General features: G+C 41.8%; 2 protein-coding genes across 4 annotated transcripts; both read left to right on the top strand.

Moving 5' to 3' along the window:
- Positions 1 to 20,011: 20,011 nt before the first annotated feature.
- DESI2 (desumoylating isopeptidase 2) lies at positions 20,012 to 35,060 on the top strand. Of its 3 annotated transcripts, none has more exons than XR_010743262.1 (6): positions 20,012 to 20,458; positions 26,933 to 27,005; positions 28,894 to 28,987; positions 29,482 to 29,623; positions 31,433 to 32,836; positions 33,749 to 35,060. XR_010743262.1 is itself a non-coding variant. In XM_066315960.1 (5 exons), exons 1-5 carry the CDS (start codon positions 20,420 to 20,422, stop codon positions 31,664 to 31,666), a joined length of 582 nt encoding a protein of 193 aa, XP_066172057.1. In that variant the 5' UTR covers positions 20,012 to 20,419; the 3' UTR covers positions 31,667 to 35,060. The 3 variants fall into 3 exon arrangements, 1 of the variants encoding a protein (XP_066172057.1); XR_010743261.1 differs by having other exon boundaries at positions 33,671 to 35,060; XM_066315960.1 differs by having other exon boundaries at positions 31,433 to 35,060.
- Positions 35,061 to 52,179: 17,119 nt separating this feature from the next.
- Positions 52,180 to 55,404, top strand: COX20 (cytochrome c oxidase assembly factor COX20). The gene is made up of 4 exons (XM_066315962.1): positions 52,180 to 52,406; positions 53,851 to 53,965; positions 54,108 to 54,171; positions 54,666 to 55,404. The coding sequence occupies exons 1-4, from the start codon at positions 52,374 to 52,376 to the stop codon at positions 54,805 to 54,807; spliced, it is 354 nt and encodes a 117-aa protein (XP_066172059.1). The 5' UTR covers positions 52,180 to 52,373; the 3' UTR covers positions 54,808 to 55,404.
- Positions 55,405 to 60,282: the final 4,878 nt, after the last annotated feature.

Here is a 60,282-nt window from a genome sequence, read left to right as displayed (position 1 = left end):
TGACTGCATTTCCTACCTCTCAATAAATACAAGAGACTCAGGAAGTTTTGATAAACACTGAACAGAAGCAGTGTGATATCTGCATTTCTTTTAGCTGTGTTAAAGATACATGTGAAATTGTTACATCCCTGTGTTTTCAATTACGCTAATGAAGTATCCCTTCATATTAAAGTGTGACCTTAAATATTCTGATTATGCATTTGAAAAATTACATACCAAGTAGTTTAGAGGAGAATTTGGGTCAGAACTTGAGTAGTTCACAAAATCAAGAGTGAGCATGAATGAAGGGAAAGTGCTGTAACAAGCAAGAAGGCCAGCTGGACTGTTAGCTCATGGCTGATGGGTCAGAGTTATTTCTGCTATTTCTTTCTCCTTAATGCTACTTGTTAATTGTGTTGAAGGACTGCTGAGTGATATTAATATTTCTCTGATACGGTTTCTCCTACTGCAAGCAATTTCTGAGTCTCAGGAAAGATAGAGATTGAAGAAATGACCCTTGGCAATGAAAATGTCAGGGCACATGGCCTATGGTAGGAGTTTTCTGATAAAATTGGTTCTGCCTGTGACAATGATGTAATACATGGATATTTTACATGGAAGTCTTATCTACACTAAAACAGTGGTTGCAGAAAAGTAATATGTGGGCCATGGTTAGCTAATCTGCATGTGTCCTACAGAACAGCGTTAAAGAATTTTGGAATTTTTCACTAATGTCATTAAAACATGCAGTAAAATATAAGTTAGTTTTACTTACTGATTATTTACAGAGTCTTTAGAGCATTTTCTTATTGTAAGTTGATGTTAAGATGTACAGTGACTCACAAAAACTATTAAGTGTTGAAAATGTCAAAGTCAAAAAAAGCCTAAGAATCACTGTGCCAGACATGGCTGGCATCTGTAGTACTTCAAACTCTCCAGAATGCTGTCAGCTTAGCTTAGGAGGAAGAGAAATCATTATACAGTCAGGACATACATAATTTTATTTGAACAGTGTGCTAATGGAATTGATTCCTGCTTGTTGCCTGTTATTACTATTTTAAAATTAGTTTTTCCATTTAAAATTTCCCTTAATTATTTTTGTTACATTCATTAATCTTTTTTCATCATGATAAAAGGAGAGTAAGAACATTACAAAGTAATGTTTTTACATGTTGTCACGAATCATACATTTGGATGCACTAGCAAGCGTGTCAACCCTTTGGTTAGATGTATCTAGAATACGAAAGGATTTCATTTATTGAGTGGAAATTTCCTGATGTACATACTGCAGAAGACAAAAGGTAAAAAATCATAACATCACCAGAATAGCAAGAGTTTGAATTCTGTGGGAGAATAGCTCTGATAGTACAGGATACTTTTGAAATTTCAGTAGCAATTTACAGATACATGTTTTTTACATACAAGTGTAAATGAGGTAGCGGCTGACAAGACTGGAGATAGGAAAATAAAATACTGTGGTTGACAAGTTGTAAAGCTAAATCCTGAATGCCTGAAAATGAGATTTGTACATTATTATTTGTTTTATTGTAGTTGTATGGCAAATGCAACTATCTTATATAATACTTAAAAAAAAATCTTCTGATCTGCATACTTCATTCTTCTCTAAAAGAGCAGCAAACAAATTGCTGTCTGTGCAGAGCAGAAATGAAATTAAGATTTCTGTGTATAATACTGTAATTTAAATATTAAAGAGCTTAAAGTATGTTAAATATGAAAATGGACATATATGCTATAAGGTAGCTTTTATTACAGTGTTCCCCTCAGAATTTCACTGCTATTTGTCATTCGAGCAGCAGGTTATCCTTCCAGGCAGCTGTAAATAAATAAGTTCCCTGTTCCTCAGTATCTACAAAGACACTGTATTGTGTCTCAGTCTCTTACAACATCAGCCATTGGAAGTCTAATAGAAGGGAAATGTGGGAGATATGTGATTAATTTTTTGGAGGACTTTATAAATCTATAAATTTCTCAGAATATCTCTCTGACTCAGAAAGAATGAAGCACTATGTAAAGGAAAGAAACAAACAAAAAATCCCTAATAAAGCTATAAACCTGTTTTTATTCCGTAAAGCAGGATGCCAAACCTCACACGATATTTGACACAAAAAAGATATTGAATTCGCTGAAAGCATTCCCTTTTTCCTAGGTCTGTTTTTTTGTTAGAATAGTTCCCTTATCTGGGTCATTGCAAAAGTGTCAGCTCAAGGGAGGGGAACACAGTAGCCCCAGTTTACACAGGCTTAATCTGTTTGAAAACAGCACCCTGAGTTCATAATCTCTTGAAAGTGCAACTCGGGCTGTCGGTAAGAGCTACTGCAGCAGCAGAAATTCAGTTTGGTTGTTAACTACAGGTTAGAATAAAGAGGTTTGTCTTTGTTAACCTGAAATCCATATACCCAAGTCTCAAAACCCCTTAATTTCTTCTGCTACCAATGCTATCTGATGCTTTGCGCCATTGATAGTATGAGACTAATCAGGCAAACGGGGGGCAAAGTGTGACCTTAAAGGCAGGTGATCAAGGTGTGTCAGCCTCTAGAATGACCCACTGGGCATTCTCAGAGAGCTCGGGGGCTGGGAAATGCTCCCTGCCAGCTGCCCTCACTCAGGGACTTGTTTATAGAGCTGCTGAGACACAGTGTCTTGTAGTTCCCCCAAGTGTCACTGATCCTCTACAGCAGCCAGGTTGTCTCACATACATGTAAGAAAAACTTGAGCCAAAAGCTTTATGAATATTTTACGTGCTTTTAGGCTCAAGTTTCTCTCAAATTATTATTTCTTTTTCTTTCTTTTTTACATTTGGTGCAGTGTGCTTCTAAATAATTCTATAATCATTCAGTCTCAGAGGTGTAGATTGACTGTCCTTGGAAAGCTGAATTGTAGGTATATTCTCAGTTTAAAAGAAATGTGAGGTTTTTTTCGCAGAGGATCCTGAAATCTTAAATTTTCAAGGTTTAATCTAAATACATTTTTAGTTGTCCTTATCTCATGCTAATGAGTGTTAAGCATTTGTGTGTTATATTTTAGATAATATTAATTCACCAAAACCAACAATGAACTGTCCATTTGCTGAGACTTACAGAGTAAAACAAAAATAAAGTCTGTGTAAATAAATCTGTGGTCTGTTCATTGTATACTTTGGATGCAGATGTCTCTCATAGCACCACAGTCTATAGTGAAAGGGAGCTGCAGAATTGGATATGCTTTTACAAAATAACCCATCTTCATTGCTAAAAGATTGTGAAGGAAAACTGCCAAGTAAGAACAGAGTTTCATTAGTGCAGAGATGGTTTGATGAATCAATGAATCTAAGATTTCTGATAGCCTTGTTTATTTTATATCAGTATTAAATATTTTACATGTATCCCTTTAGCATCCAGGTACTCTGTTTGCTCTGCAGACCTGGTGGCATCCGATACCTTCTCTGAGGACAAAAGGCAGCTGGTTATCATGTACAGCTGCAAAACCCCTCAGCTTTTGCAATGACCACTGAGTGTTTTTACACCTCTTTTTGTATTCTGTAGTATCATTAAGGCTTAAAAGGAATGTAGGGTGTTACCAAATTTTATTCTTACATTAAGTGGGAGATAACACATTATGCAGACATTATTGTTATTAAGTAACAGTGAATGCAAAAAAATGTAATGTCTCTTAATTTCATATTTTCTCCTACCAGATGAGATTGCTGAAACTTATTTCATGAACATCAAAACTCATTGATGCCTGTTTGTGTTTCTAACTCTCTCTGAGTTTCCAAGCATGCCCATGTGTTTGTAAATAGTCTCACAGAACATAACTGGACTATCCATAAATCAGAGCTTTTTCTACAAGTAGTAAAGCATTACATAGATGTATATATTGATACAAGCAAAACATAAACTGATAGGACTAGGAAGAAGAGTGTATCAAAGCAACATGTACTCCTGATCATTCTAAATTTTTTCATGTGGTAAGTGATGGCAGCTTCACAAACAAACAGGTAAAGTTTTTTTCTGTGTGAATATTTTTATAAACATGTAATAATATCATTTTTTCTGAAGAAAATAACAATACTTAACATTCTGTGTAAATAAAGTGAAAATCTATCAGTTTGGATTCTATGATTTTCAGATAATGTTGGATATTGTACATCTATATACAGGTCAAATTGAGAACTCCTTTGTTTCCATTTTGAATAAAAATCCATAAGAAATTTCTGTATTTAGAACATGTCTAAAAATGAAGGATATTAACATGTGAATTCAGATGTAGCACTGAACAAATCCACAGCTACCCACTGCCCAAGGTAAATCAGCATTTCAAGACAGAATTGCAGAAGGCAGCTCATGAGCAATAGATTACAAAGACGAGACTAACTTGGGAATCAGAATGAAGTTGCAGCTAAAAAACATCTGCTCAAACAAGTAAGAATGAAAAGTAACTGAACAGAGAGTGCCACTGGTGTGGAGGGAGAAAGAATGCTCTTGAAGTGTGGTAGAGAAGTCAGGAAAAATGAGTAGTGAAGCATAAGAGCGCATACTTTAGCATAGCAACACCTGACAGGAACCTTGGCAGTTGTCAGTCTAGGAAGCCCTACCAGACTTATGATCACCATATACTTGGGAGCATTAGGAAAAAGGAGAGGAAAAGTCTAATGGTTGTGAGATTACTGAAAAAAGCTCTGTAGGCTTGCTGAATAAATCCATTAGCTTTTAGGTGAAAACAGTAACTTGTATTCTGCTCCTATAATCCATAGAGTTTGTTAGTATTTGGCTTGCTTTATTTATTGAGGAGAAAAACATCTGTAATGCTAGTCAGGAGTATTTTAATGGAATACTTTTGCTTACGAAGTATGTATACAAAGGCTTGTTTCTCTAAACATAATAGAAATAAATAGCAGTAGATTTATTTCCCATGAGTTTTGAACCCTTCTGGTCATTCCTGTGAATGTAAAGCATCATGTGCTTGTCCTCAAAGCTGTGTAACTGTTCTGTTTATTTGCACAGTAGGCTAGTAAGCTTCTTACTTGGATTTTTTTCTCTCAACCCCAGGGTAATCTTTCATGCATGTCTTCCATTTGATTAGTGTTAGTATTTTCTGAGAACGTCTTCCTAAATTTCCCATATACTACTGTAGAAATGAACACGTAATTGCTCTTTTAAATTTTGTTTTGCTAGAAGGAATCCACCAAGCACAGTTATCAAACTTAAACAAAACATGATTGACAAGAAGCCAAAAACAGCCTTAACAGCAGCAATCTCTGATCCTAGAAGAAACATAGATCAGCTTTTTCTTCTTCCACTTGAGACACAGTGATTAAAATTACTTGTGTGTTTGCTTGATAACTACAAATTTAGTTTGGTAGTCACCGAGGTTTTTTTCAGCAAATTTGAAGATAATCTGTAGTTACAGGATCACAGAATCCTCAGGGTTGGAAGGGACCTCTGGAGATCATCCAGTCCAACCCTCCTGTCAAGGCAGGGTCACCCTAGAGCAGGTTACACAGGAACTTATCTAGGTGGGTTTTGAATGTCTCCAAATAGGGAGACCCCACAACCTTCCCAAGCAGCTTGTTCCAGCCTGCCACCTTCAATGGAAGGAAGTTCTTCTTCATGTTGAGGTGGAACTTCTTGTGTTTCAGTTTATGGCTCCTCATCCTATTGCTGGGCACCACTGAAAAGAGTCTGGCACCACCTTCTTGGCACCCTCATTTGAGAGGTTTAAATGCATTAATGAGATCCTTCTCAGTCTTCTGCAGACTGAACAGGCCCAGCTCCTGCGGTCTCTCCTCATAAGAGATTCCCCAGACTCCTCAGCCTCTTTGTGGCCTCCATTGGACCCTCTCCAGTATCTCCTTGTCTTTCTTGTGCTGAGGAGCCCAGAACTAAACACAGTATTCCAGAGGTGGCCTCGCCAGGGCTGAATAGAGGGGCAGGATCATCTCCCTTGACCTGCTGGCCACACTCCTCCTGATGCACCCCAGGACACCCTTGGCCCTCCTGGCCATAAGGGCACTGCTGGCTCATGGACAGCTTGTCACCCACCAGGACCCCCAGTCCTTCTCCTCAGAGCTGCTCTCCAGTGGTCAGTCCCCAGTCTGTGCTGGATTTGGGTTATTCCTCCCCAGGTGCAGGACCCTGCCCTTGCCCCTGTTGAACCTCACCAGGTTTCTTTCTGGCCAATTCTCCAGCCAGTCAAGGTCCCACTGAGTGGCAGCAGAGCCTTCAGGTCTATTGGCCACTGCCCCAGTTTAGTGTCAGCAGCAAACTGGCTGAGGGTGCCTCCTGTGCCACTGAGAAACAAGCTGAGTAAGAATGGACCCAGCATTGACCCCTGGGGAATGCCAGTGACTCCAGGCCTCCCAACTGGAATCTACTCCATTGATCCCCCCTGAGCTCTACCATAGTTCTTTAAGATTTTACTGGAGGGCTGATTAAAACATGCTTCCACATTTTAAACTCTGATCACTGTCTACAATTTCTTTTTTCCACTTTAACTGGTAGATGAATTCTTGACCTCTTTTGAAGGCAGTGGATGATTTAGCATTGACTTAATCAGATTTAACATTTTTTTATTAAAATTCAATTTTGTTTGTTTAAATTAAATTTTAATTTAACATTTTGATTTCATGCAAACCTAATTCTATTGTATTTCTGACATTCAAGATACAGCAGGTTCCCTGCCTTTCTCTCACCCTTGAACCTTGTTCATTCTAGCTGCAGTAAGGCTGCAGAAAACTTTGAGGCTCTAATATTAACACAAGCAACACTTTGCTCCATCATGTTACAGAGAGGGATGTGTCTCCTCTATTTGAGAAGCGAGTCTTCTCATATAGGGCACAACACAAGGTCTCCACTGTGCACTCTGATACAACACATAAACTTCCTTGAAAACTGATCTTTTTAATCTGATAACTTTAAACAAGGTGACATTTTCAGAAGTCACGCTTTCTTTAAATAGTACATATTTTTGGTAAGAGAGAAGCTATGTTAGAAAAAACTATGAAAAATGCCTAGAGTATGTTTAAAAATGAGAAACATCAGCAAATAAGGGTCTCTCTTTAAGTATTAAAATATTTATGCAGTGAAAACAACCAAAGCCAGGATGTTAAAAACATTATTTTAGACACTGTATATACATCTCATACAAGCAGACTGATTTAAATTGTGTAAAATATTCAACATCAATCTTTTTAATGATAATTTAAAGTAATATATAATTTACTATTTTTGAAGAACTGATCCACTCTCCATCAGTGAAAGCAAGGTAAATTTAAATTTGAATATATTCTTTGGCCCTATATCTTAATTTAGCTATTTCATTTTTTTCCTCATTTTTATGGAAAACAATTTTGACACAAATTCAGGCTGATTATGGCAGACTTTGGCAGACCAACCCATTATTAATGTCTTTGAATTTCTGTACTTGTTTGAATTTTTCTAAATGTGTGTGGCATACAATGACTCTGATTAAACATTCTATTGGTACAGTAAACTAATATCATCTTATTTATAAAATTCCTTATTTCATAGCATCTGCCAAATTCAATATAAAGACGTGATAACATACATTATTTCTTACCTCAGCCCCTCTTTGAGAAATTGTGATCATGTGGGAAAATATGAAAGCCTTCAATAGTAAAAAAAGCTTGTCCTTGCTAACAAACTGAATTCATAAGTAGTTTGCAGTCTGCTAAAAATGATTGAACTTCACAGCTGTGGAGGCAAGCTTATATTCTTCCTGTGCAAGTTCTTCTACTCAGCCACCTCTGAGCAAGCAGCTGGATGATTACTCAGCTTGCCCTGTTCTAAGGATGGATTGCAAGACTCGGCATTTTGATTTGAGCAGATGAATAGGAAACCACAGGGTGCAAACTGTAGGATGTAAACTTGCAGCATGTCAGCTGTTTTAAAAAAACTGCCTCTGTGCACATCCTTACACCACTATACTTCGTGGGGAAGATGGAGAGTTCATCTCACTGAACGTTTATTCCTCTTGCATGTACCATGAGATATGGAAATACCAGGTGTTAGTCTTCATGACTGACGCAGCAGTATGTCAGCAGTGTGGCAGTCATGGAAGCATATGTGATACACACTGAAATAACTGCTTTGTAACATTTCCTTGATAAATTCAGCAGTAACTCCTCTTCCTTTGCTGCAGCAGAACAGGCTGTATATACCTGCATAGCACACAAGAATAGAGAGAGACTGAGAAAGGGCTCCTGAGGTGTGATGTCATGAGAGGACAAAGAATTCTTCTGCATAAAGTCTTATCCTTCCCTCGTTTATTTCTGAGAAAGGAGGTGCTGCTTCCCTTTACAGAATCCCAGAATGGGCAGGTTGGAAGGAACCACAGTGGGTCATCTGGTGCAAGCTCCCTACTCAAGCAGGGTTATCCTAGAGCACAGGGTTGCATCCAGAGACTTCACAACCTCTCTGGACAATCTGTTCCAGTGCTCAGTCATCCACCCAATGAAGAAGCTCTTCCTCCTATTCAGGTGGAACTTCCTGTGCATCAGTTTCTGCCATTGCCTCCTGTCCTATTGCTCGGCACTGTGACGGAGGGTCACACTTGCGGCTGCTGTTAGGAGCATGAAAGGACGACGCAGGCCAGCAGGAGGTCAAGCAGGAAAGCTTCTACTTTATTTTTTTGACTTTATATATATACAAATTTACAGACAGGCCAAGATTGGCTACACAGGTAGCCACTTCTTCGACCTCGTTGGTGACCATCACCATCAATCATCATTCTCCTCCTAGAGAGGAAGAATGTAAACAATTCTAATAATATACATAGTTTACTTGAAGTTGCGTGAGAACAAAATGCAAAAAGTGAAAAACAGGCAAACTTGAGGCAACACGGCACCACTGAGCAGAGCCTGGATCCACCCTCTTGGCACCTCTCCTTTAGATATTCATAGACATGGATGAGGTCCCCTCTCAGTTGTTTCCTCTCCAGACTGAACAGGCCCAGCTCCCTCAGCCTTTCCTCATAACAGAGATGCTCCAGTCCCTTAATCATCTTTGTTTTCCTGAGGAGCCCAGAACTGGACACAGAATTCCAGATGTGCCTCACCGAGGCTGGGCAGAGGGGCAGGATCACCTCCTCTGCACCCCAGTGCTCTTCTTGATGCACCCCAGGATTCCATTTGCTGCCTTGGCCACAAGGACATGCTACTGATTTCTGGATGGCTTTTTGTCCACCAGGACCCCCGGGTCCTTCTGCACAGAGCTGCTTTCCAGCAGGTCAGACCCCAGCCTGTGCTGGTGCAGGGGAATCTTCTTCCCCCAGTACAGAACCCTGCACTTCCTTGGTTGAATTTCAGAAGGTTCCTCCCCGCCCACCTCTCCAGCCTGTCAAGGTCCTGTAGGGCTGCACAGCTCGCTTGGGCATCAGCCACTCCTCCCAGCTTTGTGTCATCAGTGAACTCAGTGAAGAGGCATATGCTGCTTCAGTCAAGTAATTGATGAACTTGTGAAACAATACTGGGCCCAGTATTGACCCTTGGGGACACCACTGGTGACAGGCCTCCAACTAGACCCTGTGCCACTGATTAAAACCCTCTGGGATCTGCCATTCAGCCAGGCCTCCATCCACCTCACTGTCCACCTATCCAGTCCACACTTCCTGACTTTGCCTATGAGGATATTGTGAGGGACTTTGCTGAAACCCTTAATGAATTCAAGGTAGACAATTCTCACTGCTCTCCCCTCATCCATCCAGGTAGTTGTTTCATCATAAAAGGCAATCAGGTTGGTCAAACATGTTTTGCCTTTAGTGAATCCGTGCTGACTACTGATCACCTTCTTGTTATCCACGTGAATAGAGATGGCCTCCAAAAAGAGGCACTCCATGACCTTTCCAGGGATCCAGTCAGTTGTTGCCTGTGCAAATCAAAAAGAAACAGAGTATAAGACTACTTTACAGCATTTGCCTTGCATAAGTTAATATTGCTACATTATCTTGTGTGCTGTCACAAGAAGCAATGCTATGGTGGTGATAAATCAGTATATGTTAAAAAAAACTCTCTTATACTCATTACAAGTTTATTTTGTGGCTATATGATCCTGAAAGTGCAGATCCTTCCAAATAGATCTCACTGCAATTATTCCATCACAAACTGAAATTATGCTACTTAAGAGAAAAAGTTAAATGTGTGTCTTGTGACAATTTATCAGTTGAAAGTAAAAATGTCTTATTGAAATATACTTCCTGTATGCATACATTATCTTTGTCTTTATAAATATGTGTATGTACATATATACATATATCTTTATGTATATGTATATGTGTATGTGTATATATACCTGTATCTGTATCTTTATTTATTTGCTTTAATTGTGCTAGGAAAAATAAATTTGCAGGTGTTTCTTTCCTGACATAATGCAGCAGTAACACATGTATAATAAGTAAGGTGAAGCCTATTAGCTGTTTCATAGAGATAGAATAATTAGTAAGTTTTAGTGATTCAGTGAAGTTTTGATTTTTGTGAAAATTCTATTCAGAAATTTTAAGTGACATTAACATGACAGTCAAACCAAAGACTCTTCTCAGAGTTCTTCATACACCTGTTTGGCAAACTGGCAGAAGAAGGTTTAGGCAAAAGCATTGTGGAAGTCATGATATGTCAACAAGAATGTCAATTTACTTGTTTAATTTGGACTGAAAATGTGACTACCTATTGTACAAGCTAATCTCTGCAGATTGATCTCTGAACTGAATGGAGATTCATTTAAGAGATTATCCAACATTGATTAGTTGTGGGGATTTATATGTACAATAAATTTCGTTAGGAATGGATTTCTGACCTAAACAATTGGTGGAAAGTAATTAGTCTTTAGCATAGTATCTGGCACAGGATATGCCAGGCATCCTGTTCATTTTGATTTTTTCTTTATTCTTAGGTTGCCATCATTATATCACTTTTGTTTTTTAACATTTTGTAGTATTTTCAAGATTAAAATGAAAGGGAAGAAAAAGATAGCAATATTAATTGTATTGTGAAGGCATTTTTGCTGTTAGATAACTAGATGTTAGGAAACTGGTTTTGTTTGCTGTCTGCTGCTATGGAAAGAATGCAGTGAAAACTGGGTGTTGTGTATTCTGAAATTATTAGATTGAATAAATATAATTTCAATAGTATGCCATTGTTTGAAAATTTATTTTATAATACCAAAGCATTTTCCAATAATTTAAAAAAAATTAATAAACAGTCTTATCCTAGGTGGACTAAGATATAATTAATAATGAACTTAGTTCTACTTAAACAGTATTCTCAGAGACTGTGCAAACATTTTTGGAATTTGAGATAGATACCTATTGTTCATACCTATTTGAAAAACAGAAGCATTATTTTCAGGAGCATCCAAAATTAGGATACAGTATAATTTTTCATTTGTTTTTATTTGTTGAATGCTACTTAAAATTGTTACACTTGCAATACTACATACAGCCAATGATGAGTAGGACCATGATGAAAGCAAGCTGTTGATGAGATGCCCATGTCTGGGTCTCTTTATTCTACTTTGAGATTACTTTGTGCTTCAATAATGATTTTGCCGTTTTTCCTTTTCTTTGAAGACAGGTTAAAGACAGTAGATGATGAACTGTCATCTGCACATTTAGCTGCCCTTTTTTTCCATTCATCATAGTACCTAAATTTAAGTAAGCCTTTCTGTCAGTCCTAAAAAACTCACTGCATGTAATTGTTCTACTTTCTTTGAATAGAAGATTATGGACTAAGTAGAAAGCAAGATGAAAAATTCAGAGTTTTTACTTGACTAAGGGTTTATAAGAAAATAGAACAAAGCAGTAACTAAGACTGATGGGAACATACCAGGAGTTAGGCGTAGCAAAAGTATTTGCCACAAGTTTTGTAATCTGTAAAATTTTATCCATCACAGGCCTTCCTAATCCAAAATTAATCCAAATCTATAAAAGCTAATTTTTTCCTGGGGTAGTGAGGATGACTCTGAATTTATATTTTACAAGGGGTTCTCAACTGCAGATGTTTCCTGCAGCATATTTGCCATCTGACCCTTACCCATTTTGTACACTCTCTTAATGCCAATTATAAAATGTTCACTTCTATTTTTATGGCTTTACCTTCTTTTTTTAAAAAGAGTTTACTCTCAGCATGTAATTAATGCTATTTATCATACTGCAAGAAATGGGTATGATCTTTACTGGGATAAACAGTGCTGTTTATGGAGATTTGGTTTCCTCTCCCTCGGCCACCATCTATTGCACCTTTCTATTTTATCACTAGATGGCAACATAGCATAACTCCAGATCAAAAGCTGCTATAACCAGAAACGGGCTTTTCCTATCCCGTTTTTTACTGAATTTTAAATAATTCACTTCCCCCTTGAAATGGGAACTTATGCATTCTGGAAATTTCATTAAATTGCTTCTTAATGGTGTGAATTCTAGCATTCCTTACAACTGCTACTTTTTTATGCAACTGAGGTGCAGAATAATCAAGACAGAGAAAATAAAATTGCTTCATTTACAGTCTTTTTTCTCCTACCAAATCCATTGGAAGGAGGAGAATCCATTGATTCATCTGAATTATCTCACATACGTTTGGTTATTCTGTGGAAATGCCTTAAATTGAAGCCAGTGGCACATATGTTCAGATCTAGGGAAGCAGAATTTACATATTTTTTGACTTTCCAAATATTTTATTTATTGAGAAAAGTCTGGAAGTTAATATATGATAGAAACAACTGAAGTAAGTTTGGGGTGAAGCAACTTGTATTCATTAATCATATGCAAGAGATGCCTTTCTGTCCCTCTTGAAACTAAGCCCATAGACTAATTCAAATTCTCGTCAGACTGGACAAGGTATGAAAACTGAAATTTCAAGCTCAGTTTCTCTAGAGATATATTTTCTAGTGAAATGAGAGAAAAAGAAACAAGATCAGTCATAACTGAGCTACCAACTGCTTTTGCTTTTGGAACCTTAAACACACTCAACACTTTTACTCAGTATTTGTTAAAGTTAGGGAGAGACTCTTAGGCTTCTTAAGTCTTCCCTGAAACTCAGCTTCTCAGGAAACTCAAACCAGTTTGTTAGAGTAAGAATAGGTTCTGTCCTGCATCACATTTACTCTTGAAGCCATAATTAGAAAGCTTAATACTGAGCTGAACTGTTTAATTTTTGAGTTTCTGTTAGCCCTGCTGTATCCTGACGTATTGAAAGAGAAGTGCTTGGGCCTTGTTATTTGAACAAATCATCTGCTTCAGAGAGGATGGTCTTTTGTAGCCAGATCCATTATTATCCTATGTATTTAATGAGTTGTATCCTACCAACTGAAGTTAAGGAAGCACTATTGGAAGGCTGTTAATTAACTTCCATCATCCACATTCTCTTTTTCCTGGGAATGTTTTCAAGGAAACCTCAGAGGTTTCAAACTCACTCCAGACTTGATGTATTTGAACTACCAGAGCCATGTTCATATCAACATATATCCAAATAGAGTGGCAGTATGCTTTGTACCTATAACTGGGAGGATGGCAGAGATCATTGATCTCTATAAGGAACCCATCAATGAATGCTTTAGTAAAATTCATTAATAATGTAGTATACACCGAGCACGGCCAAGTGAAGCATATAAGAATACAGAATTACATAATGTGATTTGTTATTTTTACAGGATTTTCTAAGTTAGTTGTTTAGCAGGCACACTAACATTTTCTGCTTTCAGTGCATTAGGGATGCATGCGTAAGTGTTGGTGTGATACACATAGACATTCACACACACAATGTAAGAAACTAAGAACTCTTCTTCTAAAGATTTAGAAGCTCCTGTTTTCAAGCTTGCTAGTCTACAATATTTATAATAAGCCTATTCTTCCACGAAAGTTGTCTCTTCTAAGTCCCATTTTCTCTTACTGCTTATCAACACAACTTTTGCAAACTATCTCCTGCTTGGTGTATGCCTCAACATGGTTTGCTATCAGTTCTCTTAAAAATGCCCTCTTCTACACACTCCTAGTAGCTCAAAGGAGGTGGTGGGAAAGGCAGGGAGCAGGTGTTCTCAGCAATAGTGAAAGCTGTATTATTCCATGGAATTTGAATGTTACTCAGCCAGGTCTTTTAGTCAGGTGTAGTTCTCAGACAGCACTGAGGTATGAATATGCACGGTTTGGTAAGCTTAGCAGTTAAAGTCTAGCTGCAGGCAAATTTTGTTATTTTTCTCCCTGATTTTACTTTATCACCTGTCTTATGGAATTAGAACAGAATTTGGAAATAGTTGGGTACCACTGAAGGTGCAGTTCTTCTACAAATGTGACATTAATAAAGCAGCTGAATGTTTTTCAGTCAGTTCGATTAACTGAGGTTTCCATCTTTCCAGTTTCTCTGTTTATCTGCTGTTTCTTCAATGTCCAGATTATGAGCACTCAATGGACCTGCAGTATCTGATGAAATGATAGCAAAACTGCATGGAAAGCATGAAACAGTATTTCAACATTGCTTTGGCTTAGGTATTTCTTTTATCATTCCAAGGCCTAAAATTCCAAGGCCATTCCAAGGCCTTCATTTTCTAGCCATGAAAATTGCATCTCCCTCTGTTCCCCACAAAACAGTGACCTCTCCATTAAATGGTGTGTATGTTCTCCAACAATAGTTTTGTTTTAAAATGTTGGAACTTCCTATATAAAGGATGGATTCAGAACTTACACAGAAATAAAAGTACCCCCAGGTGCTTTGACCCAAGGCCTAAATAACAATGTAACTGATGTGACTTAACAGATAATTTAATCATATTTTTAATAAATGGTACTTCTTATATGAGAAAAGCTTAGGAGTAAAACACAAGCTTCCTGAAAATGAAATAACTGGAATATATTTAAGATCCGAGTGTTCATCCATCTATCCAGGGCAGGTAGGTTACCTCCAGTTCTCAGCTGACATTTAAGATGTGGACGGTCTTCATTAAATCTCTGGATGAATCTGTTTTAGATCTTCTTTCCATTGATGTAATGGTGGTTTTGGAATTAAAAATGACCAGACAGCAACAAATTTATTTAAAGAACATTTTGACATAAGGTCAGCACACTGGTTCTCACTGCATGAGCTCATGCAGCCATGAAATCATTTTTAGGATCACAGCTTAAATTTGTAAATGCATTTCAGTGAAGCCCTTCCAATTACATTAGCTGCAAATGTATCCCAAACCATCTTGATTTCTTAATGTACATCCTTGATACAAACTTTAAGAGATGTTACTACTTACCTCATCACTGTGTCATTTCTCCAACAGTGGAAAACAAGTACTTGGCAGCATGGACACCTTGGATATAATGAAATATTTAATAAAATAGGAGATTGAGCAAACTGAATGAAGTTCTTGAATTTTCAAAATGCTGCTTCTTTATCTAGAGAGCTTGTTATCTATGACTCAGTCCCATCTAAATTTATGTTCTTGCTGATCTACAGTGTCTGCAGCTCCTCAACTTTATTTATTTATTTATTTATAATGAAGACAGATAATTTTGGGACTTAAAATTTTTTACTTACCTGTTCCTTGCAGACCTGTTATGAGGATGATAGGCACAAAAACAGCATCATTTGGGCTGTTGTCAAGTATTTGGATCAAAATCTTCTCTATCAGGAATTCTTCGTGGGATCAGTATTCTTACCAGATTGTTCTCAGTTAAGTACATAGTATTTTAGAGTAATTAATTTTTTTAATTAAGTGGAAAAGTAATAGAAATTTCAGGTAGGAGATCATTGAAGCTATCCTTTTGTAAATGACAGCGGCAGAAAAACTCATTTTATTGGTCTGTTAAGACTGAAAAATACTATTTTTAGATTAACAGATATACCATGAAGAGAGTTAACAAACTAGAGGTATTTATTCTTCAGATACTATAAACCTGCATCTGTATCAGTATGATTCTAGTAAGAAAACTCTGATTGTCAGCCTTAGCATTTCTTACAGGAAAGTAATTTGATTATTTTTGTCTGGTTCTCTTTGACTAAAAGTTTAATGGCATGATAACTTTGATTTTTTTCCAAGAGAAGATGACTAAAATGGCATGATAACTTTTCAGCACATCAAAAAGAGATTATTGTGCAGTTTTCTGTCATTGTAAGGCACTGGCTTTTGGATTACCATCACAGCATTGTATCGAAGATACATGGAATTCCTAAGTGGAACACAACTGTTACTAAGAAAAGTCCTTTTATTCATTATTCTAGCCTAAGGAAATCTCTTAAAGTCTTTTCCCATGGTAGTTGCTCCTCTTTACTTGGCTATCACATGAAAATCAACAGGTGCCATCCACTCAACAAACAATGGTATGGCTTTTTGGCTGAGTCACCTGGTAACTGTACAAAATACCAATCTCAGTCCATTTCTATGAAGTGCAGAGTTCAGTGGACCAGTGCTGGACATCATCACAGCCATGTCCTACAAAATTCTCGTGAAATTTGACAGATCTTACTCTATGATTTTGATCTGCTTTTCTCTTCAAAAACCTTTCAGACAGTGCAGGACCATATGGAAAAAATCTCTCAGACAAAATTAGCCAGTTCCAAGGCCACAATAGATATCCATTGGAACAGGGCTTGCAAGATGAAGCTATCAGGCCTACTGGACACTCAGTCTTATCTATTGATACAGTTCATGTGACACAGAAGTGGATCCTAACAAGGCAGCTTGGTGACTGCTGTGCACAGAGCAGCAGCTGAGGCACTGCAGACAAAGAACAAGAAGCAGTCAGGCAGAGTGGGGCAGAACTGCCAGCCCGACCAGTGCACACTGCAGGCAGCCAGACCAAGAGTATTGCCAAGATTATTTTCATAGAAGGACTTGATAAATATTTCTGCTAATGACCTCTAGGTACCATAAAAGGGCATACTGACAGTGCCGTGAAAGGATGTCAAGGCACTGAAACAAATTCCTTGTTGATCCTTTTTAAAGAAGCCAGGGCTCACAGAAGACTCTACCTGAGTACCATTTCCATATTGAATCAGCAAGAACCATGAGAAAGAAACCCATTAATCAATCTTCCAGTGTTCTTTCTGCCACAAGGCCTCTGCATCTTCCCTGGCTGACCCAGAAAAGTCTTGTGTTACTACCCCTGGCATAGGCAAGAGAATTCTCCGTCCAAATGGGAAGACAAGCTGAGCCTTTGACCTTTTTTTCTTGTCAGACTGTGGGCTGTTTAAAATAGAAGTGCACTTTAATATACTGTAGCTATAAACAGATCTGCATGACTCAAAATCAGGTCCAGCAACATACCTTATATGAGATAATGACTGAGCTCAAATGCAAAACCAAATTATACAGGAGATGGAACCAGGACAAGCTAACAAGGACATGTGGGGACAGAACCGGGAAAATCTAAGCTTTGTTGGAATTGAAACTAGCAAGGAATGTGAAGGGTAACAAAAGATGGGTTTGTAGGTGCATCAATAGCATAAGGAAGAAAACGGAAAAGGTGAACCCACTGCTAGATTGGGCTGGAGATCTACTAACAAAAGAGAAAGAGAAGGCTGAAGTATTTAGTCTTCCCTCAGTCTTCATTGATAAATTCAGTTTTACCGGGTCTCCATTAACTTTAAATTTTATGGAGTTACTACTTCCAATACCAATGGATCCAAACAGGGACTCCTTAGATAAGCTGGACATGCACAATTTACAAGATGAGACAGGATACCTTTGTGACTGCTGAGAGACCTGGCAGATGCCATTGTAAGGCCACTCTTAATTGTCTTTGAACAGTTGTGATGATCAAGGGGAAAAGGCAATCAATAACAGATGGTTTTAAATGCTCATGAATTTCTTGTGCCAGATTTCCACATTTTTAATAATGTTTTAAGAAAATTTCCAGAAACTGCACCTCTCTGTGCAGTTTCTAAGGCTACTCTGACTTCTCATTTATGGCTGAAAATGGGTGCTCTTCTAATCTTACTGTTTCTGCACCTTTGAAAATGAAAGAGATAATAGCATTTGCCATAAAGACAAAGAAACCAGACTGCTCTTTCAGTGTATTGCTCCAATACAAGAATAGAAACATGTCACTGGATAAAGTAAATGTAGCACAGACTGGTAAACAATGACTTTGGTTTGTGTTCATCTCTGAGATCTTCTGTGTTCCCATTAAGGGCTCAGGCCCCTTGGTTTTCGGTTTTACAGTGCAGAAGTCCCTGGGTTCACACATTGTGCTGCTTTTGTGGGGACAGTGCCCACAGCTCATCTCTGCCCCTTGACCAAAGAGCGGGACTGACCTCTGTGAGGATCTCTGAGTGTCCCTATAGTACACTTCCTCACTCTCCCAACTACTCAGATAAACGCAAACTGCTATAGCACACACCATATATGGCATAATTTTCTGCAGTATTCACTCATGCTTAACATTGCTTCTGACACTTACCTAATCAGTCTTTTGGCTCAAAAGAAGGATTTTCTTGCCTCTTGCAGACAACTGCATGAAAAGATAAGCTGCATCACTGAGCTAGTCAGAGTGGTGATACTGTGTTATTCCTCCATCTATTAAGTCTAGTATTTAAATGGAAAAATTCGATTTTTTAAGTCAAATAAATGACACTTTTGGGATTTATTCTTCACAGACCATGAAATTTCTCTCCCCTGTCACTACAGGCTACAAGTTATGTTTTCCTCTCCTTCTGCTTTACACTGCATCTTATAGACAGAGAACAAACAAGAGAAAATGAAGACTAGGTGATTTGTTACAACTCATTCCAACAGTCTACTTCTGTCTTCCAGTTAATGCTTACTGTTAGTTGGAAATGGAGCCCCTGTCTTTTCAGGTAAGGTTTTTGACCTCTGCCTATTTAAGAAACAATCATATTTTCCTCAGTATTCCTCAACATGGAAGCTACTTTTTCCCAAAAAACGTTTTGCTTTAATAACCACAACTTTCCTAGCTTTTAGCCAAAGGAGCAAAGAACATTACCCAGTGGACTTATGGACCTGTCCACATATTTTACTGGCAAAGTAAGGCCTTACTGCCAACCTCAGGTTCACACACAGGTCCCTCAGGTGCCCGAATTACATATTCTGACAATCAGGAGCCAGACCTGTTTTAAGTTTTTGCGACAGTACCCGTTTCCTTAAACCAGAGATCACTCCCCAAAGCAGGAATTGCTTTTTTACCTGTCTGCATCAGCTATGCTGTAGTACTCGAGGGACAAAGCCGTTCTGCACACAAAATGGAGCTCAGCAGCCAACCGGAATTTTAGCTAAGAAAGAGGGGCTAAACATCTAAATGTCTATAGCCAGAAATGATAGTGGAAGGCAGGATACCCTTGGAGTGGGAACATCCTCTCCTGCAGCACCTTCCTCCGAAGGACACATCCACAGCCTGCCGTGAACATCTTTTTTAAAGTGCTATGAAGGGGCACGGCTTGCATTTATAAAATTGAGTCTGCTGGAAGAGAGAGTGCATTCCTTTTTTTTTTTTCTCCTGCTTCTCTCCAGCTTTTAACACATAGATTTTTGTTTTGCTTTCGCTTGACAAGGTTGCAGACGAAGCATAGATGGCAAGGTAACTCTCGGGAGGTGCCTGCCGCCTCAGAAGCGGCCATGCCTTCACCAGCATCCACATGTGTGTTATCCCCAGCCCCGCACGGCTCAGGCGTTCTTTCTGCCGAGCCACTTAAAATTTCTGTTCTTCACTGAACTCAAACGTGAAATGGCGGTGCCGAGGGGTGCTGCGAACGCGGCCACCACACGGAGCGGGAACTAATTCTCCTCTGGGAAGCAACAACCTCAGGCGCACGAGTGGCGGCCGCGGGCCGGGGCAGGCGGGCAGCGGGGCAGTGCCGGGTCCCCAGAGGCCCGAGGGAGCCCCAGCAGCGCTCTCCAGCAACCCCGGACAACGCCAAGGCAGCAGCCGGGACGAGGCAGGGAGCAGCCCGGGAGGCAGGCCGCGGGGCGGGCGGGGGCAGCGCCGGGCACGCCGGGAGCGGCATTCCCGCCCGCATTCCCGCGCGGCGCGCCGGGAGCTGTAGTCGCGGCCGTGCCGCTCCGCTCGGGCGCTGGGGGCGGGCTGGAGCGGCTCCATTTTGCGCCCGTCGGCGGGGCTGCCCGGCCGTCCCGCGGCCCGGCCCGGCGCCAGGCAGGGCGCGGCCCGCCCCGGCGCCTCTCCCGTCCCTCCTCCTCCCTTCACTCCTCCCCGCCCGCCACCGGCACCGCCGCCGCCACCGGGGTGGGGCCCGCGCCCGCCGCCCCCCGGCTCCCGGTGCCGGCCGCGGGCTGAGCGCGTCTCCCGGGGGCGCGGCCCCGTCCCTCCGCGGCGGCGGCTCCATGGTGCCCGCCGCCCCCCGCCGCCCCGCAGCAACAGGCAGGACGAGGAGGAAGCGGCCCCCGGGGGTCCGCAGCGCCCCGCCGCCGGCCTGAGCGGCGCCGCCGCCGCAGCGGGAGCGACCGAGCGGGCGGGGGGCGCCCGCGGGCCGCCGGCGATGGCGAACCAGCTGGTGATCCTGAACGTCTACGACATGGTGAGGCACCGGCACGGCGCGGCTCCGGGCGGGGGGCTCGGCCCCTCCCGGCAGGGCGGCGGCGGGGAGTGTCCTGCCCTGCCGGGGCCGGGGCGGCGGCGAAACTTTGCCTGCCCTTGCCGTGGCTGTCCCCGCGGGAGCCGGAGCCGTGGGCGGCAGAGCGGGAGCAATAACGAGCCCGGGGAGGGGAGGGAAGGGGGGAGCGAGGGCGGTGATTTGGGAGGTCTGACGATTTTTACAGCCCCTCTGTGACCTGCGACAAAAGTTTCCCGGGCCGGGTCTTCCAGTGACAGGTGCATTCGCTCCCTGTCGCGGGGGAAACTTTCCCTGGGCTGTGCTGCTCCCTCTGCTACTGCCCCAAAACCCAGCAGCAGGGAGGCCCTGCCCTTCTGCTCACGAAAACCACAAAAGGGTCCAGTTTTCCAGGAGGGTGGTAGTTCGGGATATCCTCTGTCTCTGCAAGGATAAGAGCTTTTTGGCACAGTGTCAGTAAGGTGGTTATTTTTTTCTAGAAGATCCATTTTTTAATAGTTTTGTTATGGCTGCGGCTTGGTATAAATAAAAGAATTGCTCCAGCTTGATTTGCAGCCGTATGAGCTCACCTTCCTTCCCTCCTGGATAATCTTTCTGTGGCACCTACAGCAGCTGTGGTATTTTCTTATGTTCAGCTGGAAGCTGCTCAAATGCCATGGTAACAAATGAGGTGTAAGTACCTGCATGGAACAGGCGGTTCGGATAAGTAATAAGAAAATATTAAACATTAATGCCTTTCAACTGCTGGAAATCAGAATGAGTGGCAGTAGTTTTCTGACCAAGTTTGTGAGTCTGCTGATAGAGGGGCAGTAAGATGGAGAACTAGCTTCAGGTGACAGTGGTTGTGTTACTTAGCTTATTTTGGATAGGCTTTCCTACCACACCACCATTTTAAAGTGAACCTTCGCTGTTCTGAAGGGCTGAAGGTATATAGTGTAGTGTCAGTGACTGCTGGAAGTGAGAAGATACAGCTTGTTTTGCTTGGGAACAGTCACATTCAAATACTGAAATGTTTAATAGCAATCAGTAGGGAGTAATTTGGCTTGAAATCAAATATATTTGCAATATCATAGCAACTTGCCTGATTTTTGTCATAATTTTCTTTCACTCTGATACTTACCTTAGAAATCAATGTCCCTTTTTGGGGGGATCTTTTGCCCACTCCTGTGTTTGAGCTCTCTCTCCAGTGAATATAGCCTGTTACCTTGACTTCAGTTTGCTTCATTGTAGACAGTGAGGGGAGACTGGAGACAGGAACAGTCTGTTCACTGTGATTTTATGAGAGATGGGAGAAAAAAGAGGGGTCTTTACTCACCTGGTTGAGCTCATATGTGATGCTAATACGACAAAAAGTCACAGTGTGTCTTATTTGTACTACACTTGAGGAGGGGAGGACGCCCCGTCACGTGCATATATATGACTTCTCTGGACTACAGTGTGAATATATATGTTGGAGATCTCTTTTAGCATAAAAAAAGATGGTTTTATATATATTATCTATAAATATTTGTACAGAGAAAGAAGTAGGACTTCAGTTTCATGACTCTTACATAAGAATATCTTTGAAGTCAAGGCTTGACGCACTTCTGACTCACTGAAATGGAAGACCCACTGCTCTCACAAAGACTTGCTTAATTGTGCAAAGTGGGCTGTGAAACCTTACCAGAGTGGACTGACTCCTGTGTAAATGCCTGCCTGGAAAGTAGTGTCATGGCCTCTGAGAAGCTCCAGTCTCACTGTGATGGTAGCACTGGTGGGGTATGACTTCAGCATGCTGTTTCTCTTTCTCTACTCTTTCATTCACATCATCCTTTTTTTTTTTTTTTTCCCTCCAGAGCTGAATTGCTTTGATCAGTTTTTCTCCAGCCATCCTGGGAAGGTTGGCAGTCAGCATGAGGGAAGTGAGGAAAAAAAGCAACAGGAAGGGTGTGCTCCTAAAAGCCAGTGTCCTATTTTTCCTAAGGACATCTTAGGGACTGTTGGTTATCCTGTTGTTATTACTGGGTCTCTGCCTCTGTTGAGAATTCACATAGCCTCTGAAGCCACCATCTGTGGAAGGAACTTCTTCTCCAAAAGAAGCAGCCAAGCACATTTATTTGCAGATGTTTGATTACATGTAGGAGTGACTTTAATGGTTGAAGCTGCACATCACCACACATTATACATAGTATAAGATGAAACCACTAAGGAGAGTATTTCTGCTTCAGTCCTGTTTGTTGTTTTGTAGTAATATCTACTTTATTTGACCATTAGAATAACTGTTTTCCTTCAAACTGGTGAGAAAAACACAGGTTTGTGTGGTGTCTGAAAGATAACACCAGTGTACATTCTTCATCAAACTCCTCTGCTAAACCACATCTCAGTCCATTTGAAACCAAAGCCTCGCTTTCATGTTGCATAGCAGTTTTTACTGCTTGTACAACAGTCTGCTGAAATCAATGGTACTGCTTTATTTGGGGGCACTAGGAGTGGGTGGAAGAAGGGAGGAGTCTTCTGTAAAAGCAGTTTTGAAGTTCTGTTTATTCACCAAACCATGCCAGCTGTTTATTTGAGACATTAGCAGGTTTGCTTTTTGCTTCTGACATTCCATTTCAGTTGGAAATGAGTTTGGGATTATTTTGTAGTTTAGGTTTGGGAGTTTTTGTTTCTCTTTTGGAGCAAGAGACCATTGTTGTTCACCTGGTTGACAGAACCAACTGTTACTGTAATAACAAACAGCTTTATTTTAACCTGAAAGCAAACTGTGGCTTCATTTCCCAGGCAGCTGCTTAGATATGCAGGGGAATGCTAAGTGACCTTGCTACTGTTGGAACTCCTTACAGGACTGAGCTGGTTGTTTTTGGAGGACATACCCTTGCAATGTCCTTAGTGCTTGAAAGAGTGAAAGCCTTTGATTACAGTCAGAGTGTGAGGGGGATGCGTCTGTTGTAGAAGAAAGACAACTTTTAAGCAGTGGTAACTTTATGGAGGGAGAGAAGCTTAAGGGTGTATTTATGTGGTACAGTTCAGGCCTTTGAACATCTTTTATGATCATTAAAAAGGTAGGGTGAAGGCTTTGATATATTGTGTTTTGAGGACTGGAGTACTTTATAGCTTCATTTTAACTAACTGCTATTTTTAGGAGTCTAGGTTTTTTGTGCCCAAGTAGTATCCTACTTTTTCCCTTGTCAAATAAGGTGATAACAAGCTAAAGTATTAATGTAAATGAAAGCTCTGAAGATATTTTTGAAGCACTGGGATTAGTGTTTTTTCTTTCATTGTAGTGACATGACTTTATTGTGCATATAGAAAAATACTTCTCTAATATTTTCCTTATGATAGATTAGACCTGAAATCCTGTTTTACAAGAACTGACATATTGCAAAATATTGAGGGTATGGGATTGCAGCATACTACTATGGCAAAATCCCTATCAAGACTAAAGGAAATCCAGTTTGTGTAATGGGAACAAGGATGTAGCATTTGGGATCAGTTTGGGCATGTTACTGAACCAGTGAGCTATACAGGTGTAATTTAATTTACAATCTTTTTTTTGTAAGCTATATATAATCTTTTCAGCTGCAGCCAGATTCAGCACTCTTCGTTGCATTTGTCCTGCATTTCTTCCTTCAGTGAGATAAGGTATTTTGTTCAATGAGTAAGTGGGACCAGCCTTCCAATAGCTCATCCAGATTAAGTAATAATTAGATATAATTACTGTTCCTAGGGGGAAAGTATTTCTGCCTCATTGAAATTCTTTTATCTTCAATTAACCTGTTCTGCTCTTATTGGAAATATGAAGCAAAGTGCCAGCTTGCTTTAGGCACTTCTTCCAAAGCTGCTGACTTTGGTTTCCTTTGCCACCAGTGCTCACTTTGTGCAGTGTAGTGAGCCCCAAGTGTTTAGGTGGCACCAGTAAGGATAGGAGCAGGCTGTGCTGAATACCTTGTTGGATCAGCTTTCCATCCTGTTCATCTGCTTCTGTGCGGATCAATGGGAAGGCTTGGTGACTCACTTTTCTCCTGTTCTTTGTGTTTGGTTTCGTGGGATTGTGGGTGGGGAGTATGGTGAATCTGTCTAACAACCAACTAGGCTTTATTCTATCCCCCTGCATGTGGGGTAAGTTTTGTTCTGTTTTCAGAGAGCAGCCATAACCTTGCTTGGCATTAACAGGTCCAGTGGGTACATGATATGTAGGTTGTTTGGATTGCAGTAGCCAGATTCTGAGTTTTCTGGTCACAGGTGCCCAGGAGAGGGACAGACTAGAGCACTAGAGACCCTGTCTAGGTCAGTTCTAGATAATTTGGTTCATTTGGATACACCTTCCCGTTAGGCAAGAGTACTTTATTCCGGTGATGACCAGCTGTATGTTGACTGTGCCTACGGTTTTGACTATAAATATAAACCTGAAACTATTTTGAAACGATGAGCTGGTAACTGTGGGATAGGAAGGGCTTCAGAACTGGAACACATTTATGTTGCAGTAGTTCTGTTTTCCTGGGGACTTTGATTTCACCTTGTGAGCAGAATCAGTTTTTTAATTCTCACAAACCCACTGAGATGAGTAGTCTTCGCATACTTCCCCTTTCTTGCCCTCTTCATATTCTCCCTGTTGTATGTCTTTCTATACAGAGTAAATTAACACTGTGTATTTCTGGATGTAGTTTGTTCATACAGACTTGCTCTCTGCTCTTTTCTGGGGGGTGGAAGGAAAGAACTGCTAAGCCCTTTAAATAGACTAAGGTGATGATTTAGTGTAGTCACTCATACCCTTCTAGCTAACAGCACTACACTGACAAAGCCAGAAATTAAAGTAAATGGTAAAGTTTAGTCTTAAGCTAAATAAATTTAGCTTATAAATTAGTAAAATTTATCCATGGATTACAATTGAGCTTTAAATAAATATAAGGCACCAAATCTGCCTTCTCTTAATTCATATTGACAAAATTTCCCACACTTGGCTTGTCTGTTTGTAACTATTGGCATGACATGCTCTTTTTGCCATTTAACTTGTTTTCATTTTTATTAATAGCTTGTCAACCTGAGGTTTTGTGTCTCATTTTTATTGGGAGACAAAAAGCTTACATGCTGTGTTTGCGATGACACTGTAAATTACAGACTGACTCCAGCCAGCACATCTTCAAGTGTGACACCTGCACCCTTCTACGTTTTTATCATCGGTTGTGCTGCATGGTGGCTTTGCATCAGAAAACACTGATTGTGTCAACTGATCATGGTTGTGTGAAAAAGATAATTTATTTTTTTCTGACTACTTGCTAAACCAGTATTAATTTACTGGGGGTACTACCTCAGCCTGTGCCCTGCCTGCCAGCTGACTTTTTGAAGTCTGCATTGTAAAAGCTCAGAGAGAAACTGTGGGAAAAAAAATTCCCGTTTTTGGAGTAATTGACAAAATGATGTTTTCCTTGTATTTTCCTGAGGTTTTTCTTGCTAGCCAATTTCGGTTTTAAGGACACAACTGAGGCTTTTTTTCTTTTTTAGACTTTGTTTCAGGTTCCTTCTCAAATTGTGTATCATTTGAAATCTTTTACTGCTTGGAGACTGATACTTTGAGGGTGGTGATGTAGACAAGGAAGGAGTACTTTGAGGTTTTCCTTTTCCAGAGTTCTGCCTCTTTGAGGTCTGGAGGGTAACAGTTAGCTTCTGATAGACACTTGCTGCTGCTGCACTTTCATAAAAGAAAAAGCACTAAAGGGAAGTTTCCTTTCTGTGCTATTTTTTCCCTTCCCTAAAAGTTTTTCACTTCTGATTCCTTTTGAAATGTATCTGCTTTCTGTTCGCTACAATACAAGTGATATATTGGAAACAAGTGTCAGACCTGCAAAGGACTTAAACCGTGTTTGGAGCCCCATGCATCAGCAGCCTGGAGGGAGCTTTGTCTCTTGTATGGTGACCTCTAATTGAGTATTCAAAGACAAAATATAATAAGGTCATTTCAGTCCGTTTCTGAGTATGTCTTGTGTTCACCTGTTCTTAAGCAGGTGTGGTCATTTCTATTAATGACAGTCAGTGTGTGTATCTCACAGTCTTACATTCCAATGTACTTTGAAGATAAATGTGCTCCCTAACATTACGGCAACTGATTCTAGAATGTATTCCCCCTAATGGCAAACTTTACAACCTACAGCTTGTTGATAAATAGCAGGTTGTTCTGGATTTCACCCAGGTACAGACTCCTTGGCTGACAAACTTTGACAGCACTAAAACACTGGAATAGAACCTAATGGAATTAATTCACTGTGTACAGTTGGAGAATTTTAGTGACATTCTGTCCCTGTAAACCAGGTTGTGCGGTTTCCACTTTGTGATAGGGTTTAATACTTTGTGATAGGATTTAATGCTTTTGATGTGGGGGACAGTCTGCTCTGAGAAGATAAATCCGTATTGCAAACTAACTACAGTTTTGGTGTGTTGTGGTTTTTTTTCCTTCTTTTCTTTTAGTATTGGATGAATGAATATACTTCTTCCCTTGGAATTGGAGTGTTTCATTCAGGCATAGAGGTGTATGGCCGAGGTATGTACAAGAAAAGCATAACTTACTTTTTGTCTCAGTAATACTGTTGTTTAAAAAGCATTTTTCAGGTAGTGAGGAGAGCCTAGCCCCTGAAACCTATTCATCTCTTTTCTCATCTATTCTGTGGAAAAAACCCTTGGTAATGGATTTTTAAAAAATCTGGTAGCTGTTTTGCATTCTTTTGTATAAAGCTATGCAACTATGAAAAAGTGTGCAACTTATTCAGCCAGGCATAGAAATCTTCATTTTAGGTTTGGAAATACTTAAAAAAACCTACATAAAACATATATGTGCTTTGTTTAAGTATCATTGAATCCTTTCCTTAGTTTTCTATCAGCACTTAGTGCAAGGAGTTAATTTTTGACTACAGGAACAGATTATTCTGTTGTTTTTGACAACAGAATAATCTGTTGCAGAGAGGTACCTAAAAGTGCCCGATGCTCAGGAAAAATTCTCTTCCATTTTGGTAGGTTGGTTTGTTTTAGAGACAGTTTCTTTCAAAGGCATCCCATGGATACTGTTCATAAAAGATGCCCTTGTGATAAATAACAGCAGTGCTTTTCAGATGTGCTAAATAGGTTGTGCTTGGCTGCTACAGCAGTCTGTTCAGGCCACTTTGAACCTGCATTGCAGCCAGAAGGTGTTTCTGTGCACATCATAGCCCGGGCTCAGGTCTGAGGTGTTTCTGCCCAAAGTATAATGACACTGCAGGGTGATGGTGTTGCTGCAAGTAGTCCAGTTAAAGAAGGAAAATCTACTGCAGTGGGGTTTTTTTTTAATGTGTTGGGAAGTGAGGGGAAGGAGCAAAAGGCAGGGCATGCACACCAAAGACCAGAGTTACCTTAAACTATATTTCAGCTATGGTAATGGTCACATTGGATCTGGTTTTGCAAGTGTTACCAGAGCAACAAATTAACGCAATACAATGCTTATTGTTAAAACTTTTTCTTGGATTTGTTTTAATCTGGCTCAGAAAGACCTGAGTCTTAATAGTGCTGTGCCTAAAACCCAGTTTTTAAGCTGTGCCAAATACATGTGCCTCCCTTCCTGTTGAGATCATAGCAGCTTTCTCATATAGCAGGTCATGCCCCTGCTAGAACAACGACTTGCATTTTTCAAGGCACATCAAACCTTTTATTTATTAACCTGTTGTAAAAAAGATTATCCACAAAACTGAGTGCTAGACTTGGGTGATGTGTTAGGAATTTTGAGGAAGGGAAGTGTGAAGTCATGCTTAAAGCTCTTCATTACACTCTGGGTGTGGCATGCCCTGTTATCTTACAGACACAGACGGAAGCTACAGCACACCAGGATACTTCTATGTAGTGTGAGTGCTTAAGCCAGCAGATGCTATGTGCAGACTTGAGATGCATGCACTGGTTCACTTTCTTGTTGCAGTAAAGAACTTGTGACAATTGAACTCTTCCAAGTCAAGAAATTTAAAGAACCTATTAGGCCACTACTCACTGCCACACTGAGGACTGTAGTGTACACTGAATAGAAGAGCCATCAGGCCTCTGAGGATGCAGTACTTTGAATCCCCAATTTAGATGTATGCAAGTGGAATTCTAAAGACAAGTATGTATAAAGATGTACAATTTAACTTGTAAAGGCTCACTTATACAAAGAAAACAATATGGACTTACTGCAAAGTTATTCAAGTTAAACCTGTACACTGATGCAGGAGACTTTCTGTCAGTTTTTACTTAGGCTGAGTAGTAACTGACAAAACTATTGATTTCCAGCTCATTTCATTTGCTCCCCATGTAAATAGCATGTCTGGTTGCTAGCATTAGATCCTTGTGAAGTCATCTTCCAGTCAGTGAGCTCTGCTGTTTTTTACTGTCACCAGATGCTGATTTTGTTAAATCTGAGCTTTCTCTTTCAGAATTTGCCTATGGTGGTCATCCATACCCTTTTTCTGGAATATTTGAGATTTCACCAGGAAATGCTTCTGAGCTAGGAGAAACATTTAAATTTAAGTAAGAAAGATTACCTATTTTCTTGCTCTTTGGGAAAGCATATGAAAAAACCAAGTTGTTGCATTTAGTTTTGAGGATAGATGTATTGAATTGTACAGGATTTCTGACTTTCTGAGAAATTCACGTGTTTGCATAGAAATGAAACATGGACAGAGGTGATGAGGCAGTGAAGTGTCTACAGCAAAGAACTTTTTTTAGCATACCATTAAATTCCTGAAATGCATACAAATTTTATGGACTTGTGGCTAACTTTTATTACTCACACAGTGTAATCAATGCAGTAACGTTTTCAAGATGGGTAATCAGCAAGGAAACATAATCTCTCATGATAAAGATGAAAGTAGTGACATAAAATGGAATAGAAAGAACCTTTGTTGTTTTTGGATAACAGAAAGATCTTGCAACCCACAGTGGAGTAACTTGAGCCATGTATGAACAGTAGTCACCTATATCATGGGAGCCTGATCACCTTCTACTCTCTGTTTCTCTTCTAGAGAGGCTGTGGTTCTAGGCAGTACTGACTTTATGGAAGATGATATAGAAAAAATAGTAGAAGAGCTTGGAAAGGAATTCAAAGGAAATGCTTATCACCTAATGCACAAAAACTGCAATCACTTTTCTTCAGCTTTATCTGAGGTAAACAAACATAAAGGTCTATAGAGAGGTGCTTTACAGGTGGCTACAGAGCATCCTCTCCTTCTAGTACTTTGTAATGTTTGGTTTAATTTTCAGCTTACTATCTCTGTTGCCTTGAGCAAATGTCATCATTTTCAGGTTGTATTTATGCTTATGTCCAAAGCACCAGATTTTCCTGCTAAATATTGTTGTCATACAATAGCTTGTGCTAGAGCAGAGGTACATTCCTAAAGACATACCTAGTAAATAAAGTATTAATACTTTACATTTCAAAATAATTTTAGTTGGTTCAGGGATGCTACTGAAGATAGAACTACATGCTGTTTTTATCAGATTATTTGTATTTCCCCACAGAACCATCTCACTGTAAATAATTTTCAAAGTTATGACCTAGTGTTAAAGAATAGCAAAGGCATTGAAGTTATCCAGATAATGTTAATCTTCTACTTGAGAGGCTTTTGTCAAGTTATTGCTTTGCCAGCACCTGTGTCCTGCTTGTGTAGATACTCGAGTGGTGCTGCAGAGTATCTGACCTAGGACTCAAACGGGCTTTGCTGTAACATGATCAGTCTGCCAATATGATTGAATGCCTGATCATTCACATGTGTATCCACACAAGGGAAAGGGTCAGGAGCAAGTAACCTAGGACAAAGAGGGAATGGAAACTTTGATTTTCATTGATAGCTGACAATCTCTGCTTGCCAGAATTGATTCTAATGTTTCATTGAAATGCTCCAAAACAAGGATGGCTATTTTTCCCATGTGAACTTTCATACATTTTAATTGTTTTTTTTTCAAAATTAGTTAATGCATACTTACTGTATAGCCTATGTTTTTATGTAGACTGATCTTCCAGTGGTAGTGAAAAATTTCATTGAGATGATGATTCATGTGCAGTGCTGGTACAAGTAAGTAGGGTGAGACATTGACAAAGCTGCAGTTGGTGTGAAATCTGGCCTATATGGCCAGGGTTTTGCCATACTCTTCAGCTGCAGGGTCATATTGTTTCTGATTTAGGTCTTGTCCTGTTTAGTGTTCAAGTTGACTATAAAAGTGGGTATAATTGAAAGTTAAATGCTGCTCAGTAACAGCAGAGTAATGCTTATGTTCTCCAGATTTGCACTGTAATACCAGAAATGAAATATGGAGGTAGTTAAGTAAAATAGCTCACTCCTTGAATAGTGACAACAGAATTATTTAATGACTGATGTACAGTAAAAATAAGTAAGTTACGCAACTTTATAACTTTTTGAGGAGTTGAACCCAGCTGTGCACTGGATAGCTCCTCTTGTTCCAATGAACCAAAGTGTGTGCTTGGCCTGTGTTGTAGGATAGTGACGTCTTGTGGAAGTCATCAGAGGCCACCACAGTAAAGAGCCTCAGATGTGTGTGTAACTCCATACAACTGTGGTATTGACACTTGATTTCAGGGTGCTTTTTTGTAATAGTGGGATTTCTCTTGCAATTAGCACTGAATAGAAACCATAGCTTAAGTAATTTCTGTGCCTTTTATAGAAGTTTTTCAAAAGAGTTGGGATGGTTAGGCTTTTCAGGACTTCTACGAAAATCACAGAACCAACCATGTGTCCAACTTTCACGATGGAATATAGGTGTTTTTATAGGACTTGGAATGCTGCCTTTACTGATGGAGAAAGTTGTCATAGTTCAGCTAACTTGAGTGTGTCTTGATTGACATTTGTGATATGTAAACTGTAAGGCTGCTTTTGCTTTTAGGTTACAGTACTGCAGTTTCATTACTGCTGAATTCAGAAAACAAATTAACCCTTTTCTTTTTCCTTCCCCCCATAGATTCTCTGTGGAAAAGAGATTCCACGATGGGTGAATCGCCTTGCCTACTTCAGCTCTTGTATACCCTTCCTGCAGAGCTGCCTGCCAAAGGAGTGGCTGACTCCTGCAGCCCTCCAGTCCAGTGTTAGCCAGGAGCTACATGATGAGCTGGAGGAAGCTGAGGATGCAGCAGCATCAGCTTCCTTGGCAAGCTCGGCCTCTGGGTCTAGAACTGGACGCCACACCAAATTATAAGTCCTCCTCCAAAGTAGCAAATGGTTTGAAATACTTCAGTTTGATCTCTTCAGCAATTGACTTCCTGACAGAACATGAGAGCCAACTCTAGAACATTGTTTTTATATGCAAAAAAAAAAAAAAAAAAGCTCTCATCAACCCCTGTTTCAGCTCAGGATTATTAACATAGTGAAAGGAATTGCTGGGAGAAAAGGGAATGATTTTGTGTGAAGCCACCCTTTTCATTTTCACCTGTTTGGTAGACCTGAGTTTACTTAACATCTTGCATAAAGCAGAACTTAAATTATTTGTTTACAGTATTGTGTACTGCTGTTTACAAGTCCTGTAAGGACTCCTGCTACCATGGAAGAAGAAAGAATTTAAGTTTGATTTAACTGTTGGTACAAATCAAAAGCAGTGGTATGATGCCCTGGATGAACTTTCCCCTTTGTTTTCAAGATATAAGGCAGGAGAACATTAAATTGAGGAATGCCAGAAACTGCAGAATACTATATATGTGAACAGGGTACTGTGCACTTAAAGTGGCTGATGTAAGCAGGTAGATTCCAGGATGTAGGGAGACTGGTTTGGTCTAAAATCTGTTCCTAGAAGTATGACCTCTACATTAATGAAACTGTGGATTTTTGCACATATGAAGGGAAATTTCTATCTCATTGCAATGCACATCAATCCATTTTTTTCCCCTCAATTCAGCCATGTAGTTTTCATCTTATCTTGTGTCTTTACTTGCAGTTTACTTCAGGATTTAAACCTGTGACTGACTATCATCTGCTAGAAACATCAACAAATCTTTCACTTCTTTGCTTTACTTGATTTCAAACTTGTATATATAAGTTAGTACTTGTATTCCTTTTTTGTTTGTTTGCTTCATATAGTTTGGAATCGTGTAAAACAAGCCATTTTTGTTTGGGGAATGGCCTTTGCTTCCTGCTGCTGATTTTCCTTCATTTGAGTTTGTAAACATTTGTGTCCCTCTTTTTCTGAGCTATAAATTACTGCCCAGTTGTGCATATCCGCACAAATGATAGAAAAATCCTAATTTATTTTCCCACAATCTCTGTGGCATTAACTTTCTTATCAGATGTAATGAAGAAAACCTGAAAATTGCTTATGCACCTGCGTGTTTACACAGCAGAACCCACTAATCTGCACACATAATTATATCTGAAGGTAAGAGATATTATTTTCTAAAACACAGAAGTATGTTTGCTGGTAGATTATAATTAGAGGTAAATTATAATTAGTGATCAGAATATATAATGGAATGCCTTATTCTTGTTAAAATACCAAGAGAATGAATTGTTCTTCCAATCATTAGTGTAAATTAGTGAGGTTCTATTGTGCACATAAGGCTACAGTAGCACAAACATGAGGGAGGTGAGCTTGAGTATTTTCTAAGACTTGCTGCCTTAAACTAACAAAAAACATACCATCCCTAAACTGATCAGCTCACAAAGAAGTGTGCATTACTAGAAATACAAATGATTCCTATGAGTTTTATTTACAGTCTTTTGCTGGGTTTAGTTTTTCTGTTGAATGAAATACTGACTCTGCAGTTTCTGCTGTTTAAAGAAAAAAAAAAAAAAGTCCTCTTGGGAGGCAAAAAGCTTCATGTTATGAATGCTCCTGGCCGTGGGTAATGGTGCCAGTGAACCCTACGGGAAGGTGCAGTTGCTGTATCATAGCAAGAATTCTTATGGTTGCCAGCTCCAACTTGTGTTAGAAACAAGTGGAAGTTTTTCTGCTGCCACCTGGGTTGAATCCTTCATCCGACAGACTTTAGGTTTTCACTTGCCTTCTGTGATGCAGTGTAGTACAGAGAGAGATGTGCTCAGTTCTGGGGAGGGGGAAAATCAAGTGAGACTCTTTCTGGAAAGAGTGAGATACTAGTAAAAGCCTCCATAACTGTGTTTTGGTACGTGTTTTAATAATCTCTTCTACCAAGTGGGAAATGCTTAAGACTGGTGAGTCTGCCACTAACTTCATTCTCTGTTTGATCTCCAGAAGCTGGATATACTGACCCTCCCTGCTGAGTGCTTTCCACTCTGAATTTGAGTTCTCCTTTCCTTCTTTTCCCTGTAGTGAAAATGAATATGGTGGTCTCCAGTCAACTCTCAAGCATTACAGAACTGAATCTCACACTACTCACAGCTCAGACAACAGGCTGCAGACAGGTCATTTTGTCTCTGCTGTGCAGCTGTGGTAGTAGTAATGTGACTAAGTCTCTTGGCCAGGGCAGGTCCTTTATTTCAGCTCAGGGTTGAGGCCACTGATCTAGCAAAGTACTGTAGCTTTTCCTAGACTTTAGGAAAAATAAATAGAATGAATTTTCATTGCTACCTTTTATGTACCAAAATCAGCTTTTTAGGCTTCTGATACATCCAGAGCGCTAGGTCACAAATCTCTACACCTTCATTAACACACACAATTACAGCATGTACAATGCAAGAACGTGACAGATCACAGCACAGTTTTTATTTAGAAGTAAAACTAAGACTATTTTTTATAAAGCAGACTGGAAAGTTTGTAACAAAAACATTCATTTTATTGGTAGCTGTACAGGTGAAAATACTGTCTTAAGCTCCATAGCGACTTTTTTGTTTTTTTTGTTTGAAAACCATCCGTTTGTAAATCCTGTGAGGAAACTGACACCTGAACCCTGAAGGTTGTTGGGTATTGTATCAAAGCGAGCAGTACTGTAACTTCAATTGTGTGCTGTCAGCTCAGCCTCTGCTGGATGCCTGCAAGAAGTCACCCTGCCAGTGGTTACTCTGATTTGTTAGCAATAGAGCAAGTTACCTTTCACCAGCATTACTGCCAAGCAGGGATTACTTTAGCCTACTAATGACCACACTGTGCTAGGACTAGAACACTTCAAAATGCTGTGAGAAAGCTGGATACCTGTGGAGTCTTTTCCATCAAAACGGGTAGAAAAATATCACCACTTCAGGGTTCTGCTCTGTTTACTTTCTCATTCTCGTTTAATTTTCTGTGAGATAGTACCTTTGATATGTATTACATTGTTTGACTCAGTCATTTTATTTAAATGCCATTTTCTGTTCAGCAAGCCAAAAAAATCCAATGTACTGTCAGTGTGCACCGGTAACTTCAGAGTGGCTTGGTAAAAAAAAAAAAAATAGTTGCATTACTTCTAAAATTTGCAATGCAATTCTGATCACTATTGATAGATGATAATTTTCACTGTTGGAAGTTGGTTACAAGCTGAATATCCACTGATGCATTTTTTGTAAACTTGTATTCAAGTTTACTACATAGTATTTGTATAAAATTCAAAGAATTTTGACTTTTGTTACCTGTACATGGCAACAAGTTGTCTAGCATCTTAAACTTAAATCCATCAGTTTATTAAAAATACTTTTGTAAAAAAAAAAAAGCTTGGCTCTGTGTGTTACTCCCCCTGTACCTACAGTTTGTTTTGGCAATGCTACCCAAGCTGATGCTTGGTTTTGAACGATGGTTTTGAGGACAGTGAGACTGTCCAAGGGTGTCCTGTAGTTAAGCTTTAGGCTGTTAGGCTGACATGAGCATCAGGCACTGTGGTTTGGTTTGTATGAGGCATCTTCCCCAAATATCCCAAGCTTTGGCACAGAGTTGGCAGCAGCCCTTGACATGCTTTGCCAGCACTGAAGGTTGTTGGCACTGGAATTTGCCAAGGGCGGATGAGTGTGTGTGTTTTAACAGCAGAGAGATTCCTCTGCAAGCTGAGGGCACCGATAAATGGGAGTGCTGTCGTGTGGCTGTCCGAGCTGGTGGTGTCCCTACCCATCTCTCCCCACAGCTGGGAAGGGGATGTGTTTTGCCATGTAGTGCATGCTGAGCAGGACTGTCCATGCTAATGAACATTGCCTAAGGCATGACCTGTTGGAGAAGCTGCCCAGACACAGACGTGTTCCTTTTTCTGTGTTTCCCTAATCACCAGCAAACCTGCCAAAGGAGTCTGAGCAACTTGTAAGGAAACTTGACCGTAGTTAATCAGTTAAAACTAATTTGAGTTCCAAATGAAGTCACTTTTGGCATCCAATGGTCAGGAGGGCCTACCAGCTTCTAGGAAGGTGATCAGTACACAAAAGTACCTACTGCATTGTTTCCTAGTGGGTGAGTGGCTGCATTTAATGGAGCTGCTCTTGAAGAAAAGATAAATGTTCCAAATGAAATTGTATTTTCTAAAAGTTTCTTCAGCCATGCAGAAGTATATGACAAATTTATCATTGGAACAGCTTTGCAACAGGCAGAAGTTTTTTATGGCTATAGCACCTTAGTTCTATCACCCACTCATAATAAATCCATTCTTTCTCAGTGCTTCAAACAGTGCAATGGAAATGACTATTGGACAGTTCCTGATGTTCTCTGAAACTCTGTGGTTTGATCTAAATCAGATAACAAAAAAACTTCAAACTTAATGTAACAACTTGTCAGGGAAGCCATGGCAGTTCTTTGGAAAAGCAGCTGTGCTCCACTGGCAGCTCCCATTCCCACTGGGCTAGAGTAGGGATCCTGTATTTTTCACATGATCTGGTCCATTAAAATTAGCATATCGCAAACTAAACCATGAAGATCCTTCACTGGCACAGTTTTAGCTTGCTTTGGGTGTGACAGAGGCTACATTTATCTCTGGGTCTCTGTAGAGGGGGACATTGCTCATACCAGAGTGGCTCTCCACCCCATTCATCTCTGAGCAGCAGCCTGGGACACATAGAACTAAGGGAACACCAATCCTGCCAAGTTTAAGATGGGTGGTCAGTAGTTCTTCTGGTCTTTTGAAAGTTGTTGATCCTGAAATCCTCAAAGCAGCAAGCCTGCTGCACCTGCAGCTTACCTGCTGGGCTGCCTCCAGACCATGTGTTTGTGTGAAAGGAGAGAAATCACTGTTAGTGTCTCTTAAACAAAGTGAAGGTGAAGGAGGGGCTTCATGTGTGCCCTGCAGGAGATGTTTTTCATGGGCTTTAACTCACGATTTCTTTTTAGGGAGCTGTTTTTACCTCTCTATCCCATTTCACCTTTACATGGCCTGAAACAAGGCATCCAGATACAGAACTTCAGGAAGCTGGGACTGTGTTGCTGAACTGCTCCTGCTGGGGCTCAGGACAGTTTGGGAGGAGAATTAGGAAGGGGGTACCATCGTGGATGAGAGAAGCCCTTCCCACGTCCATGATGCCAGCCCTGTCTGCTGCTCCTGGCAGCTGTGGAGTAAAAGTGTGGAGGTTTTCAAATGCACCCCTTGTGGGGTTCTGCTTGGTCCTGGTGTGGCTGATGGTCAATATAGGGTCCTCCTTTACAGTGACACAAGTGATGTGAATCAGACACCCCCTGGCCAAACAGGGCACAGGCAGGTTTTTATCAGGCTCCAGTGAAACATGTCCAAACTCCCTCCCTCACCAGGAAGGGATGGGGGCGGAGGAGACCCTCTGTTCCCAGAGAGTGCTTGAGTGATGTGGCAAATGCTCCCTCATGTTTCCCAAGTCGGAATAGTCATTACTGTTAGCTCAATCAGAGCCAAGGCTTTCCTCCCAGAATAAGTATAAAGCCCTATTAAACCCACCTAATGACAACACAAATCATGTTGAACAGAAGATGTCTTGTGTTCCCTACTCAGGCTGCAGAGGCTTGAGGGTTTTGTCCTGGTTTTCCCATTCCTAATTTGCCTGTGGGAAACGCTGCCTTCCCCCAGCCCTTCCCAGTGCCAGCACACAATAGCTGCTTGTTTTTTGCCTAGAAGGAATCGCTGAGCCTTTAAATAGCTGGAATTTGGTTTATTTTCCTCTGTACTTCAGCTGATTCATTACTCAGTCATAGCATCCTAAAAGTGAAGATTTCCAAAAGCATTGGCATTTGCCTCCTTTGTTTTGTTTTGGGATTTTTTACCACAAAAAGATGCTCTGAATCTTAAATTTCATGCGCCAGCCCGGTGTTAGTGTCACTAACTAATCTTGCAGTGAATTGTCAGCTTCCAACAAATTAATTCACATGCCATTAAACAAACATGAACTGAGTAGTGAGGACTAGCAAGAGCTGATGGCAGTGTAGCTGGCTCAAATGGAATTGTAAAGGTCAATTATATTTTATGTTAGAGACACTTGGAAAGCTTAGTAAAAGCACTGTGGAGGCTGTCTGAGCTTGCTCTTCCCTCCAGCACTCTGGGGTCGAGGGCAGAGAAATGCCTCACGGAGTGCCCAGTTTTCATGGATGCTCTCATCTCTGCAATTGCTTTCTTTAAGTTCCTTTGCCCTTCCAGGAGCCTCGTGGCTTCTGTGCATTTTGAGAGGTTTAAAGGAAGGACAGACTCCATGGCCTAGAGTGCTGCCTCTGCCTGTGGCTCCCTGCACAAAGGCCCCCCCAGTGAAATGCCAGCCCGTGACTGCACCCAGGGATGCCACGCTCAGTCCATGCTTTTGGAGAGTAGGGATGAGTATGGTGTGGGAACCTGCAATGCATCCTTCAGACAGACAGGCGGCCTCTGGCACCTCTCCAGCTGGAACTGAGCTTCAAAGGTGTATTGATTGGTGCTAATATTGCTGTCTCCAAATGTGGAAGAAAAAAGGGTTTTTGTACTAAATAAACTGACATCATTTCTTATTGATAATAAACTAATACTACAGACTTAAACTAAGTAGAAAATGGAGTCTGTTCAGAGCTTGACTGTACATCTTCCTAGTCTTGGCCTGTGGCATCACCTATGTGTACAGCACTTCTAGAGCAGTCAGCTCCTGAGTCAACTTTTTCTCCCTCAGTCTGTCCCCTGCAGATGTTCAGCTTCCTAAATGGTCTCTGAGGATCTGCTTGGATCACATAATCTCATTGGTCATAACACTCTTCCCTGACTCTGTCATGAGCTGATCCATACTTCTTCCTTATCATCTGGGGAACTTAACTGGGAATGCAGTTCAAAGAAATGCAACCAATAGCAGCAGCTGAGCCTGGGTCAGAGAAGTCTTCTCTCTCTGCCCAAACACACAGACAACACAGTTCTTGAAGACTGTGAGATAGATTTGTGGCTTCTTAAGGAACACCACAGGGAACAGAACCTTCGCCTGGAGAGCAGATGTTTCTGGTAATAGGTAGGAAGAATTCTAAGAGTATTTGTAAATCTAATGCAGTGCATATAGGGCTTTATTATAAATATACTTCTTCAATGAGTTGACCTACAGGAGTATTCCAGCAGCAGTGGAATAAGGAAGTAAACAAAGTATGTGAAATAAGTAGGTTGGGAGGTCAAAAAGAAAGGGACACATACACATTCAAAGCTAACCACAAGTCCTTCCATCACTGCTGAGGCTTGGGAATGATACAGGGATATGAGGGGGGTGAAAACATCTATAGACCCTTCCTCTCTCTGCTCTCCCCTGGGTGCAGTACAAGCTGGACAGGCAGGATGAGGTGGGATGAGGAGGATGTGCAGCAGCCAGGAGAGACACTGCACTCAGGCTGCTGCCAGTGGAATGAGCTGAAGCCTCTGAGTCTGGCCTTGTCCATCTCACAGCAATGCGCAAAGGATGTGCATGTGCAGACTGAGGGAAGCCCATCCACAGGGGCCAGAGAAGGACAATCAGGTCAGCTGTCTTCTTTGCTATGCATGCTGCCAGTCGTTTCTTGGTTTCCATGGAAACTGGCTGCTGCAGAAATGATGTTATGAAAATTACTTCTGAGATTTGAAGCTAACAGATCTGCTTTGCTCTAACAGGAGCACAGACACTCATCACTGTACTGCCCTGTGTGTGATGTGAAAGTGGTTTCAGAGAAGTTGCAGGTATCCCAAAACAGCCTGCACCACCTGCCCTGTGTCACTGGCAGCCTCTGCAGCCCCAAACCCCAGCCAGGGGAGAAGGGGCGGAGGAGGAGGTGGAGGTGGAGAAGGCCAAGAAGAAGGAAGGAGCGGAGACTTCAGATCCCATTAGCTCCTTACTGATGGATACAGCTCACACCAGCACAAGAGGCAGCGCTGTTGTCATCTCTGGGGGCAGAAATTTCTTGTTCACCCTGCAAAGTCCAGGCCAGCATCAAGCCAGATGCACCAGCAAGGTGTTGAGCATGTGGTGAGATATCCAAGAGGCTGCAAGGAGACTGTGCTGCAGCACCTTAGGTGGAAATAATAAAGGCAGCAATGATGGCTTAGAGACGCATGCAGCCACTGTGAGGCTGCCTGTTCCTCTCACCCAGATACTGAGCAGGGGACTCTTTATTCAGTGTTTGCTTTCATCACCAAGTGGTCAAACATCAGTCTTGTTGGATAGGCCTACTCTTACATAAGTTGCTCTCAGAAATACATGTATTATTTAATAAACCAAGGTCGTGCCTTGCTGAGAAGCTCTGTAGCAACAAAATGAGCCAGTCTTGGATGGAATAATTGGCACAAATGCATGCAGAATTTAAAGGCTTAACTCTCCCTCCATATTATTAATTACTTCACTGAGTTTCATTTGGAAGGAGTCCATGAAAGTATAAAGAGGTACTTAACTCAACAAGAGAAACTCCACAGCCCAGGTCAGGCAGTGTAGTGGAGGCCTGTGGTCGATGATCAGGACCAGTGGCCTGAAGAGCAGCTGTGCCCACCACAGCAGTGACTCACATCTCCCATGGAAGGAGGCAGGACAGATGTGTAGAGCCCTGTGCCTGTTCAGCTTAATGCAGCGCTTGCACCTGCAGGTAAAACCTTCAGCAGAAAACAGCCTTGGATAATAATCAGGCAAATCACAAAGAACATCTGGAAACAGATGCCAGGAGAGTGGAATTAATTTCTAGCATGAATTTTGATGTTTCTAGAAGCTGATCCAACATTTTACAAAAATACTGTCAATAACACAGAAATGCTGAAGGCAGCCAAATCAGTCATCAAACTTTTTTTCCCCAAGTCCTGCAAATGACAGTTGATTATAGCACTAACAAACGAGTGTTTGTAGTTGAAAAGTTCCTTGGTGCAGTGAGAGCTACATGATCCTGGTATCTTCCTGTGAATATTTTTCTGCATCTCTGTGAAATCCACTCAAAATGACTACACCATACCCGGGACCCCATTTCTGGAGAGTCCCTCAGCAAGACTTTACAAAACTTGAGGATGTAAAACTAGAAATCCTGGGAGCAATGCATACTCTTTGTGGAATGTTCCATCTCCTTATGCAATGTTAAAGGGCTTCCATGCAGGCCTGGGGAGTATAAACACTAATTACTGAAGTTATAAAGAACATTACGGTACAACTAATAAGCAATCAGGTACCTCTTAATTTAGACCAGACCTTGATGGCCTATAGTCCATCAAAGGAGGAACAAAGCCCCAAAAACAGAACAGAAGGCAGATCCGGTGTTTTATGGAGGAAGTGTGTAGCTCACAAATGTCTGTAACTGCAGCATTGAAGATACACAGCATGAACAGACACATGATTTGCCAAAGACCTGCTTTTACATGTAAGTTTAGCTGATCAATAAAATGTTGAAAAGAACATTATAGTGACTCCATAGAAGAGGACAGCAAAAGAAAAATGCATTGTGTGATATATACAAGGCAGTGATTACATATACAGAAAAGGGAGCTCTGCTTGGGTTCTTTGGACTCAAGCTGCTGGACAGTTTGGGCATGATTCAGTTACCTACACACTGGCATTGAGTGCCTCCTGATTTAGTAAATAAGGTGCTTTTCCAGCTGATTTAAATCTGTCATGGGAGTAACAAAACACTCATATCTGAGAGGAGCTTGTTTGGCATGGACAGAGTTTTCAGGATTGAGTAAGCTCGCCGTCATGTAGCCTTTCCCAGATTTGCTTCAGAACCTTCCTCCCAGCTCGTGTCAGAAAAGGCTCAGATGTTCCTTGGAGCCTTGCCAGAGAGGGTAGACACTGATGTGAGGGAATCAGCTTTCCAGCCTACTGCCTTTCTTCCTGGATGAACAATTAATCTCAAAGCACTCCACCTCCTCTGAACACCTCTCACCCACGTGGGCAGCATTCCCTGAGAGAACAGCTCAGTAGTTTTCCTGATGAGTTTGCAAAGTGTTTGGCTTTGTGCTCCAGCTGGTCCAGCCATGGCTTAGCACTCAGGAGCTTCTAGGAAAAGCACAGAGCCAGGGTGTTGTCCAAGTGGTTGGGGCCAGAACAGAGTCAGGAGATGGATCCCATAGGTCCCACAAAGCAACCAGAGGAGCCAGGTTTTGTATCCAGCTAAGACTAAGGAGGAAGCTTGGTCAGAAGATAAGGCGATGCTCAGAAGACAAGGCAAGAGCCTAGACAGAAGAGAGGGACTCAAGGAGACCATAGAGGAACGACTGTCTGCCTTGTAAGAACCCAGTGAGTAAAGGATAGCTTTGTTTTCCAAAGCTTTATTCTGTCTTCCAATGTAATTTAGAGAGTGATGTTGTCAGGTTTAACCCCTTTTCTGTTTTAACAAAACTGCCTTGGACAGCAGTGTGATAAAAGGTGGGGAACAGCAGCACACAGTCAGTTCAGCTCAGTAGCCTGGGTGACATGCCAGCAGAGACAGCAACCCTGACAGCTCAGGGATGCCAGTCCATACCTTCCGCTGCTTTCAAAGCCTCAGGCTCCCCCTAACACAGGCAAATTCTCAGGTCAGGGAATGAATGCTCACATCTGACTCCTGGATTGTTCGACCGGTCCTTCATTTTTCAGCCAAACACATCAACTTTCAAACCAGTCTAGAATTTGCTTGACCCACAGTTGTGACAGGAGTGGAGACTGTAAGTTTCAGAGTTGGTTCCCAGTGTCCCTTTCCCATAGCAACACACAAAGCATGGGAAAATCACCCAACAGCCCTGTGCAAATAATTTTCTGAGAATCTGACAGATGCAATTTGATCACACAGTGATAACTGGACTCTTATCTCAGACCACGACAGAGGGGCCTTCTGACAGTGTCACTGCACATTTCCTCTGTAGCTTTGTCTCACAAACCAAGGCATTCCCTCAGCTCCCCGGTGCTGCCGTGCCGCTGCTGCGCCACAGCACTGACACTCGAACGTCCTCAGCACTGGGAGAAGAAACCAGGGCTGCTGGTGGATACACGCCCAGAGCTGCTGCAGGTGAGTCCAGCAAATGGCTTATATGAAATCTGTGTATCCTGATCGGTGATAAAACAGTACAGGTTTGTTTTGTTTTGTTTTAAGTGGCTCATGCATTTGGTTTCTCTCTCTGAGGGCAGTATGTAGGTGAGAACTTCACTTCCAGGAACTAGCAGAATTTTCCCCCAGATGGAAGTTCCTTGGTCAGTAACTGAGGCAGAGACAGAAAGGTGTTAATCATGCAGGAGCAGGAGGAAGTTTCCTTGCTGACAAGGTTCCTTAAAAACTCATCAGGGCAGAAGACACCAGCTTCACCTCTGACCTCTCAAACCTTTATCAAATTTTCCATCTGTGGCTGTCACCTACAGAACCATTTTCAAGTTTCTCTACAACTTGTTTTTTCCCCAGAAATTATACTAACAGAGTTTAAAAAATTGAAGTTATCAGTAAGCTTTAAGACTTTGAGAGGTTAGTGTTTTGCTAAAATATCAGTGATTGCGTGTTAAAAGGGATTTCGGAAACTTTTCTGAAACTTAGTTGGTTTAATTATGAAAAACTTACGTTTAACCAACACTTACATAAATCTGCAGACTCTAGACTACTTGTATCTGACAGAGCTTTACAAATAAGCTACAATCAATCCACATGCCATTCTTTGTAACTACAGATTGAAATTGTCTAAGAATGTGAAATTAACTGAAAAAGCAGCACTTTTGTGGATAATATTAAAAAAAATAAATTAGCACATTCTTCAGCTGAAGTCTGCACGATTTTGTCAATTATCTGTCTTAGCTCTGGATGTCAAGTCAGTCACTTAAAAGCCCAGTGACAGGTGACAGATTGTTCTTAGCAGACACGCCCCTAGTTACTAAGGAGCTGTTACTGAGGCTTAAATAAAAAAAGTGCTTAAATTCTACTCCTCTGAATATACAGCAGCTCTGCATTTTTTGGGAGAAATACCTAATAAATGAAATGGTGGCGGTTTGGAGACCATTCCATGATTTAATTTAAAAATAAGAGCATAATGCCTGAGATTCTTTTTAGGGGTTTCTCTTTTGCCTTTCAACTTACAACTTGTCTGAGTAGATAAGTATGTGAGTTATAGATAAGGTTTTAAAGAGATCTCTAATATGTTAGAAATCTGAGACTTGCCTATAGCTAAGTTGGGAAAAAAATCCAGAATTTTGAACAGCATTCATTTTTTAGTATTCATGACAAGCATTTGAAAAAGATGGGGGATTTAAGACAAACTGCTGGATTGCAATGATCATCTTGAATGATGAATTTAAAGGCAAACATATAAAAAGGAAACCATAAACTTGGGGAATGCACTTAGTGCTCCCTAGCACAAGAATGAGATGAGTATCAGAAGGAGCCAACACCATTATTCAGAATTATACTGTCAGAAGCCCAAGTTAGTGCTCTGAAGGACCATTCATCACAATAAGCCCTCCTTTCCCTTCCTCACCTGAGAAATGGCCTCTTTCTGAAGCACAGGATTTGGTGATGGTTGTTGTTGAATATTCTGCCAACCACAGACTTTCCCAGGACTGGAAGAATAACTCACCTCTGGCTGGTGTTACCCTAATTTAGCTTGAGCAGATGAGAAAAACCAATCTATCAGACATCAATTGTCTAAGAATTTTGAACAGTTTGTAAGTGAGGCAATTAAGCACGTCTTTAGCTTCTGCTCTTGTTCCTGCAGAGGTACTGACAAGGCACAAGTCAGACATGCTGGGAAAAAAGAACTATCAGCATGGGAAAATGTATGGGAAAATAAAGCCACCAGTATAAAGGAGAAAATCCTTCTGCATGATTCAGTGGCCCCTGAACAGATGCCCATTTTCAGGAGGTCTGAAACTCAATTTAGGGAGGAGGTAGGGGAGTTGTCTCACTGGTGAGGGCAACAGCACCGGGCCCTGCCCTAGGGAGACTCTGGAAGGCTTCCCCAGCAGCACTGCTTGGCACATGGAGGGGGATGGCAGCAGCTGAGTGCAGAGTGTGCACACAGACCCCCCATGTCCATCTGGGAGCAGTTCCTCCAGCAACTCAAAGAGCTCCAGTTGTCCTGCGATTTTCCAAAACCTCAGAACTCAGCTTCTGCACTACACACACTCTCCCCCTTCCTCCAAATTCTGATGGCTGTCTTGCATCAGGTGCTCTGTAGAGTTAATGACTTTAGCCCAGCACCTGATGCTTTGGGCAGGAAACCAGGATCCTCCAAAATCAAAATATGACAGAAGGTTATAGCCCTCAGTAGCCAGTCACCAACAGACTGATTCAGCCTTCAGCCAGATCACAGTGAGGCATCAGGAAAAGAGCAAAAAACATTGGATCCAAAACCACCAAGCAACAAGATATGAGGTATTTTTAATCTCTGCTGCTTCTCAGAAAGCAGCAGAAAACACACCAGGTAGAGAAATATTTATATGCTAAATTAACACTCTCAGTGTGCAAGACATGAAGTCATTCCTGTCACGAACGAGAAAAACCTTGAATTCTTGCCAGGGAATCTGGACACCACAGCGGGACACCTTAGGTGCCTGCAAATCTGAACAACTGTTTGGAAATAATATGTTGTGTTTGACTTTGAACTCTCAAATCTCATCCTTGCAGACTGCCTGTTTCTTGTGAGTTCCTTCTGAAAAAAAGTGCATTTTTTTTCCTTTACCCCTTGCCAAAGGTGTGTTATTTTCTGTAGGAGATCCTGCCCAAGCAGACCAAAACCAGCCTTTGTAGCATGGAGAAACAACATACACTGACTCCTCTGAATCTCTCCGTGTATTTTGGATGGCGGCTGTCTCAGGAATATACTGTACCTTCCAGTGGAACAACACACTTGCATCTGGCAGGGTACTAGCAGACAATCATGTCACCAGACAACATGGGGTGGGGATAAGCCAGTGAAATCTACTTTAAACTTGATTACAAAACTAAAATAAAACCCACCAACTCCTTGCCCTCCCCACCACCCTTGCTAAAGAGAAAAAAAACAAAAGGAAAAAACCCAATAAGATATAATAAGATCTACCTGATATATCATCATTTTTTGAAGCTGATACATGGCATGGCTTCTCAACATCCTCTCCAGTTGTCTGGTTTGAGTGTCTACTTTGATATGATCTGGTCCTTGAATGTGATTCCTCTCTCCCTGTATTCTGCTAATTACACATCCACTTGAACAGCACACTGCATGCAAAACACATCACCAAACTGCCCCCTGGCACACCATCTCTTTCCTCTCTTACCCTTCAGTCCAGTGATGTCACTGTCTGTGTTATATCATTTTCCCTTCTCTGAGCTTTAGCCTGATCTTGGCTAAAATGCAAGAGCTCCAGTGAGTCATGCAAAAATTTAATTTATCTAGTGTTGGCTATATAGGGAAAAGTATAAGGACAGGGAAAGCACACCACGATACCTCCTCAGAATACCCTTGCAGCCTCCAGTGACTTGTGCTGAAGGAGTTCTTACATCTGAGAGGGTGCCTGAGCATTTAATAATCTTCAATATATTTTTTCCCTTGTGAATTTTCTAATTTTGTTGTGCTATTTAAATAGCTTATTTCTAAATAAATTTCATACTCTTTTCAGTTTGTCATGAATTCTCAGAAACCACGTCTCAAAAGAAACAATTACCATACAAATACCTTATTAGCTCTAGTCTTCAGTTTTCCCTCAGGAATTAATAAAGATTAAGCCTGACACATTTATATGACAGACGTGGAACATGAGGCACAGAGTTCATAACAACCACCCTCCACACTCTTTGTGATAGAAACCTCAGGGCAGCTACTGTGTTTTGAAAAATGCAGATGGGAAATGGAAGGGGAAGTTTTGAAGTAAAGTTAGATGAACACATTAGGAATGAAACAGGGCCAAACAAAAGTACCTCTGAGGCAAGAAAGGAGTCCCTTCCATCTTCTTGTACCTATGATCCTGTGGCTACGAGGGCACCGTTCAAATTTGTGTCAGAAGCAGTTTATGTCTCCCAGTGTCTTCAGTTTCAAAAAAAACCCTCAAGTTCTGCAACTTACAGAATTGCAAATTAATAAAATAAGACCAAATATGCATAAATTAATAGTACCATCATCTGCTTGAAGTGGATTACAGTGACATACAAGAAAACTTAAGTGTCTGTTAGTATTTGTCACTGATACATTTAAGACATGCTTAATAGACAAAGTGAATTATATTATATGAAAAAATATTATTTAAGAAAAATGGCTCTATTTTTAGTCAGAAGCATCCTTTAGTCCAATTTATACTAGTAAGTCAGGAAATTTTAAATCTAGCTCTACATCCAACAATATAGCCGCAATTATAACCCTTATGTTTTATATAAGCTGTCTTTTTTAATATAAAACCCTCTTCCTTTTTGAATCAAGTACCTAAATAACATAAAGAGATTAAAAGATCTGGCAGAAAAAAAATAAAGCTATTAGAAGCCTGCCCTTATTTCCTTGGCTTGCAGAGGAGTACATTGAATTAAAATCTCTTATGTGTTGCAGATGAAAAGACTGTTTGTACCAGCAATTACGAATAAGGCAAAGTCAACCTACAGAAACAATCAGCAAAGCCAACCCAGAATAAAACTGTCATGCAGTTGAAAGTTAATTTGCATTAACAATAATGCTTGGGGAGAAAAAAGGGGGTTTTTAAAAATTCAATTGCATGAGCGTGGTTGCTGACTGCCTTGGCAACAAGCAGCCTGCACACACGCCTTGTGCCTGCCCTGACCCCACAAGGGTTACTCTGACATAACCTACAGCACAGTGTATCTGCAGCCATCAAAATAACCATTTACCTCCAGAAAACCTTCACAGAATCACAGAATCAGAGAGTACCTTGGGTTGGAAGGGACTACTAAAGATGATCTAATTCAACTCCCTTGCAATGAGCAGGAGCATCTTTAATTAGGTCAGGTTGCTCAGCACCCCATCCAGTCTGACCTTGAATGTTTTCAGGATGGGGCATCTCTGGGCAACTTGTTCCAGTGCCTCACCACTCCCACAGGGAAAAATTTCTTCCTAATATCCAATCTAAATGAACCCTCATTCAGTCTAAAGTCATCACTCCTTGTCCTATCACAACAGGTCCTGGCAGAAGGTTCCCCTCCAGCTCTCTTGCAGGCTCCCTTTAGGTACTGGAAGGCTGCTATAAGATTAAGATATATCCAGAGCCTCTTCTTCTCCAGGCTGAAAAACCCCACCTCCCTCAGGGTGTCTCCATAGAGATGCTCTAGCTTTTTGAGCATCTTTGTGGCCCTCCTTTAGGCTCACTCCAACAGATCCATGCCTTTCCTGTGCTGAGTACCCCAGAGCTGGATGCAGCAATGCAGTTGGGGTGTCACAAGAGCAGAGTGGATTAGAATTCAACCTGCTGGCCACTATTCTTTTGATTCAGTCCAGGATACAGCTTCCAGGATACAGCTGGCTTTCTGGGCTGCAAGCGCAGCTCAGAAATACGTAACTCCAGAACACATTATTCCTACACACTTGCATTCAGTAACAGAATGTTCTCCTCTGGAAGGACAAACACCCTCAAGGCAACTGAGGACATGAGTAGAATAATCATCCTCTTCATGACTTCTGGTACCTCTTCATGAATTCTAAGTACCTCTTGATTTCATGGCTTACAAAATGGCACATGGTTACCACAAGCAATTGCTTCACTGCTCTTTAAGTAGCTTCAGGGTGACCATGAAGACAAAGCCCGGCTGGACATCTCCAAAATTTGCCTTAAAGTGTGCCTCAGCTACTAAAACCCCAATGGACTGCTACCTTCTAAACATCTTCAATAGAGCAACTTCTTGAGGCACCTGATGTAAATTGGCACTGCTCTCGAAAAAAAACCAACCTATTTGTCCCCAAATCATGGCCAGGAAGCAGCTTTTTGTGTAGTGCTAACTTTCAGCTGCATCAGGCGGCAGAGCTGGTGATACAGAGAAGGCAGGATTGCACAGCAAAGAGGAGGAAGGCCTGGACCACCTGTGGTGTCAGCAGCCCACCTCAGAACACAGCTGACATCTATGGAAATGGACAGGCAGAGCAGCCTCCGCTTGCCAGTAACAACTGCTATGGACAGACCAGGAGAGCCTTTGCAAACACTCTGGGCAGAGCATCCAGCCCTTGGGAGATGCTGAATCCACCATGAAGTTTAGTTATCTGTTCATGGTGGTCATCAACCCAAAGGGGTTGTCATCTCCAATGTCCAATAAATGCATTTCTGTTTCTTAGGACAGGCTGTCACAGCCTTTGCAGGTGCTTGCTTTTCCACAAGGCTACATATACAGCCTAAAATATAGGAATAACTTACATGGCAAAGAGGTGCTAAAGGTAGGAAATTCCACCCTTGCCTGATGGTTTCCTCCTTCTAGGGAGCACAGCCCAAAATTGTGTCAGAAGTGACAAGATCCATGTATTTAGGGATCAAACCCCTCAGTGAAGTCTTCTGATGAAGGAAATAAGCACTGGAGAAGTCAGTGAGCCGGGTTCCTGTCTGCACTGTTGTGACATGAGCACTTTCTGTCTGCTGCTTCCTGTCCTGTACACGGTGGCTTCTTTCCTGCTGCTGGACTGACAACAATTTTGCCTGACCTGACCTTTAAACACAGGTGAAGGGTGACAGAACAAAGATGCTGTCACAGACCAATCCAAACCATTGACCAGCTGTCAATTTTGGGATGGAGAGCCCTACAGCTAAGGATGCTACACTTTATTGATCAATGCTAATAAAAAGAAGAACTGCATAAATATAGGAAGAGTTCAAACAGCTGAGAGCAGGTGGCAATCAGCACGCTATGATGGACAGAACTGACCACGGGTAGGCAGGTCTGCCAAGGGTCTCCAGCTCCACTCAATGTCATTGAGGAAACAAAAAATGTTTAGATGTATCAGTTGTGTCCTTTAGGGCCAGGAATTCAAGGCAGCAATTCCTAACTTGCATATACAAGATGCCTGGTTTCCAGAAACACCACAGTGTCCCTGTTAATGGAGGAACGCATGCACACAGGGGCTTTTGCTTTACCACCTTCCCTGTATGCATACTGGCAGGATAGTGGAAGATGCTCTGGGATATGCCTCTGCTGGGCCAGGTGTACCAAGAGTTGAAATAAAAGGCAGTCCAGCTCTTGTAGCAAGTCACATTGGCAAGGCAGTGGGCATATTCCAGCAGCTCTCACATTCCCTGTGCAATCATCCTTATAAAGTACCACATGCTCACACAGCCTCAACTTCCTTTATCAACCTACAGGCTAAAACCTGCATTTCAGTGAGCTAGAAGTAGCTATTCTCATTTTTATTTGAACCCAGGATGTGAAAAATAAGACCCCAGTCCCAGAGCCTTCAGAGCACATGAGGGTAAATGCAGCAGGACGAGGCCCACACTTCAAGAGCCCTGCCCTCCTCAAGTGCTGGAGGATATCACCCCATGCCCTCTGTACACCTCTGGCATCTCAGGTCCCTGGGGACACAAGGGACAGATGGCTGCATGCTTCAGGCTGTATCCTAAGTGTCCCTCTTCTCTTAAGCTAAGCGGGCTCAGCTCCAGCATCTTCACTCATCTGAAACAGCCCTGTGCACTTCTAACTCTACAAAGCGTAATAGTAATTCATTTTGGAGCACTTCTGAAGGACAAAAAGCAGAGCTGTGAGATGCAGCAGTAAAGCAAAGTAATAACCAAGTACTAAGGAGAGGGGAAAAATAGAATAGTATTGTTTATTGCAGTGTAATTTGTGTGATCTGGGTATTTGGGGAAAGGATAAATGACACATACGGAAAACCATGTACTTCTCTTTAGCCTGTTCTTGACTATCAGACAGAAGAGGCTCCATTTGTGTACTTTGCTCTCCACTATCTTAACTCTTTCAAAGCAAAAAAGATCTTTCCATTCTTTTCCTTCAAAATAAGAGCTGCTGCAGGCCAGGCCACCTCATTAGCAGTAAAAGCAGTGTCTCTTTTTCACCACTGTGCCCTTGTTAATCTCAGGCATGTCAGCATTCTCTTGGGATTCCTTGCTACATTCCTCACTATTTGTCACTGCTTAATTTTTAAACCAACTAAAATAAAACCAGACATTACTAGCTTTTCCAAGGGAAGATTATGTCAATAATTTTGGTTTTTGCATCACATAGCAAATATCCTATGTTTGCAACACTACATAGATAATATACATTAACTTTTAAAAGGCCAAACTACTCGCAATTCGAGTGGCTCCTACTGATCTTTTTTAAATGGATTGCAAATGTATTGAATCAGTGTGTTCCATGAATTCAGAGCTCTGCCTGCAGTGTCTACAAAGATGACAAAACAGTGGTAGATTGCGACTGTTGGGAAGGATTGAGACTTGTTTCTAATCCATAGGAGATTTAAAATAGCTCATGCAACTGTGCACTAGCACTTTTCAGCTAGTGAAACCTGAAATTCAGTTGTGTGAAAGTACATTGTTTCCAAAATCCCCCTAACACAAGAAAAAAAAAGAAGCAGTAACAAAAAATCCAAATGGACATAAATTTCAGTGCGTGAAAATGATAATTTTATTTAGCACAGGATTAAAAAAACCCAAGCATATAATAATATTTAATAACATCTGAAGGTATCTCATGCCTTCTAAGTCAGAACACCCTATTTTTCAGATCGAAGAGCAGTATTACACATCTCTCATCCTTTTTATACTTCATTGCTAGGGTGGAAAAGATCCTAAATTGGATGTACACTTGCTCTGTAATTTATAGCAGGGAGAGCATTGTTTTCTTGCGGCAAAATGTGTGTTTACAGTATCCTGGAGAACTGTACCTCTGTATTTACCTTTTCTCATCCTCATTGCAGGTACAGTGACACGCCTAGGGGGTCACTCCCAGCATGTCCAAGGGATTTAGCAAGGCTTTCCCCCGCTGCACCCACTGGGGTTGTGCCCGACGCAGCTCCCCATGGCCTCACAGGAGGCCATTTTCCAGGGCATTTTCGAATCAATTCTTCCCGCACCTCCTGTTTCCCGCTGCCACCCGGGCACTTTCCGCCCGGCTGCAAAAGTCATCTTTTCCCCCGTCCCATTTCCAGCCCCCTGGGATGCTCCCCCAGACAATCTGCTGTCCCCGATCTGCGGTGGGGAATATGCCCACATCCCTCAGGCTGGCCATGCTCCGCGAAGGATCCCATCACCTCCTTCTCCCACTGGGTGCTACCCACTGAGCGCGTCCGCCTCTCCCAGCCCCGCTGTTTCTCTTTTAGCTTTTAACAGCTCGCCTCAGCCCGACCGCGGCCGGGCCTCTCCGGCAGGACCTATGGCGCTGGGGACGCCGGAGCGTGGCGCCGCGGCGCGTTCCCGGCGGGATCCGTGCGGATTCCCGGGGCCGCCCTCAGCCGCCGCCCTCAGCCCGGCCCAGGCGCGCGCCCGCGGCGGGGAGCGGCCGGGCGGCGCGAGGCGGGGGCGGGGCGAGGGCCGGCGCCACGCCCCCCCGGCCGCGTGCCCGCGCGCGCGCGCCCCCCGCGCCGTGACCCATTTCGCCGAACAAAGGATTCGCGCTGGAATCGCGCTCAGCGCCGGGACCTAAAATGGCGCCGGCGCGCCCGCCCCCGCCCTTTCCGCGGGCGCCATAGAGACGGGGCGGGCGGAGCGGCCTCCCGCGGCGCCGCTCTGTGCTCTGGCGCAGCCCCGGCTCGCTGGTGCGGGCGGGAAGGCGCTGCCGCGGCATGGCGGGCGAGGGCGACTCTGAGCCGGGGAAGGTAATGGAGGGCGGGGGAGGGCGGCGAGGGGCGAGGAGGAGAATGAGGGTGATGATGAGGAGGAGGAGGAGGAGGAGGTTCGCGGCAGGCGGCAGCCCCGCGCTGGGAACACGGGAGGTCATTGCAGAGCAGCAGTGACCGCCCCGTCCCGCCGTGTCACCGCCCGAGGAAATAACCGAGGGAACAATACACGGAAACCCGCGGCAGGAGGGAGGCCCTGCGGGGCCCGGCCCGTGCGGCGGGGCGCTGTTGGTGTTCCCCCGGGCCCCTCCGCGGGGCGTTCTCTTGGGGGGCGAAACACCGTGGTGGGACTGGAGGGTTCGTGGGGCCGGTGGTCAGCAGTGCTCAGAGACATAACAAATGATGCCCAGCGTGGCAACAGGTGAGATGCTATTTTAAAAGGATTCATCACGCTCCATGCATCTAGCAGGATACCTTTTTAGCCAACAACAACAACGTATCAAGTGACCTCTTCCACATGAGAGCACTTGAAATTACTCATTAGGCGATACGACCAACATAGACCGCATCCTTTCTGTCTCGCTTGTACAAAGGCACAGCTGATGGCTGTCCCCAGGGAACATGGATAAAACTAGCGATGGGGATTTCCATGCTTGCCATCCCCAGTACCACAGAGACACGATGAGTTGTCTCACAGAATTGTCTGCCCTCCACAAGCAGTTGTTTACGGTAGTTCTTCACCCTCAAAATCTACTTTGACCAAATGGAATACCTTCACAACAAATTAAAACAATCGCCTTTGATGAATTTTGGTCCAGTTGCACACATGACTCTTCATGCTCTAATGATTTAAGCACAATAGAACGAAACGTGTTCTCACACCTTCCCTGACCAAAGGATTGGAAGCAGAACAATGTGCAGGTGTTACTGAGGGCCAGCCACCCTGACCCTGACCCGTGTGTCTGCCCCTGCCTAGGCATAGGGTTAGGTCATAAATTAGTGGTTTATAAACGTTTCTATTCAGTATAATACAGTATAATCTCTACTACATTCTCATTCTCCAGTAAGTTAACTTTTTTTCAAGCACATTTGCTGTTTCAGGTACTAAAGTTACATGGCATGACTAACTGCATCCTTGATTGTACCCTTCTTTCTTGGTTGTGATGTAACAACCTTTTTGGAGGAACGTAAAGGTAAAAAATGAAGTAGTTATTTTTTAATATTCAGTAGAAAGGATGGATAAACAGTTTTGTGCATAACTATTATGTAAGTTAATAGTTAACTCTTCCAAAAACATCCCTGATTCATCTGTACATCTTCAGTTTTGGTCAGCTGTAACCCTGGAGGCAGTAAGTTCTCAACTGGTTATACTTGACTACTAAGATAACAGGCCAATTATTCAGCGGAGTTGTCATCATAGGCTTCTACAGCAGTGATATTTTTTAAATTTATGCTTGAGTGTTTGTTTTGTTTTGTCTTACAGTCCTTTAAACTTCTGGGATTTCTCGATATTCAAAATGTCCCATGTGCACGAGAGTCAGTGCTCTATGGCTCCCTGGGGTCTTTAGTTATGGGTCTTGGACATTTTTTAGCAACTAGTAAGTACTTATTCCTTTTGGGTTTTATATATTTATTTACAAGGAAAAAAACCTTCTGTTAGGTGTTATTAATAATGGGAAGTCATACAAGTTCTTTTTTCTAATCTTTCCTAAGATTTTTTTTTTGTTTGTTTTCTTTCAGGTAGAGTTAGAAGATCTTGTGATGTTGCAGTTGGTGGCTATATTAGCATAATGTTAGGATACTGGTATGTAAAATGCTTTTTCAGTTTTCAGAGGCCTGTGTTGGCTGAATTGTACAACATGATCCCTGTGTTTCAGTTTTCAGAAACAGTGTTTCATGTTGGTTTTGAAACTACATAAAAAAAGCTTGCCTAGCAAAAGCATCCTCTTCCTTCTCCCCAAAATACTTACCTTCTTTAAAGGAAAGCTTTTCAATGTGTTTGAATGTGTATGTTTTTATATATATATATATATATATATATATATATATATATATATAAAAATACTTAAATACTATTGTTTCTTGACTCCTAAGCAATCGACTCCCCCACTTATTTCCATTTTTCTTAATTCTTTTTTCCTTTGCATCCCCATCCTTGTGTCCCAATTCCAAAGGCAGCATGCTGAATTTCACTAGCATTATCACATGTGGTTGTGGTTGCTGCCTAAATGGCTCTGGTTTGATACTGCCACTGATATAAAGCAGGGAATAGTGTTTTCTTTTTATCCTTTCCTCTAGGTTTTACTGCAGGTACAACTTGGCCCACCAAAGGATCCAACAAAGAATGCTTAAAGAAGGGATGAAAAACAGAGTTTTATTTGAAGGCAGTTATCTTGATCCAGAAAAGGGACAAACTGGCAGTGAAAGAAGTGATTCATAGGTTGCTCTGGAGGAGTTGTGGTTGAATACATCTTTGGGAAGAGGTGGTCCAAAGAAAAGTCAGTCTACACTGCAAGTCTGTGAGGTGTCTAAAACTGGTAAATCATGGTTTTCCTAGCAAATCTGAGCAGGAAATTCATAGTCAATCTGTTAAGTCCATACAAGCCTTGCTTTGTTTCATGTGTGTATGTGACTGCACACATTGGGAATGACGTCCTGTTAAACATCTGGGAGCTGATTTGTTCTCCTGCAGGGGATTAACAACAGTGATTTGGAACTGCTTTAACTTCCATTATAAACAGAGTGTGGTTTGTTTTAGCAAAGTTGTAATTACATCTCATTTAAATACAGAAAAATATTTCCATCACCTATCGAGTAAATGTGTCCTTCAGTGCTATTATTAACATTGCTGTTTGTAAAATAGCAATATTCAAACTGTAGAAGAAGGCTTGTGCAAGATGGTGATATCAGCAGCCTTTGTAAGATTTCAGCTGCAGGATCACCAGGCAACTTATACACACTGTGAAGCTTAAGGATTTCCATCTTTGTTCCGTCTGTTTGAAATTATGAATAAAATCACACTTCAGAGCAGTCTAAACTATGTAAGTAAATAATTTTTTATTTCATTAGAAATCTTGCTACTTAAGACACTTCCCTATTTGTGGAATAATAATTTACATTATTTGCAAGTAGCAATGTTTGCGTTTTCTTTCTTTTTTTTTTTTTCTTTAAAAGTATGTTCTACTTAACTTTTTCACCGTACATTTTTCAGTTAAAAGAAATGTCACTACATCAATTCAAGGAAACCATCTGATTTGGAAATACAGTGTTAGGTCTAATAGCATATTGGTAAAAAGGTGAGAGATGATGTCACTTGCTTCTGCCTGCTAGAGTGACACAATATTTTGTTTTTTCATGTAATGATTTATGGTCTATTATGCTGTAAGCACGTTCTGGTCTAAAGGCATTTCACCGAGCAAAAATAGTTCTTTTCCCTCACCCTTTGCTTAGTCTGAGAGAGTTTGTGATCTGTTGGTAACTCACATTGGTGCAGGGGGGTTTGGGAATCCAGATGTAAACAGCCGTATTGCTCTATGTATTTATCTGGAAATATACTTGAGAGCACTAAACAAACATGCTATTTACACTGGGAAAATTAAACTTTTACCCTCTGTGGATAGCCTATAAGAAGAGAACAAACCTACATACTGTAATTCCTTTTTGCCCCTCTATTCCTTGTGTTTCTTCTGAAGGAAACAAAGATAAGTTTTCTTGAGGATATTAACTTCAATATTTTATATAAAAAGTGTTCAGAAGAATTAATGCAATGAAACCCTTCCTGTCCTCCCTGCAAAATCCAAACTGAGAAGTTAATTGGTAGCTAATTCAGAAGAGAAAAAGGTTTCCCCTGGTTTGTGTTGTGTTAGGGGCCAAGGGGGACAGGAGGCTCCTTCTCCTTGGGGTGGGAGCTGTTGCTTGGTAAAGCCCTTGGAGCAGCAGTGGGAAACTGAGCGAGCCATGAAGCTGGTCTTAACAAGCTCCTGTTTTAATACATGACTGAGTTCTTGCCTATCTGACCTAAGAAAAGAAAGTGCAACCTAAGCAGGGGGTCTTTTGGCTGCGAGGTCATAGGTCAGCTGGGGGGTTCAGGCAACAAAAGCACAGGGATGAAAATTTACTCTCTGGCAAGTGGCAGCTGTAGAGGAAGAAGAGAAGAGTGTTTTGTGCTGATGGGAAAGAAGTTAGCATGTGCATAATGGCATCCTTCAAAACAGACAAAATACTTTGGCAAAAAAATAGAAGCAGCCTTATGATACTGTGAAAGTCAAAAAAATCTGGGGAAAATTGCAGCATTAAATCCTCTCTGGTGTTAATTTGTGTTGGTATAAGTTACTGCATTTAAGGATATTAGCCCAGTAGCAGCTTAACTATTTTTAGCAGTTTTAGCAATAACTATGAAATCCTGGATGTATCTGCACTGCGTAGAGATCCCATCTAATACTTCTGCTTCACTGTGCGGAGTGTAAAATGAGCATGCCAGATGTTCACAGAAAAACTGGGGAAGAGGCAATGTGCAGGCAGCCTGGCCAGCACACTGGAGCTTCAGTGTCTACTAAAACTTGAGGTGGAATTTACTAAAAGTCAGGGCCTCTGCCGAATAGGGCAGGGATATAAGACAAGGAAGCAATGAGCAGGACTCAGTTAGTGTCAAAGGAGGGGCCTGCAACAGCAGAAGGAAGAATGCTCATGGTCAGAGATGCAGTGGAAAAAGTCTGGCATAATTCCTTGAAGTGCTGGCTCCAGCTGGTTCCATGCCAGCTGTGGGGAGTGAACTGAAAGTGACTTATGGGTTACCCCAATTAAAGAGTGAGAGACAGGATAAAACAAAAGATCTCAAAGCTATTAATTGTCATAAATTAGGATACATTGACAAGAAAACAAAAATTTCTGTTACTTAAGTCATTCTAAGATTTGAAAGCAATGACACAACTATTTTTTTCAATTAGTGAGCTGTATCCCTATTTATCTGTAACTTCAAATTTCATAAATTTTAAGTCATTGATGGAAATACACAGCACACCCCTGTATTTTACTATCAGAATTCAAATGTAAAATATTGCAGCTAATGACAGATATGATAGTGTTTGCTTTGCATTGCGTAAATTAAAACTTACCAGACAGTTACTAGGAAGGAAAAGAAATAGTAATTTTGAAGATGTTTGGTTTTCAGCCCCCTCAGAATAAACCATAAAAAGGGAGAGAATGAAGTACAGCACCTTGACACCATGAATTGTTAAAACCCTGTTTATTTTACATACAGTTACTTGGTCACTGAACAGTGACTGACAAGCAGTTAGATTTTATCCCTGAAGTTAGTGAAGTCCTTCCTTAAAGGAACCTAAACCACCAGCAAAATAAAGAGATGGGTTTATGGCCCCATTGTTCCTCCACACCTTCCTCTCCCTGTTCCCTGCAGTAGCGATACTCTGGGAAAAGACATTGCAGCCTCCTCCAGCAGGAGCCCACACTTGGCACTCTGACAGCAGCCAGAGGCCACTTCTGCAAGATGTGTCGTCCAGGTCCTTCGGGAAGGGAGGCTGCTGTGGAGGGACCAGGCTGAACCGTGGGGATCTAAGGTTAATTGGCAGCCCCATTCCCAGAGCTGCTTGTGATCAGGTGGCCTCTGCCTCTTCTGTGCCTCTCACAGGAGCAAATGTCCTTCTTCAGCCATTGACAGATGCAACAGGCTCAAAACTCAGGAACTTTTCTGAAGGTGACAGCAGAGGCAATTACGACTGCCATCCCAAACTTGTCATTTACCTCTTTATCCACGCAGCGATTTTAGGGAGACATTGGCCCTCACTGCATTTTGCAGCCTTCCAGATTCTGTGTCACCACCTGCCCCAGGTCCTCGAGTGCTGCAAAGGAAAGGTCATGTCCTCTCACTGAGCCTAGCTTTTGGTAGGGTTTTTTTTTTTGGCCTGGAGGAAGTATGTTTGTTATCTTTGGTATAAGCAATCCAGGTAACAATGAACTACTGTGTGAATTTAGCTGTAATGAGCTCCCAAGCAAAAGGTTTTCTCCAGCTTAGTAGACTAATTCCCATACTTAGTTTGTTCCTATGCAGACACTTAGCTCAAGAGCTCAGTGGTTACCAATGAAAGGTGCTTGCTTGCTCCATTCAACTCTTGAAACAAATAGATTTTTCTTGCCTTGGAAAACTGATCAAAACAAAGTTTTACAGTATATTCAGATGCTCAAGAAGATGATCCTTTGATTCCCCCCCCCCCCTAAGTGGAGAACCAAGAACTAATTTGATATCAGAAGTGGAACTGATTTTGATTCAATGTGACTCAAGGCCTGGGAAACAGGAACCTTTCTTACACTTAAAATGAAAATATTACATTAAGCACGTACAGCTGCTAAACCTTCAAATGGTGGAGGAGGGGGCTAATGAGAGGTAGAACCTTGGATGACACAGTTTGAGGAAAACACAGACTTTTGTTCATGGCTAACAGCACCCTGACTAAGGGTAGGGTCCCTTCTTTTTCACACACTCCTTTGGGTTTTTTTGCTTGAGTTTGCCTGAGAGCCATCCAGCAGGGAGTCTGCCTGTTCCTACGGGAATAGGTCAAGGCATCCTTATGTCTGCTTGTTTTCAAGATTAAGAGCAGTTTGTTCTGAGGTTATCTTAATCCTGCCAACTTCTGTCATCTGTCATGAGCAGAAGGGCGTCAAAACCCTCAACTCTCCTGAACATGCCAGGAGCCCTCTGGCAGTACCTAAAATATACCATGGGAGTGGACAATTACCACTGCAGGGATCTTTCTCTTTAGATTGGCCACAGCTCCAAAAATACCCGGATTGTAATGTGTGGTGACTCATTTAACAAAAACAAAGATTCCCCCTTTTCAGTGCTCTGGAGAGAAGGAAGCACATGCTTTGCATATTTTTTAAACTCCTTGTTTATTTTGTCAAATGCTGTAACAAAGAGCAGCAGGTGTGCTCTCAGCAGATGTGAGTTTTCTCCCTGGACAACAGATCCTCATCTCTCCTATTGATGGCAAATGGCTTGTGATAACTCTGGTGCTCACAGTGTGCTTTTATCCGTGACACATCTTGGCCTTCAATCCTGCATATACATGCTTGGCAGGTCTTTTGGAGTTCACTTACAAGCTCTACAACTCTCGCTGATATTCATGCTTTCTGTCATCCAGGTCAAGAGTTCTTACCACCTTTACCTTTGCCAGGTGGCCACAGTGAGAGATCTTTCTCCACAGTCATCGCTGTGACACTGCACAGATGCTGTGGAAGCAGGATGAGAGATGCAGGCAGCCCACCTGCCCATTGCTCTTTGTTATGTTACTTAAGCAATTAAAGGGGAGCTAATATCCCTCCCTTTGTTCAGGCTCTGGCTGAGATAGTGGCAATATCTCTGAGGTGAAAAGCCAGTAACAGGTTTATTACTGAGCCAATACCACAAATGGCTGTTGCAGGAGTCCTTCACAGAGCAAATACAGAGCACTGGAAGGCCATGACAGAACTTGTTTGTCTCGGTTCCTTAGCTCTGATAGTATCCCAGTGTGACATTCTTCCATTGCTGCCTACTGAGACTCCCAGATGGATAAACAGAGCTCAGCCTTTTCTTCCTAAACCTCACAAGGTCCCCTTGAACCAGCACCGTAGAGGGGCTTCTTACCCCCACTAACAGGCACAACAGCCCTCTCCTTCCCAAAAGCCAATCCGCATTAATTTCTACTCAGAAATTTCTCTATCACCTTTCATCCTTCCTCTGGGGATACCATACCTCAGTGTGTTCATCTCTGTCACCTACACCTGCGCTCTCAAAGAGACTTGTCTCGGGAGCACCTATGTGGGTCACCAGATGGGCAGGAAAGCTGCTCCCGCGGAGCACGGCTCGCTTCCAGCAGAGCGAGGGATGGCCCCGCACACGGCTGTGTGGACACACGCGTCC

Source organism: Sylvia atricapilla, chromosome 3 (assembly GCF_009819655.1).
Source record: "Sylvia atricapilla isolate bSylAtr1 chromosome 3, bSylAtr1.pri, whole genome shotgun sequence".
Classification (NCBI taxonomy): Eukaryota; Metazoa; Chordata; class Aves; order Passeriformes; family Sylviidae; genus Sylvia; species Sylvia atricapilla.
The sequence above is the reverse complement of the archived record's forward strand: the minus strand, read 5'-3'. Positions and strand labels throughout refer to the sequence as shown.

What these genes read in the sequence shown, in the direction of transcription:
- DESI2 (XM_066315960.1), top strand. Translation starts at nt 20,420, where the DNA reads ATGGCGAACCAGCTGGTGATCCTGAACGTCTACGACATG. An exon ending in CATAGAGGTGTATGGCCGAG is followed by an intron (nt 27,006 to 28,893) that starts GTATGTACAAGA and finishes TTTCTCTTTCAG; the next exon opens with AATTTGCCTATGGTGGTCAT. An exon ending in TTTCTTCAGCTTTATCTGAG is followed by an intron (nt 29,624 to 31,432) that starts GTAAACAAACAT and finishes TTCCCCCCATAG; the next exon opens with ATTCTCTGTGGAAAAGAGAT.
- COX20 (XM_066315962.1), top strand. Translation starts at nt 52,374, where the DNA reads ATGGCGGGCGAGGGCGACTCTGAGCCGGGGAAG. An exon ending in GCGACTCTGAGCCGGGGAAG is followed by an intron (nt 52,407 to 53,850) that starts GTAATGGAGGGC and finishes TTTGTCTTACAG; the next exon opens with TCCTTTAAACTTCTGGGATT. An exon ending in AGCATAATGTTAGGATACTG is followed by an intron (nt 54,172 to 54,665) that starts GTATGTAAAATG and finishes CCTTTCCTCTAG; the next exon opens with GTTTTACTGCAGGTACAACT.